The following is a 72089-nucleotide window of genomic DNA, read 5'->3' as shown; positions in this document are numbered from 1 at the left end:
CCGTAGTTGCGAGACCTGTTGTGGCTCAATATTGGTCCGTATATAAGGCGCACCGGATTATAAGGCGCACCTTCAATGAATGGCCTATTTTAAAACGTTGTTCATATATAAGGCGCACCGCATTATAAGGCGCATAGAATAGACGCTACAGTAGAGGCTGGGGTTACTTTATGCATCCCGTAGTTGCGAGACCTGTTGTGGCTCAATATTGGTCCATATATAAGGCGCACCGGATTATAAGGCGCACCTTCAATGAATGGCCTATTTTAAAACTTTGTTCATATATAAGGCGCACCGCATTATAAGGCGCATAGAATAGACGCTACAGTAGAGGCTGGGGTTACTTTATGCATCCCGTAGTTGCGAGACCTGTTGTGGCTCAATATTGGTCCGTATATAAGGCGCACCGGATTATAAGGCGCACCTTCAATGAATGGCCTATTTTAAAACGTTGTTCATATATAAGGCGCACCGCATTATAAGGCGCATAGAATAGACGCTACAGTAGAGGCTGGGGTTACTTTATGCATCCCGTAGTTGCGAGACCTGTTGTGGCTCAATATTGGTCCATATATAAGGCGCACCGGATTATAAGGCGCACCTTCAATGAATGGCCTATTTTAAAACTTTGTTCATATATAAGGCGCACCGCATTATAAGGCGCATAGAATAGACGCTACAGTAGAGGCTGGGGTTACTTTATGCATCCCGTGGTTGCGAGACCTGTTGTGGCTCAATATTGGTCCATATATAAGGCGCACCGGATTATAAGGCGCACTGTCAGCTTTTGAGAAAATTTGAGGTTTTTAGGTGGGCTTTATAGTGCGGAAAATACGGTACATAATCTCCCACGGCACACCAGACTGCATCTGACGGCACACAGTGGTTGAAAAACACTGCCTTGGAGAATCGCAACCGCAACAAAGAGACCTATTTGGAAAAAAGTAGCTCAAAGATTGCCAGCAAGTTAGCAAACACGAGGAGTTATGATGCTATTTTTAGGATATTTGTGACTATTAAAGCAGAGTGATCATTGTCTGTGTGTACATCTCCAACGTCGGTCTTGAAAATGAAAGTTGGTCGACTCGTCCTATATTTTTTAGGATTCTTTTAAAAATCTTTCAATAGTTCAGCTTTTTTCCTCGGTGTGACCCAAACTCTGGGCCAAATGTCCTTCTCAGCGAGCTGCAAAAGCCCCCCGTGGGCCCGCACTGGATTCCCAAGCAGTGAAAGGGTGAACTCAATGAATCGCGTTTGTTTTCCTTCAGGCTCGGTTAATAATATTGCGTCCGTCACATTTCTTTTCACCAGCAAATGTGCTTTTTGTCTATTTCGAGCTGACAAAAAGGCCCATCTCCGCGAAAAAAAGAACGAGAAGAAGAGACCCTTTCGCTGTTTTTGAGCTGTCTTGTGTTCTATTTTTGAACTCATTTGCATATGCATGGCCACCTGAGGGAGGTCGGGCTGTGGCGGCCAAGCGTCTTCCCAGCGAGGAGGACGGCGCGGTGACAGGGAATCAAACGGCAACACTGGCGAGAGCCGTATGCCTTCTTCTTCTTCTCTCGCTTGGCAACGCACGCTCGGTCGCACGGCTGCTGAAAGAAGCGTCTCGATTGACGCGGCGGTGCCTCCCTGACGGGTCTGCGGGGTTAATTAACATCAACGGAGCAGGCGGGGTGGCAAATCTCCAAAGGTTAAATGTCGCATGCGGGAACGTGTTGTGAGTTTGGGAAAGACGGAGCGAGACGCAGGATGCTGCCACCTACAGGGGGAGAGTGGGATCCTGATTAAAAGATTGAAGTCCGGCCGTCCGAGCCAATGAGCTATAAGCCACGGGGTGTCAACTCATTGTCCAGCACTGCTCTTAAAGGACCCATCCAGACTTTGATTGATTGATTGATTGATTGATTGAAGTGAAGTGAAGTGAAGTGAATTATACTTATATAGCGCTTTTCTCTAGTGACTCAAAGCGCTTTACATAGTGAAAACCCAATATCTAAGTTACATTTAAACCAGTGTGGGTGGCACTGGGAGCAGGTGGGTAAAGTGTCTTGCCCGAGGACACAACGGCAGTGACTAGGATGGCGGAAGCGGGGATCGAACCTGCAACCCTCAGGTTGATGGCACGGCCACTCTACCAACCGAGCTATACCGCCCCATTTGAAACTTTTATTAGTAGATTGCACAGTTCAGTACATATTCTGCACAATTGACCACTAAATGGTAACACCCCAATAAGTTTGTTAATCAATTCATGGTACAAATATATACTATCATCATAATACAGTCATCACACAAGTTAATCATCAGAGTATATACATTGAATTATTTACATTATTTACAATCCGGGGGGTGAGATGAGGAGGGTTTATGGAGGCCCATTTCCCTGCATAGATAGTGTGAATAAAGGCATGTAAAACTATTATTTTGATCACTTAATTGCATATACTTTGTCAAGTGTTCTTGTAAACGGACTATATTTTCGGTATATTAGATGGAATCTTTACGTGACATGTTTCGACTGTCATCTGCAGTATGGTCATGAAAAAGAAAAAGAGACAACCGGAAGGTTTACAAGAAGCCTAAAACAAAAATCCGAACAGGAAATCTTAAAATCAGCCATATCAGATCATTGCAAAATAAACAACCACATCATGGACCGAGACAGCGGCAAAATCATCGGCACAGAAAGTAAGAAATTCAAACGATGGATTAAAGAGGCCATCGAACTAAGGAAGCGGCCCAAGGAAACCATCAATCGGGATGAGGGAGCATACCTGGGACTACCTCCTCCATTAACCATCAAGAGGCGGGGGGGCGGAGCCAACCAGGTAGACTTGACAGGTCTGCCTGGTTGGCCACGCCTATAAGAACAGCTGATAGGAAACATGTCACAGTGGGGAAAAAGGGACAGAATGAACACTCTAAAAGCTTCATTTTGTCGTCTTATTCATACACTTTTTCTTGTAATCAGACCATATTTTCGGTATATTAGATGGAATTTACCTGACATGATTCAACTGTCATCTGCAGTCTTCTTCAGAAGGGTCATGAAGAAGAAAAAGAGACAACTGTAACGTTTACAAGAAGCCTAAAACAAAAATCCGAACAGGAAATCTTATAATCAGCCATATCAGATCATTGCAAAATAAATAACCACATCATGGACCGGGACAGCGGCAAAATCATCGGCACAGAAAGTAAGAAATTCAAACGATGGATTAAAGAGGCCACCGAATTAAGGAAGTGGCCCAAGGAAGCCATCAACATCTCATTGTGCAACATGTGAATGTTTTAATGGGAACTAAATGCAATGTCTGAAAGGGGTACACATTATTTCCAAAGCAGGACCTCCACCCAGACAAACAATACAAGTACACAGTTCATGAAAAACAATATTTGTTGTTATTGTCATAGTAAGTGGGCCTAAACACTTCTATTAGAAAATAACCTCATGGAAATGACCGCTGTCATTTGATTATAATAATAAGAGAATGTTGTCTGTCTATCTGTGTTGGCCCTGCGATGAGGTGGAGACTTGTCCAGGGTGTACCCCGCCTTCCGCCCGAATGCAGCTGAGATAGGCTCCAGCACCCCCCGCGATCCCGAAAGGGACAAGCGGTTTGGGACAGGTGTGCTGCTGGTGTAGCCACAGTGTGCACGTCTGATGTTGCTCACGTGGGCTCCACTCGATGCTCAGGGACTTTTTGCCTTTGCTCACACACATCAACAATTAGAGGGAACATTAGTTGGCAAGTATGCAAATAAGAGGTTTGTCCTTTTCTGAACCAGAGGTTGAGTTAAAATTGGGTTATTTTGTAACCTGAAATATTTTAGTGTCAGTGACGCGCGGTGAGGTTGATGACTGGTGAGGCACTGACTTCATCACAGTCAGATTTACAAACATATGAACCCTAAAGAGTATCTTATTCACCATTTGATTGGCAGCAGTTAACGGGTTATGTTTAAAAGCTCATACCAGCATTCTTTCCTGCTTGGCACTCAGCATCAAGGCTTGGAATTGGGGGTTAAATCACCAAAAAATGATTCCCAGGCGCGGCGCTGCTGCTGCCCACTGCTCCCCTCACCTCCCAGGGGGTGATCAAGGGGATGGGTCAAATGCAGAGGACAAATTTCATTACACCTAGTGTGTGTGTGACAATCATTGCTACTTTAACTTAACTTTAACTTTACACATGCGAACTGTAGCACACAAAAAAGCACATTTAATAAAAAAAACGTTATTATGGTCTTACCTTTACTTAGAAATTAAGTCCATGCGCCGCAACTAAAGCCCTCACTTCAACTTTCCACGTGCAAGATTGAATCTATTTAAAAAAGTGTAACCGAGGGTTTATAAATGTCGCCTATACTGTATGAAACTACAAAATAACAAACACGGAGGCTCCAGTTTACACGAGGACCACTTTATTTACCTTCTTTCAAAAACCTCCGCAACGTGACATCACTTCCGCTCTTAGCGCCTTCAAAATAAGAGCTCAAGGCATATACTGTGTAACAGCGCATAACAGGAACTTAACATCACAAAGAGGAAAGCCCATGAAAATAGGTTACAAAAATTATTTAATAAGAAGCCAAAAAGTGCAAAAACAATAATGTTCGTGTTGGAGGAGTTGTGAATTAGGTACACCTGCAGTCTGCAGGTGTATCTAATGTTGTGTCCCTGCAGTCATTCACAACTCCTCCAACACCAACATTATTGTTTTTGCACTTTTTGACTTCTTATGAAATATATTTTTTTAAATAGATTCAATCTTGCACGTGGAAAGTTTAAGTGTGGGCTTTAGTTGATATAACAATTCTACGGCGGGGGTGCAGGAGGCGAGCCTCAGCCAGTGCGTCTTTTGCAGCCGTTTTATGATCGCTCGGCACAAGAAATACGTTACACACATACAGTTGTTGACTAAATACACTGTACATTATATACCTCAGCTAACTAAACTATGGAAATGTGTAATATAGTTCATATAGCAATACGGTCTCACTGCACAGCAGGCCAGCAGTTAGCCGAGTCATTGCGCAATCCATGTTGAGGCACTGAGTGACGTGCCTCAACTGGCTGCTGTTCACCGCACCGTGTCTTCTCAGTATTTGAACGGCAAATGTGAAAATTCAGCGATTTTGAATAAAAATAATCTAAAACTGGTGAAGTTAAATGGAAAATAACTTTATAGTATAATCACTGGATACTAGAGATGCGCGGTTTGCGGGCACAACTGCGGAGTCCGCGGATTATCCGCGGATCGGGCGGATGAAATTAAAAAAAATTAGATTTTATCCGCGGGTCGGGTCGGGTCGGGCGGTTGAAATAAAAAAAAATTAGATTTTAAATAGATTCAGGCGGGTGGCAGTTAAACCAATTGGGAAATATATATACATAGTTAAATGTTGTTACCCACATACGAAAAACGAGCAGGCACCTGCAGCATATGCCACAACAGAAGAAAAAAAAAAAAAGAGATGGACACTTTTACGGAGCGGAGAAGGGACGCCTCGCCGGGGTCCGGGACCGAGGCCCCTTCCCCCGAGAGGGCCCCACCGGGAGCCGTAGCTGAGGCGATCCGCGAGAAGGGCCCGACGCAAGTCCAGGGTCACCACCGCGCCCACCGCACCGACACCCCGCCTCGTCCGCCTTCGCCGCGGCCGGCGTCACGCGCAGCAGGTAAGCAGCTTACCTGCCCGCCACCCCCGTGGCCGGGGGCTCGTAACAGGGGTCACTCCGCGCGCTCCGCCCGCGCAGCTTACCTGCCCGCCACCCCTGTTGCCGGGGGCGCGTAACAGGGGTCACTCCGCGCGCAGTGCGCTCACGAAAGGGGTGGGGCTCACCCTGGTTGATATAGACAGCAGGACGGTGGCCATGGAAGTCGGAACCCGCTAAGGAGTGTGTAACAACCCACCTGCCGAATCAACTAGCCCTGAAAATGGATGGCGCTGGAGCGTCGGGCCCATACCCGGCCGTCGCCGGCAGCGAGACGCGCTTGGAGGTGCGCTCAGCGCGGCTCCCATATGATTGCGCACTGGTGTGCGTCTGGGTCGTGACAGCGTGGCACGCGAATGTCTGTACTGCATTGGATCAGTCTCCTTTCTTTAACAGGCAAAAGCTTTATAACCTCACTAATGCCTTGCATCGTCTATATTAGATATATAACAACGGGCGGGTGCGGGCGGATGCAGTTCTGATTAAATGTTAGGTCGGGTGGATGGCGGATGGTTGACGACTTTCTGATGCGGTTGCGGATGAAATAATTGCCTATCCGCGCATCTCTAGTATATATATATAACAATTTAATTTTTTTTTTTTCTTTTTACATTTTTTTTTCTTGGCCCCGCCTCACCTGCCATCGATATCAAACAGTGACTGCACGTCACTGTTTAGTGTGCAATGCGTTTGTGGTCATCTTTGTGCCATCATGGCCTCCATCACTTGTTGAAAGGCGATCATCCTCTCGGTGTTTGCCAAGAGGCGTGTCTGCAAAATGACTTGATGATCCGGGGACAGGTGAACCGCCGCGATAATTAGCACTCTCCTCCTTGTGGCTCGCCGCTGACATTTGCTTCATGCTCGAGTGGCCGCCCGGCTGATTTCCATCTCTTGCATGAAGGCGAGGCCCCCCGAGTGTGTGTGCGGCGGCCGCTGCGGCAAGGACGGCGGTGACGAGGCTCGCCTTCAGTGGGTGGGATTAAGCCACATGACAACACGGATTAGAAGACCCACTCGGTCCACGCAGCAGGTCAAAGGTCGAGGGCTCGCCGGCGAACACAAATGAGCCCCCCCCGCCGGCTTGTGTCTTGCTGGCCGCCCCTGCATTATGTCAAGACTCTTACTCGTCTGATCACACATTTTCACACTTTCTGGACATTTCGTCTCCGGCGAGTCCTCGGTGAGGATTTACGAGCTGGCTGATATTATTACATTAGGTATGCAGCCATGAGTGTGGATAATGGATGCATGCAAAGCCAAGCAGTTTAATTACCTAATATCATTCTGTCCCGCCACACGTCCTATTAGCCGGGCTGTAAATAAATAGGAATGTGGCACGCTGGTGAGGAGAGCGCTCTGACTTCTCTGCATATCAAAGTGATCCAGTGTGCAAACAGCAGAGGAGCATTACAACACTTGATGGAGAATTAGCAGCAGTGCGTCTGGCTGAGGGCCACAAACTCTCTCATGACCGCTCAGGATTGTTCTGGCACTAAAATGTCTGAATTCACAGCAGCCACAATTTTTCAGAGAGTCCTGTGTTTCAGCTGAAGTTATTTGTGGATTTTTCTTTGCATCTCGAACAATTTTCCTGGCAGTTGTGGCTGAAATCTTTGCTGGTCTACCTGAATCCCTCATTTTCCACTTCTAAATCAACATTTGAACACTGCTGATTGGCATTCCCAAATCCTTGGATATCTTTTTATACCCCTTTCCTGTTTAATGCAGTCCAATTACCTTCACCCCAGGAATCGGATCAAATTAAGTTAAAGTTAGACATCCTCGATATCAACATATATCGCCATAGACACATACTTGATCGATATCAACATATATCGCCATAGACACATACTTGATCGATATCAACATATATCGCCATAGACACATACTCGATATCAACATATTTCGCCATAGACACATACTTGATCGATATCAACATATATCGCCATAGACACATACTTGATCGATATCAACATATATCGCCATAGACACATACTTGATCGATATCAATATATATCTCCATAGACACATACTTGATCGATATCAACATATATCGCCATAGACACATACTCGATATCAACATATTTCGCCATAGACACATACTTGATCGATATCAACATATATCGCCATAGACACATACTTGATCGATATCAACATATATCGCCATAGACACATACTTGATCGATATCAACATATATCTCCATATCAACATATATAAAGTTAAGTTAAAGTACCAATGATTGTCACACACACACTAGGTGTGGCGAGATTATTCTCTGCATTTGACCCATCATCCTTGATCACCCCCTGGGAGGTGAGGGGAGCAGTGAGCAGCAGCGGTGGCCACGCCCAGGAATCATTTTTGATGATTTAACCCCCAATTCCAACCCTTGATGCTGAGTGCCAAGCAGGGAGGTAATGGCTCCCACTTTTATAGTCTTTGGTATGACTCGGCCGGGGTTTGAACTCACGACCTACCCATCTCAGGGCGGACACTCTAACCACTAGTCCACTGAGCAGGTTGTAATTTGTAAATTGTAACGTGCCCAAAGATTCACCCTCCCCCTTAAAAATGGTTTTGGTTATCAACCGACCTTTTGGAAGGTGTTCATAACAAAAAACAGTGTTTTGTGAGTTTTATTGCGAGTGTTTGTAGTTTCAGCCGCTGAACTTCCTCAGAGACACAAAGTATTCACTCCGAACTTTGGAGTGTGTTTAGTGTTTCTCACAGAAAGGATTCATTCTGTTTCCGAGCATTGGAAGGTAGGACCAGTTCACAGCCTCTTCAGCCTGGTGACAGGAAGATGGTCTCACATCCTCTAGGAGGAGATGATGTCCTTCGGTCTGATGCTCAGGCCTGCAGGCGTCTTATTTACCAGCATCTCGCCGCGCCCTAATGAGGCGCCGTGGACGCTCAGCGCTGAGACAAAAGGCCACACTTTAGCACAAAGAAATAGTGATAATTAAGGAAAATATTCATCAATGTGGTGTCGCGTTGTGGGAGGCGGGGCTTGCAGCCTCGCCTGCAGGACGTCTCATTTAGACGGCGACCTGTGCCGAGCTGCAGGCTAACACACACAAACAGATGCACACAATTAAAAAAAGACCTTTGTGGTCTCCTGCTATATAATTCAACACCCTTTGGCACAATCATGAGCTGGGGTTGTGTCGGTGTCAGCCTTTAAGAAAAGTGTCCCTCCCTCTAAGTTGTGTTGGATGAATTAATCAGCAGCACAAACTAGAACCTTCCCAGTGTGTGTGTGTGTGTGTGTGTGTGTGTGTGTGTGTGTGTGTGTGCGTGTGTGCTGCGTCTGGTCGGGCCGCCAGCAGCTCTTCCAGCTGTACTGTGAAACTTTAATGCCTGCTGGACGCCTCCAGCACCGCCTGTCTCCTGTCTCCAAGGCGACGGAGGGGAGGGTTCCACATGTTCACTAACTGGGACGAGAAGTTGGGAGGACGCAACCGGCTGTCGAAACACACCAAAACGCCGGATGGATGACGTAAAAAAAAAAATCAAAAACTGTGGTTAACTTCCCCACCAAATGCTGCTGTTTTTTTTTAATTTTATTTGTATTTATTGCAACACAAATGTATTACCATATTTTTCAGACTATAAGGCGCACTTAAAATCATTTTTTCCCCCTCAAAACTCGACAGTGCGGCTTATAACCTGTGCTGAATCATTCTGGTTGTGCTTACCGACCTCGAAGCAATTTTATTTGGTACGTGGTGTAATGATAAGTGTGACCAGTAGATGGCAGTCACACATAAGAGATACGTGTAGACTGCAATATGACTCAACTAAACAACACCAGCATTCCATTGAAAGTATAGAACATTACACACGGCGCTCTAAAATCCATCAAAATGTTTTAGTACGATTTTGGTAAGCTATGAAGCTGCACCGCTTGATGGATTGTCGGCGCATTAAACATAGGAGTATTATTATGGTGTGTGTATAAGGTAAGACATGTTATGTAGACCACAAGGAAGTGTTTTCCATTTAGAAAAAAAAAAAAAAAATGACTATTTTAATGCGCCTTATACTGTATATGAAAAAAGCTCAAAAATAGACCATTCATCTGCAGTGCAGATCCGGTGCGCCCTATGGTCTGGAAAATACGGTAATTGTTTAGTGTAACTTCAAGTAATTTTACATTGGAACCTAAATAGTTCCAAGACTTTTGATTTGCTAGATTAATAGATATATGACTTTATTCATCATGTAACGGGACATTAAAGGGGAACATTATCACCAGACCTATGTAAGCGTCCATATATACCTTGATGTTGCAGAAAAAAGACCATATATTTTTTTAACCGATTTCCGAACTCTAAATGGGTGAATTTTGGCGAATTAAACGCCTTTCTATTATTCGCTCTCGGAGTGTTGTGACGTCACATCGGGAAGCAATCCGCCATTTTCTCAAACACATTACAAACACCGAGTCAAATCAGCTCTGTTATTTTCCGACTGTTTTCCGTACCTTGGAGACATCATGCCTCGTCGGTGTGTTGTCGGAGGGTTTAACAACACGAACAGGGACGAATTCAAGTTGCACCAGTGGCCCAAAGATGCGAAAGTGGCAAGAAATTGGACGAAATTTGTTCAAAATACGAGGGTGTGGGAAAGCCGATGAAATGGTCAGTCGTTTGTTCCGCACACTTTACCGACGAAAGCTATGCTACGACAGAGATGGCAAGAATGTGTGGATATCCTGCGACACTCAAAGCAGATGCATTTCCAACGATAAAGTCAAAGAAATCTGCCGCCAGACCCCCATTGAATCTGCCGGAGTGTGTGAGCAATTCAGGGACAAAGGACCTCGGTAGCACGGCAAGCAATGGCGGCAGTTTGTTCCCGCAGACGAGCGAGCTAAACCCCCTGGATGTCTTGGCTCACACCGTCCCTTATGCCACCGAAGATGATCAAGAGAAGAATATCGACCCTAGCTTCCCTGGCCTGCTGACATCAACTCCAAAACTGGACAGATCAGCTTTCAGGAAAAGAGAGCGGATGAGGGTATGTCTACAGAATATATTAATTGATGAAAACTTTATTCATTACTCGCGCATTACTTTCCTTTAATGCCAAACAAACACATACCAATCGTTGGTTAGAAGGCGATTGCCGAATTCGTCCTCGCTTTCTCCCGTGTCGCTGGCTGTCGTGTCGTTTTCGTCGGTTTCGCTTGCACACGGTTCAAACCGATATGGCTCAATAGCTTCAGTTTCTTCTTCAATTTCGTTTTCGCTACCTGCCTCCACACTACAACCATCCGTTTCAATACATGCGTAATCTGTTGAATTGATTAAGCCGCTGAAATCCGAGTCTGAATCCGAGCTAATGTCGCTATAGCTTGCTGTTCTATCCGCCATGTTTGTTTGTGTTGGCTTCACTATGTGACGTCACAGGAAAATGGACGGGTGTATATAACGATGGTTAAAATCAGGCCCTTTGAAGCTTTTTTTAGGGATATTGCGTGATGGGTAACATTTTGTAAAAAACTTCGAAAAATTATTTAAGCCACTGGAAACTGATTTTTAATGGTTTTAACCCTTCTGAAATTGTGATAATGTTCCCCTTTAAGGAGTGTTTTTTTCTACTACTAAATAAATGTTTCAGAGTCAAACTATCCTATCATTATTCATTTAGTTACCGTATTTTTTGGACTATAAGGCGCACTCCCTGCTTGGCACTCAGCATCAAGGGTTGGAATTGGGGGTTAAATCACCAAAATGATTCCCGGGCGCAGCCACCGCTGCTGCCCACTGCTCCCCTCACCTCCCAGGGGGTGATCAAGGGTGATGGGTCAAATGCAGAGAATAATTTCGCCACACCTAGTGTGTGTGTGACAATCATTGGTACTTTAACTTTAACTTTAACTTAAAATACTTTCATACAGTACAGGTCAAAAGTTTGGACACACCTTCTCATTCAATCTTTATTTTCATGACTATTTACATTGTAGATTGTCACATCAAAACTATGAATGAACACATGTGGGGTTATGTACTTAACAACAAAATAACTGAAAACATGTTTTATATTCTAGTTTCTTCAAAATAGCCACCCCTTGCTCTCAGTACTGCTTTGCACACTCTTGGCATTCTCTCCATGAGTGTGCTTGTTTTCACTTCACAAGCACACCTGTGAAGTGAAAACTATTTCAAGCTTGAAGCTCATGGAGAGAATGCCAAGAGTGTGCAAAGCAGTAATCAGAGCGAAGGGTGGCTATTTTGAAGAAACTAGAATGTTTTCAGTTATTTCACCTTTTTTTGTTAAGTACATAACTCCACATGTGTTCATTCATAGTTTTGATGTGACAATCTACAATGTAAATAGTCATGAAAATAAAGATTGAATGAGAAGGTGTGTCCAAACGTTTGGCCTGTACTGTATGTGACTTTATTCATCATGTAACGGGAAATTAAGGAGTGTTTTTTCTACTACTAAACAAATGTGACAGCAATAATCTGTTCCACAGTCAAACTATCCTATCCAATGTTCCCTCTAATTGTTTATGTGTGTGAGCCAACACAAAAACTCCCTGAGCATTCAGTGGAGCACATGTGAGCAACATCACACGTGGCAATACCAGCAGCACACCTGTCTCAAACCAATCTTTTATTATAACACTCAAATGAGAGGAGTCATTTTCATGAGATTATTTAGTAATATTAGTGATTTGGCCCACTTGTAATGAAAATAAAATAAATCTTTTTTTTCACAAGCTATGGATTAGTATTGTACAATATGTCTGGGTGGGGGTCCTGCTTTGGAAATCATTTGTACCCCTTTCAGAGATCACATTTAAACATCCTCATGTTGCACAATGTGCATGCATAGTGTGCATTCCTGTAACTTTCTCTAGTAACAGCATTTCATGATTAATATCAATAAATTAACATGAATAATAAATGACAGTAGAATTAGCACACGTATGACTGAGGAGTCATAGTGTAACTTTGTGTGGTGTTTGAGTTGTCTGACTTTTTGTGTGGCCATAAACACACCAGTGGATTAGTGCTATGCGTGTTGGTGACAGATGACAAGTTGCTTTTGGCCTGGTTTGTACGGCAGAAAATGACTAGCTTTTCGAAAGAGAGGTTTTTTACCGTATTTTCCGCACTATAAGGCGCACCTAAAAACCACAAATTTTCTCAAAAGCTGACAGTGCGCCTTATAACCCGGTGCGCTTTATATATGGATTAATATTAAGATTCATTTTCATAAAGTTTCGGTCTCGTAACTACGGTAAACAGCCGCCATCTTTTTTCCCGGTAGAACAGGAAGCGCTTCTTCTTCTACGCAAGCAACCGCCAAGGTAAGCACCCGCCCCCATAGAACAGGAAGCGCTTCTTCTTCTACTGTAAGCAACCACCCGCCCGCGTAGAAGAAGAAAAAGCGCGCGGATATTACCGTACGTTTCATTTCCTTTGTGTGTTTACATCTGTAAAGACCACAAAATGGCTCCTACTAAGCGACAGGGATCCGGTTCATGAAAAGACGCAATCTCTCCATCCGCACACGGAGTACTATTTCACAGCAACTGATATTCCTGTGAACCGCACTGTGGATACAACGGGAGCACGTACGGTGAATATTCGCACCACAGGGAATGAGAAGTCATCCTTCACTGTGGTTCTAGCTTGCCATGCTAATGGCCAGAAACTTCCACCCATGGTGATATTCAAAAGGAAGACCTTGCCAAAAGAGACCTTTCCAGCCGGCGTCATCATAAAAGCTAACTCGAAGGGATGGATGAAGAAAAGATGAGCGAGTGGTTAAGGTAAGTTTAAGTTTACGCGAAGAGGCCGGGTGGCTTTTTTCACGCAGCTTCGTCCATGTTGATATACGATTCCATGCGCGCCCACATCACGCTGGTTTTAATATATTATTAAAGTTTGACTGACCTATTTGACTGTTTTTTTGACATTCCTTTAGCGCAGTTAGATGCGGCTTACAACACGGGGCGGCTTATAGGTGGACAAAGTTTTGAAATATGCCGTTCATTGAAGGCGCGGCTTATAACCCAGGGCGCCTTATGGTGCGGAAAATACGGTACTCATGTTTTTGGTGTGGTTATGGCCGAATATAAACAGTTTTGCTCAATAAAGTGATCGATATAATCCCTGTCCTCGAAGCATCTCGATAGACCATACTTGCCAACCTTGAGACCTCCGATTTCGGGAGGTGGGGGGCAGGGGGCGTGGTCAGGGGTGGGGCAGGGCGTGGTTAAGAGGGGAGGAGTATATTGACAGCTAGAATTCACCAAGTCAAGTATTTCATACATATATATATATATATATATATATATATATATATATATATATATATATATATATATATATATATATCCTGAAAATATGCAAACAAAACTGTGTTTAGATAATTGATACTTCAAACTTGCATAAATAAATATTAAGGAATATAACATAACTTGGCTTCTGAGAGCTTCAAAATGTAATGAATAAAATGCTAAAGTTGTTGATAAACAAGCAATTATTTTATTAATTAAATATGGTCATTTTAAATGAATTATGATTATTTAAAATTAATTATTTCAAATATGTTTATTTTAATGTATAATTCTATGGCTGGATGTAATAAGGAGTCAGAAAAAATACAAATAAAAATACAATTAATTTTGATGTTTTTAGCAAAATATAGTAAAAATGTATTTCGTTTTTTGTTTTTTTTAAATTAATAAATATATTTATTTTTAGGTAAGATAAACATAATAATACAATTTATCTCTAGTCCGGATGATTTAGTTCTTGTCACCCTGTTGTCCTCCCGTCATGAAAAAAGGCTGTCCTCACTCAGGGGGGGCGTGGCTTCCAGCTCCGGTTGAAAATCGGGAGATTTTCGGGAGAATATTTGTCCCGGGAGGTTTTCGGGAGAGGCGCTGAATTTCGGGAGTCTCCCGGAAAATTCGGGAGGGTTGGCAAGTATGCAATAGACGTTACAATAATTGAACGGTGTTGACGAACACCGTTAGGGTCGCTTGTTGTCACTGTCACTCAGAGTTACATTGCAAAATTACACAGAATAAATGTGTTTATTTTTGTTTAGAATTCAGATTGGATTTGATTTGGTGCGCGGCACATATTTGCTGTGCGCAGAGGACGCTTGAGCAGTGCGCAATTGCGCGGGCGCGCACCTTAGAAGGAACGTTGATCCTATCATTCATTTAGTTACCGTATTTTTCCGACTATAAGGCGCACTTAAAATACTTTCATGGTGTCAAAAAAGAACAGTGCGCCTTATAACCCGGTGCGCCTAATGTACGTATTAATTCTGGTTGTGCTTATGACCCCCGAAGTAATTTCACATTGTACATGGTGTAATGATAAGTGTGACCAGTAGATGGCAGTCACACATAAGAGATATGTGTGTACTGCAGGCAGTGCCGGCCCAAGCCTCCATGGGGCCCTAAGCAAAATTTGATTTTGGGGCCCTCTATTTCTGCCAATAATATTGATTGTTGATCATTCACACACCTACTATAAACTCATTGCGGCTCTGGCAGTGTTGTTTACATGATCCTATTGTCAGCCTGGCATGTCTTTACAAATGACATGTCATTTATAAAGATATGGGGGTGGCCCAGTTAAGAACATAAATAATACCAATGAATGAACGAATGATCTTAAAATGTAGAAAACATTCAGCTACAAGAGTGGCCTGGGGTTGAACAGTCCAAGTGATAAAGCTTTGTATTTACAGTAAAAGTGTCATCTTGTCTCATCAGTCTTGTACTTATTAGTCTTTAATTACTAGTTTACATTTTTAGTTAATTGTTCATATTTAATGTTTACTTTGTACAAAGAGAGCGCAGTCTACTGAAGTTAAATTCATCAATAGTTTTCCCCTTTGAAAGACGCAAGGCAAATTCCTTCCATTTCACCATGTTGCTACAATGATCTTCACTGTTTTCATGCTGTTTCAGCAGTGCACCTATGTTGACCCAATCCCGCTGTCCCTCGGCTGCCAGTTTTAAGGACTTTTTGGAAAATAATTTGCAGCAAAAGCAATAGACTGCATCTTTACTTCTTGAATAAGTCAGCCAGCTACGCTTGACTTTTTCCCCATTGACTAGCTGTCTGTAGGTATAATGATAATGAAAACTTGGGCCATCATGCCGTTTGGGGAATGAAAAGTTCTCCTTAATAGACAGTGGTCCTCTGATCACCTGCTCAGTCCTGTCTGAATCTGAGAGGAAAGATATGGCGTCACATTAGTGCCAAAAATCCGAGCGCATAAAAACTGTTATCGCGCGCTGATTCTCCACTTCGTGCGCGCGCGACACCCTTTTGCGCGCGCGTGGTGTCTTTTTGCGCACGCGGGGTGCCTTTCTGCGCGCGCGGCGTCTCGGTCTGTGCGCTCTCTGTGTACTCCTGGCATCTCTCCTCGCGCTGTCATGTTTCTTTTTGGCACTTTGGGGGGGGGTATGCTTAGACGGCCCCTCCTTTTTGATTGGCTCTGAGCATTTTTCATAAGACCAATCATTCTCCAGCGTAGCAACGTTGTAGCCATCTTACCTTGGACAGCTAGCCTCAATCATTACATTGATGTCAAAGCAAGTTATGGTAATTTAATTAGTACATGTACCAATTAAATTACCATAACTTGCTCGATTTTCGACCAATTTACAAACGGTTTGCCTTGTTACAAATCTTATTACATGTAGATATGACATAGGATGCTGCACCTGTTGAAATCACCTCTTTCGCTATAAAAAAAATGACTTAATTGTGCAACATAGTTGTGTAGGGTCAGTGATAGTCAGTTCTCTGATTATTTTAAACTGTTTCAGAATACATTATTAAAAGGCTATTTTTAACATTTTAAAAACAAAATTCAAAGATTATTTCATTAATTTTATGGCTGAATCAAAAGAAATTCCATAAATTAGAAAACAAATGTTCAAGAAGAAGTGAAAACTTTGCGCCTATAACAATCTTGATACATATTGACGATGACCCGCCCTGCTATACTTCTGATTATCTCTGAGCATTTTTCGCCTGACCAATCAGAAAGAAGGGGCCGTCTAAGCATACCCGCCCCCAAAGTGCCAAAACGAAACATGCCAGCGCACAGACCGAGACGGCGCGCGCGCAAAAAGGCACCACACGCGCGCAAAAAGGCACCACACGCGCGCAAAAAGGCACCACACGCGCGCAAAAGGGTGTCGCGCGCGCGCATGAAGTGGAGAATCAGCGCGCGATAACAGTTTTTATGCGCTCGGATTTTTGGCACTAATGTGACGCCATAGCAGGCGGCAAACGTCACAGGTGCAGCAGAGGCAGCTTTACATTTAAAGAGAGGCAGGAAGAATCACTAAGCCTAGATCAGCAGCAGCACTCTGTTGACCTAAAATTGTGTTTTTGTACAATAATATATCTTTGATCATTTAGAAATCATCAGTCAGACTCGTACATGCAAAAAATAAAAAATAAGATTTTTTTGTTAATTGCTTTTGGGGGCCCCCTGGTGGCCGCGGGGCCCTAAGCAAGCGCATAGTACGCTTATGCCTTGGGCCGGCTCTGACTGCAGGTTGACGCCTGTTCGATAAATGACACTAGCAAGTACAAGTAAGCCCAAAAATGTTATGTTCCGTTCAAAATATAGAACATTACACACGGCGCTAAAAAATATGTCAAAATATTTCCCGCGACCCGGAAAGGGATAAGCGGTAAAAAATGGATGGATGGATGGACTTTGGTAAGCTACGAAGCCACGCCGCTTGATGGATTGTCGGAGCATTATGGCTACCCTAGTCAGACGTACTGTGCTTCAACATACGGGTATTATCATGGTGTGTGTATAAGGCACCTATTAGAAGACATATTATCTGGCGTTTTGTTTCGCCCTATTGTGCAAAATCACATTTTCTTACAAATTGGTACCTGTCGATGCGTATTTTGGTTCTGCATAAGTCCCAAAAATGTGTGGGGCATTCATCCTCCGTTGTTGCCGTTTCTAATACAAAGTAGCGTTTAGTTCTAATTTAAACCTGTCGGTAGTCTCGCTATGGAAGCGCTAAAATGTACAACGGGAAGACGACCCTGTTTAAGTGGAGGCACGTAAATAAGACCACCCACAAAACGGAACATCCTTTAAAGACGGTCAGAAAGCGGCTAGTCTGCGGCCCAACTATTCGGCCTGAGTCCCACTCAAATAATAACACACAATTAGTAATCTTACTCCTGAATTTAGTCAGATTCAATATTTATATCCAACCTATTTAGAGTTTAACAGGATAAACCTTGTCAAGTAATATGAAACCATGTCTTAATTACAAAGACTATTATCAAGGCTTAGGTCAGGCTGATTAAAAAAATACATTCTAATGAAATATACTGCAAAGGAAGGGACTCATAACGACTGATGAAAAATAAATGTACATACAATTACACAGCGCTAAAATACATTATGACTAAATTCATAATAAATAATAATATATGATTAATAAATACACTGCAAATAAAATACAGCTTTACCACTTACGTCATAATTTATGCAAGTAAACTTCTCTATGATGTTAGCTTTAGACTTCTTCTGATTGTTTGATATGGTCATTACTGCCACAAGTGGTGGAAAAGTGTATTACAACTGAGTCCCATAAGGACCGCAGCTAAGACACAGATATATTTGGTCGACCCACTAGAAAGTTCAAGTTAAAGTACCCAAGATTTTCACACTAGAACTATTCCATTCTCAACAGACATACGTACGCATGCTGGCATTTGGTGGGATCCTGGGATGCAGAGAAGGCAGGCGACATGCAAGCAGAAGGTTCCAAAAAGAGGAGCACAGGTGTGGCTACGGGTGAGCAGAAATGTGACAAAAATAAGGTAAGGCAAGATAAGGTAAGACAAAAACACAAAAAGGTACAACAGGAATTGGACGATTAACCAGCGTTACAGGAAAGGCGACACTGGCAGAGAAACCCTCGTAATTTGCAATAAGAAAATTCCCGCGGAAATTTTCTCCGCCGTACTTACTAGATGGTGCCGAGTGTCTGAATATGTACAAAATGAGCCACAGAGCAAGCCTAAAACAATAGCATGTTTACATAAAAATGCTAACGTTAACATGCTAACATATAGCATGTGTCACATACCAAGTTATATGACGGTGGAATTACAGAAAAAAGTGTGAAGTTAGCTGAAAAAGTTAGCATGTAAATTCTACCATGCTAACGGGTAACATTTTTCGCATCCCAAGTTATACGACTGTAAGGTGTATGGCTGTGGAACTAGAGTAAAAAGAGTAAAATTTGCACCAAAAAAAAGTTAGCACTTTAATGTAAACGTGCTAGCATGCTAACGTTAGCACGCTAACAAGTCACATGTTTTACATACCAAGCTATACGACTGTAAGGTGTATGGCTGCGGAACTAGAGTAAAAAGGGTAAAATTTGCACCAAAAAAAAGTTAGCACTTTAATGTAAGCATGCTATGTTAGCATGCTAACGTTAGCATTCTAACAGGTAACATGTTTCACATACCAAGTCATACGACTGTAAGGTGTATAGATGCGGAACTCGAGTAAAAAGAGTGAAATTTGCAACAACAACAAAAAGTTAGCACTTTAATGTAAGCGTGCTAGCATGCTAACGTTAGCACGCTAACAAGTCACATGTTTCACATACCAAGCTATATGACTGTAAGGTGTATGGCTGCGGAACTAAAGTAAAAAGAGTCAAATTTGCACACAAAAAAAAGTTAGCACTTTAATGTAAGCATGCTATGTTAGTATGCTAACGTTAGCACGCTAACAAGTAACATGTTTCACATACCAAGTCATACGACTATAAGGTGTATAGATGCGGAACTCGAGTAAAAAGAGTAAAATTTGCAGCAATAAAAAAAAGTTAGCACTTTAATGTAAGCGTGCTAGCATGCTAACGTTAGCACGCTAACAAGTCACATGTTTCACATACCAAGCTATACGACAGTAAGTTGTATGGCTGCGGAACTAAAGTAAAAAGAGTAAAATTTGCACACAAAAAAAAGTTAGCACTTTAATGTAAGTGTGCTAGCATGCTAACAGTTAACAAGTGTCACATAAAGAGTTATATTAGCAGGAACAGGTGAGAAGAACAGCCCGCAGAAGCCCGTAGTAAAGTCACAGCAAAACAAGGCAAAAACCGGAAGTGGACACAAAATAAGAGCGCTGCACAGGAAGAAACACTAAACGCAAGAAAAAAACACAGTCATGACCGATGTTTTAGACTTTGTGAAGTGTATAAAATGAGTTAATCTCTTATTATAGTGAAGCAGAAACTTGACACAAATGGCGACACTAAATTATTATTTTAACTTTCATGTTTTTAACACTTTAAAAACAGACTTGAATTGATTAACGTGGACCCCGACTTAAACAAGTTGAAAAACTTATTGGGGTGTTACCATTTAGTGGTCAATTGTACGGAATATGTACTGTACTGTGCAATCTACTAATAAAAGTTTCAATCAATCAAACTTAGAAACTACATGTTGGAATGTCACATGCTTTCACGCATTAAGATAGTTATAACTGAACATTTTAGTGCCATAATTAAATGTTATATATTTAGATAAATGCATTGTCACTGAGCTACCCGATCCGTCAGCGCATGCGCCAAAAGTCGGCCACTTCCGTTTCCTATTTGACAGTTTTTAACAAGATAACTATTTTTTTAAACAAAGGTTCGCCGAAGTATGTATTCATAACCTGAAATAACAAAAAGCCACACTTTAAAAAAAAAACAAAAAAAAAACTTTTTATCCATCCAGATCGTTTATTATTGAAATTTGAAGCTGCCCTTTTCATCTTAGCTTTGAATTCCAGTGACATTAGAAGGTCGCTTCTCACGCTCATAATTAAAGTACTCCATTTTTTTTAATTTATTGCAACCGAGGATTTATATATGTCGCCTATACTGTATAAAACTACAAAATAACCAACACGGAGGCTACAGTTTTACACGAGGACCACTTTATTTCGTTTTTTTTTCTTCAAAACTCCGCTCCACCACAACGTGTCACCACTTCCGCTCTGAGCGCCTTCAAAATAAGAGCTCAAGGCATAACAGCTTATAACAGGAACTTAACGTCACAAAGAGGCAAGTCCATGAAAATAGGTTGCATAATTATCGCTATTTGAACACTTTTAAATATGTACATACGTTTTTATTTGTGTACATTTTTTGTTTTTTTTTTACAATTTAAAGTCGTAAAGTTGCGCATGCGCTAATATATCCGGCAGCTCATTAAAATCGGGCAGTGACTAACATATGTACAAATTCTGCCTAACAACAAATTGAATCCGTATAAAACTAATTATATTGATTTATTTTGGTTAAAAAAAACATTTATCAGTTAACATTTTTTAATAACTTGCACATTTTAAGTTCACTACTAGTGTTACTCCGTCCGAGGTCTTAATCAATAATAATAATAATACATTTTATTTGGTATAGCGCTTTTCAGAGTACTCAAAGACGCTTTACATGATAAAATATATATATATATATATATATATAAAACAGTTCAAAGTAATAATATAAAATACTGGAAATATAAAAGCAGTACATTGTAAAATACATAATAACACTGGACATTTACAAGGCTCAAGTCGTTTGTTTTTCTCAGAGACATTTATTTATTTTAGCCACGTCTTCGATACCAAATATAATGCCGTCAGAACTAATAAAAGCAAACAAAACTAACAATTAGTCTGACATCCAAAAAATAAACATTTGACATACATACCAGAAATAATCATTGGCAAACACTTGTCTTGTCATGCTGCTTCCTTAAGTCCGTCACATTTTAATTGTCCCCCCCAACAACGTGACCAAACCGGAACAAAAAATATATTCCCCTCTCAATTTAGGTTTGTAACAAAAATAAAGTTAACATAAACTTGCATGAATTAACCCCAAGGAAATATATTTTAATCACATTATCTGTACAGTATGAACTTATATTCATGCATTGTATTTATTTATTCTTACCAACTATGAAATATACATGTTGCTTCCATCAGCAGCTACAACAAGGCAGCATACAATAATTGATTACTATGATTATTACGATCCTTGACGTTTAAGCCTTTTTTAGGGTGCACGTCCCTAAAGTGTGGTTCTTATGGTAATCCTGCAGCTGTTTGACATTGATGGGGTTAAAGCTCTTGTGAATGATGAAGGACAGTAAATTGCATGTTTTCAATGGAGGAGAGACTTCCTCTCGGGTCTGCAGGCTGCAGGTCCCCAAGGGCCGACTTTCAGCATGTTGTACATCCCTATAAAAAGAAAGAAAAAAAAAAAAAAGAGGAGAAAATATGGCGGTACTTTCATCTTTATGATGGAGTGATTAATCTGTCAAGCATAAATCCTCTCTTCCTGTTAGCAAAATAGTGTTTTGGCTGACTTTATGCTATATTTTATTTTTTTCTATTGCCTATAAACGTAAAGCTTCACAAAAGGGGCTAATGTTCTCATCAGCATTATTACAAAATAACCATAAATCAAATGTCTTGTAAAAAAAAACAAATACAACCAATTCCTTTTGTCGATGATGGATAAAAACACAATTTTATGTAGCGATTGTTTGATCTTCAGGACTTATTTTCATTAGCTTCCGCTTCCTCTTGTTGCCTTTTGGGCTTCTTTTTTTTTTTTTTTTTTTGTCCATGCCTTATGGACAACATTGTGCTGCTCGATCCTTCCTGAGAGAGCACAAACTAAACAGCAGAAAGAAGCAGATTATACACACGCTTGTTTAGTCGTATGCAAATGATGGCTGCCGCCCGAGGTCAAATTAACATTTTTAATTAAAATATTAGCGCCAAACAAACACGGAAAAACACACTAATGATTAAATCATCTTCAGTATATACTTGGGAGTGGAAATGGAAAGTTGAATGTAAACATAATTGATTTAACAATTTTATTCTCAACCGAAAAACATACTTTTTTTTTTTTTTACGGTTTAATTTCTTAATAAATGAACCTTTTCTTGGACATTCATTAAATGTGTTGATAAAATGCATTTCTTTCGCAAATACTAAAACTCGCTTAAATGCTGTTAGACTGCCCTCTACTGGACGCAAGTGGTAACTACAAGGAGAAATAGACTATCTTAAGGCGTGTCACTTTATTGCTGCAATAAAACATATACAGATTCTTCATATACGGTAGATGTCTGAATATTCTAGGTCCAGTTATCTTCACCAGTGGAAAGTGATGCTGACCACTAATCCGGTAATTTACTCGTCTGGTCCGCAGAGGCTGAGCAGAACCTTCTGGTAGTCTCCTTTGGTGTGTTCCTGCAGAGGGAAGCACATACCATGAAATGATGCTTCTATGGCTTTAAACTATTTTGTACGGTAGCTTTTCATCCAAACTCAAAGATGCTTTATAAAAACAACAAATATTGGACAAGTGAGTTGAAGAAGTGAGTTAATTGAACTTGTGAAAGGTAGACGCCTCACCATGATGGTCTTGTGCAGAGACTGTCCATGGTGGGCTTTGTATTCTGAGCAGATCTTCTTCAGGTCCACCTCACAGCGCGATACAATGATTCTGGTCACTACCTTCTCCTTGGCTCCTTTACTCTGAGCAAAGCAACATGTCATCACTTCTTACTCCAACACACACCTCTTTGTACTTTAATCAAGTGTTGGACTACCAATCTTCTTTAACCTCTGAAGACTTTTGGACCACTCTTTGTGAGAACAGTTTTGAGAAGGAACTTTTTAGGCCTGATTGGATCAATTTGGTGTGGAAGAACTGACCTCAACCCCATCAAACATAGGATAAACCTTTTGCACTTCATGTATGTGTGTATAAGTGCAAGGGGTAATAATGCAAACATTCTTTACATGTTATACAAACATGAAATGTAATATTTAAATACAAACCCCGTTTCCATATGAGTTGGGAAATTGTGTTAGATGCAGGCCCGGCCCTAACCAATCTGGCGCCCTAGGCAAGATTTTAGGTGGCGCCCCCCCACATCGGCAGTGAAGTGTATATACTCACAAGAAACCGAATAGCTTTGTCTTTGACCTTTTTTTTTTTTTACTTACAACTATACCTAATATATAAAGGGGTGGAAAAGTGACTATTACCTGCAGGTTAAACATAGCTAACCAGAAGGCAATAACAATGTAAACAAAAAACAGCTGCTTAAAAGATCTAATACAAATGTCCCTGAAAAATGTAAAGTGGGAGTACTGTAATTACCTAACGTTACATTATTATTTTCCATAACAATTTAGCCCCCTCCACAATATTAACCCGACGTTAAAACAGAACTAGCTATTTATTGATTGGCAATTGCCGAATCATGTAACATTAGCTTAATGCTAAAAAGCCGGGTTACTATCACATTCTGTAACAGACAAATAATTTCATGTTCGGCTCACCTACCTGCTACCTCTGTCTTTTCTCGTTTCTCCTCCTCTTCTTTTCTCTTTTTTCTTCCCTGGGCACCTGACAGTTTTGGCCGTTTTGACATCTTGTGTTGATTTTTTGATGTGGTGACGTCCAAAAAGAGTCATGATACGGGAAGGGAGGGGGCGCACCGTGCGGGGGTAGAGGGGGCGTAATGTTGTAACAAATAATATTTCTATTAAATAGGCTTTACTTTGCATTTTAATTAACGTGGGATTATTTTTTGTATTTAGAAATAATAGTACCAACTTTTTTTCTTTTCTTTTTTTTTCTCCAACATTTGTGGATCTGGCGTGGCGCCCCCTCATGGACGGCGCCCTTAGCATTTGCCTATACGGCCTATGCCACGGGCCGGCCCTGGTTAGATGTAAATATAAACTGAATACAATGATTTGCAAATCATTTTCAACCCATATTCAGTTGAATATGCTACAAAGACAACATATTTGATGTTCAAACTCATAAACTTTTTTTTTTTGCAAATAATCATTAACTTTAGAATTTGATGGCAGCAACACGTGACAAATAAGTTGGGAAAGGTGGCAAAAAAGACTGATAAAGTTGAGGAATGCTTATCAAACACTTATTTGGAACATCCCACAGGTGAACAGGTGGGTGCCATGATTGGGTATAAAAAGTAGATTCCATGAAATGCTCAGTCATTCACAAACAAGGATGGGGCGAGGGTCACCACTTTGTCAACAAATGTGTGAGCAAATTGTTGAACAGTTTAAGAAAAACCTTTTCTCAACCAGCTATTGCAAGGAATTTAGGGATTTCCCCATCTACGGTCCGTAATATCATCAAAGGGTTCAGAGAATCTGGAGAAATCACTGCACGTAAGCAGCTAAGCCCGTGACCTTCGGTCCCTCAGGCTGTACTGCATCAACAAGCGACACTAGTGTGTAAAGGATATCACCACATGGGCTCAGGAACACTTCAGAAACCCACTGTCAGTAACTACAGTTGGTCGCTACATCTGTAAGTGCAAGTTAAAACTCTACTATGCAAGGCGAAAACCGTTTATCAACAACACCCAGAAACGCCGTCGGCTTCGCTGGGCTTGAGCTCATCTAAGATGGACTGATACAAAGTGGAAAAGTGTTCTGTGGTCTGACGAGTCCACATTTCAAATTGTTTTTAGAAACTGTGGACGTCTTGTTCTCCGGACCAAAGAGGAAAAGAACCTTCCGGATTGTTATAGGCGCAAAGTTGAAAAGTCAGCATCTGTGATGGTCTGGACTACAGGCAGGCCAGTCTAGTACCCACACTCTTTTACTATGAAGCCACGTTGATGTAACACGTGGCTTGGCATTGTCTTGCTGAAATAAGCAGGGGCGTCCATGGTAACGTTGCTTGGATGGCAACATATGTTGCTCCAAAACCTGTATGTACCTTTCAGCATTAATGGCGCCTTCACAGATGTGTAAGTTACCCATGTCTTGGGCACTAATACACCCCCATACCATCACAGATGCTGGCTTTTCAACATTGCGCCTATAACAATCTGGATGGTTCTTTTCCTCTTTGGTCCGGAGGACACAACGTCCAGAGTTTCCAAAAACAATTTGAAATGTGGACTCGTCAGACCACAGAACACTTTTCCACTTTGTATCAGTCCATCTGAGATGAGCTCAGGCCCAGCGAAGCCGACGGCGTTTCTGGGTGTTGTTGATAAACGGTTTTCGCCTTGCATAGGAGAGTTTTAACTTGCACTTACAGATGAAGCGACCAACTGTAGTTACTGACAGTGGATTTCTAAAGTGTTCCTGAGCCCATGTGGTGATATCCTTTACACACTGATGTCGCTTGTTGATGCAGTACAGCCTGAGGAATGGAAGGTCACGGGCTTAGCTGCTTACGTGCAGTGATTTCTCCAGATTATCTGAACCCTTTGATGATATTACGGACCGTAGATGGTGAAATCCCTAAATTCCTTGCAATAGCTGGTTGAGAAAGGTTTTTCTTAAACTGTTCAACAATTTGCTCACGCATTTGTTGACAAAGTGGTGACCCTCGCCCCGTCCTTGTTTGTGAATGACTGAGCATTTCATGGAATCTACTTTTATACCCAATCATGGCACCCACCTGTTCCCAATTTGCCTGCTCACCTGTGGGATGTTCCAAATAAGTGTTTGATGAGCATTCCTCAACTTTATCAGTATTTATTGCCACCTTTCCCAACTTCTTTGTCACGTGTTGCTGGCATCAAATTCTAAAGTTAATGATTATTTGCAAAAAAAAAAAAAAAGTTTATCAGTTTGAACATCAAATATGTTGTCTTTGTAGCATATTCAACTGAATATGGGTTGAAAATGATTTGCAAATCATTGTATTCCGTTTATATTTACATCTAACACAATTTCCCAACTTATATGGAAACGGGGTTTGTACATGTGAATGATGTACACGAGTATGATGTGTATAATGTATACAAGTATAATGTACATGAGTATAATGTACATGTTTATAATGTACATGAGTATAATGTACATGAGTATGTTACCTTCATGGCATCGTGCAGTATGTTGGCAAAGTACAACTGTTTGTTTTCAAAGCTTTGCACTAAAAAAGGAGGAGAGTAGAATAAATAATGATCCTAGTAATAATGCAGAGGTTATCAAAGATACAAACCTAGAACCAGGAATGACTTCTGTAAATCTCCTTTAACTTCCTTCCTGATGCTCTCCTGCATGTCGTAGGGGCTGTAGCTCCTGTAGCGCTGAAACACTAAGAAAGCAACAAACACCACATTAGTTATCATTCATTGATATTATTATTACTACTACTAAACATTCAAACTGTTAAACGTGTGCAGAACCTCTCTGCAGGTGTGGGACGTTCCTCTCCGTCATGATGGAGATCCAAGTGGCCACATCGGTTCCTTTCACCTTCACGCCGGCGTCGTACAGTTTCTAAGTGGTATCATTTACACATTGACTACAACATTGTGTCTTCTTGCTTAGTCATTCAAGGGGAATTTGCCTGTCTTTCACAATCATAAGAGACAAGAAGACAAAAGTAGGTTGTTTTGCTTTCTCACAAATAAAAATCAGCTAACAATCAATTCTACCTCTAAATCACTTTAAAAAATGCATTCAAAAACCGTCAACATTTCATTTACATTCTGTAACCTGTATAATAATCAAGTTGTAGCAACATTGTTATTGTAAGAGTGAACACTTACAATTAATAGTAACACACCGACACGCTTCGGTATTAGCCGTAGAAGCTAACTACGGCAAGAGACAAGCTATCTTATCTTCATGTTTCGCTTGTATACAGCTAGCCAGACAGCATGTGAACTGTAGTTGTAATAACATGCATGATGTGCTGCATGTATATCAATATAAATTGACTCACTGGATGGACCATTGTATTATGGGTAAGCAATCCATTTATATTGAAATATCTTGTTTCCAAATTCCACATTTTCTAGCTTTGATTCACTTTCATCCCCCTCTCTCAGCTTACGTCTGTTCCAACGTCTCACTCTTCCTTCGTGCTCGTTTCTAGAAGCAACAGTTCATCCTCCAGGAATTCAGATTAAAATAATATAAGGTTGTGGATCCTCATTTGTCCAAAAGTAATCGTCTGCGTTGTTTGTTACCAAGTCCGCCATGATTAGAGCACACACAAGCGTTTTGTATCCGGAAGTAGGAACACACATTGTCGGGACGTACGCTGCTATGGAAACGGAAATAAATGGGCCGAAGAATTAGTAATGGCAATGATTAAAATGACCAAACTATGGTAAATATTGAACATATCACATATTGTTGTCAACATGTCTGTTACTGCATTATATATATATATAGACTTGCAGTGTGTATATTGAACATATTACATATTGTTATGAAGGTGTCTGTTACTACATTATATATATACTTTCAGTGTGTATATTGTACATATTACATATTGTTATGAAGGTGTCTGTTACTGCATTATATATATACTTGCAGTGTGTATATTGTTCATATTACATATTGTTATGAAGGTGTCTGTTACATTATATATATACTTGCAGTGTGTATATAGTACATATTACATATTGTTATGAAGGTGTCTGTTACTACATTATATATATGTATACTTGCAGTGTGTATATTGAACATATTACATATTGTTATGAAGGTGTCTGTTACTACATTATATATATACTTGCAGTGTGTATATTGTACATATTACATATTGTTAAGAAGGTGTCTGTTACTACATTATATATATACTTGCAGTGTGTATATTGAACATATTACATATTGTTATGAAGGTGTCTGTTACATTATATATATACTTGCAGTGTGTATATTGTACATATTACATATTGTTATGAAGTGTTACATTATATATATACTTGCAGTGTGTATATTGTACATGTTACATATTGTTATGAAGGTGTCTGTTACTACATTATATATATACTTGCAGTGTGTATATTGAACATATTACATATTGTTATGAAGGTGTCTGTTACTGCATTATATATATACTTGCAGTGTGTATATTGTACATATTACATATTGTTATGAAGGTGTATGTTACTACATTATATATATACTTGCAGTGTGTATATTGTACATATTACATATTGTTATGAAGGTGTCTGTTACTACATTTTATATATATACTTGCAGTGTGTATATTGAACATATTACATATTGTTATGAAGGTGTCTGTTACTACATTATATATATACTTGCAGTGTGTATATTGTACATATTACATATTGTTATGAAGGTGTCTGTTACTACATTATATATATACTTGCAGTGTGTATATTGTACATATTACATATTGTTATGAAGGTGTCTGTTACTATATTATATATATACTTGCAGTGTGTATATTGTACATATTACATATTGTTATGAAGGTGTATGTTACTGCATTATATATATATATATTTACAGTGTGTATATTGTACATATTACATATTGTTATGAACATGTCTGTTACTGCATTATATATATACTTGTGTGTATATTGTACATATTACATATTGTTATGAAGGTGTCTGTTACTACATTATATATATACTTGCAGTGTGTATATTGTACATATTACATATTGTTATGAAGGTGTATGTTACTGCATTATATATATACTTGCAGTGTGTATATTGTACATATTACATATTGTTATGAAGGTGTATGTTACTGCATTATATATATATATATATTTACAGTGTGTATATTGTACATATTACATATTGTTATGAACATGTCTGTTACTGCATTATATATATACTTGTAGTGTGTATATAATATTCAAGTGTTTTTTACCATCTTTAAAATCCAAACAAGATTAAAAAAAAGACGTGTGTTCTTGTCTCTCATTAATTGTGAATGAAAGGCAAAATTCCAAAAAAGTGCAGTACTCTTTTAAGGACTATCATTGACTTTATTATGATGGTTTTAAGTCACTGGGTAGGTGAACACCAAGCAAGGAGTTTTAAATAAAAACAACTTTTCAATGTGCTGTTAGAAAATGCGGCCAGACTTACTTTGGCGTCTTGATCTATCCTCTCATTGTCTATCACGGTGGACGGCTCCTCCCGCTTGGTCTGCACACAGCAGAGATTTACCAGGACTCAAATATTGACAAATATTAGAATATTATTCAGATTTCACAGTGTTGACACAGCACACCTGCACCAGTGCCAGCAGCAGCTTTGCAAAGTTCCCAGACGTGTCACCTGCTACGTCTTTGTCCAGGTCCTTCTTGAACACTGAGGGGAATCAATAGATCACTTTTAGACACCGAGAAGTTAACAACAACAATCAATCAATCAATCAATCAATGTTTATTTATATAGCCCTAAATCACAAGTGTCTCAAAGGGCTGCAATGGCTTCTAACTCTAATCTAACAAAAGACACTAACTGGTAGGACTGTGACTCTTAGGTAGGGATGTCCCGATCCGATCCAAATATCGATATTTGGATCGGATCGGCCGCCGATATTTGCAAAAAAATGCGTATCGGCAAGGCATAGGAAAATGCCGATCCAGATCCAGTTTAAAAAAAACTCTGGTCCGTGTTTTCCAACGCACCGATTTAAATAATACATTCCACTTGTCTGCTGCTCCCTAATTTCCATTTCGCATTTTCCAGCACACCTTCAACACATCCACAGGTCTGTGGATTCTCACGCAGTTGCCTTTAGCTGCTGGCATTACACGACAGGCTCTTCTCACTCTTTCCTGTGTCTCCCTCTCACAGACAGCAAGCGCACCTTTTTACACACGTCACATACTGTCACGTCATACGTCACATACTGTCACGTCATACGTCACATACGTATACGCCCTCTCCCAGCAGAGAGGTAGCAGCATGGCTAACGGTAGCTGTGATGCTAGCGCAGCCGCGTGACCAACGCTCCCTCTAAGGTGCGCGCCTGTGCAATTGCGCACTGCTCAGCGTCCTCTGCGCACGGCAAATCTATGCCACGCACAAAATCAACAAAAAAAAAAAAAGCGCATAACAATTTTCGACACACGGACACGACAGAGAAAACAGTTTTCGTCATCATTGTTCAAATATTGTAACGTCTGTCGAGACGCTTATCTCCATTCGGTGCCACACGTCCACAAAATCAAAATGCCGAGGCAAAAATTTCCACATCAACACAGTATGAAAAAAATAGTGATTTTTTTAGTTGTGATTTCCTTCTCTGCATGAAAGTTTAAAAGTAGCATATATTAATGCAGTATGAAGAAGAATGTTTTCATGTAGACACATAGAATCATCATACTGCTGTGATTATATGCATCAAGTGTTCATTCAAGGCTAAGGCAAAATATCGAGATATATATGGTGTATCGCAATATGGCCTTAAAATATTGCAATATTAAAAAAAGGCCATATCGCCCAGCCCTAGTTCAATGATGCCATTTCTGTTCGTCATGTATAATTTTGGCTATTTTGTGTTTATCCTTGAATAAACAGGTCAGTTTCTTGTTACCAACCATTGTGTATTATTCAAACTCCGCTAATTCAGCTGGCTAGTTGTTATCAAGAGTACTAAAACCCTTTTCAACATGATTCTGACAACTAAGTAGGCTAAATAACTTTAAACTTTAATACATGCTCGGATAGGCCAGTATTGGTCAGTATCGGCATCGGATCGGAAGTGCAAAAACCTGGATCGGGACATCCCTACTCTTAGGGCACCACACAATTAGACTTAATTCCTGGGAGTAACTATTCGATTCAAAATCAATACTTTTCTAATGACATTGGGTGCCAGTATTATGATTAACTACTAGAGATGTCAGATAATGGCTTTTTTGCCGATATCCGATATTGTCCAACTCTTAATTACCGATTCCGATATCAAGCTATACCGATATATACAGTCGTGGAATTAACACATTATTATGCCTAATTTTGTTGTGATGCCCCGCTGGATGCATTAAACAATGTAACAAGGTTTTCCAAAATAAATCAACTCAAGTTATGGAAAAAAATGCCAACATGGCACTGCCATATTTATTATTGAAGTCACAAAGTGCATTATTTTTTTTAACATGCTCTCCCTGAGAGAGCATGAGGAGGTTGAGGTGGGCGGGGTTGAGGTGGGGGGGTCGGGGGTAGCAGGGGGTGTATATTGTAGCATCCAGGAAGAGTTAGTGCTGCAAGGAGTTCTGGGTATTTGTCCTGTTGTGTTTATGTTGTGTTACGGTGCGGATGTTCTCCCGAAATGTGTTTGTCATTCTTGTTTGGTGTGGGTTCACAGTGTGGCGCATATTTGTAACAGTGTTAAAGTTGCTTATACGGCCACCCTCAGTCACTATGGCTGTTGACCAAGAATGCCTTGCAATCACTCGTGTGTGTGAAAAGCCATAGATATTATGTGATTGGGCCGGCACACAGAGGCAGTGCCTTTAAGGCACGCCCCCAATATTGTTGTCTGGGTGGAAATCGGGAAAAATTCGGGAGAATGGTTGCCCTGGGAGATTTTCGGGAGGAGCACTGAAATTTGGGAGTCTCCCGGGAGGGTTGGCAAGTATGACTGGGAGACGCAACTGCTCTGTACTTTTCCCTACGTCCGTGTACCACTTCTTACAGCGGCGTTTTAAAAAGTCATACATTTAACTTTTTGAAACCCATACCGATAATTTCCGATATTACATTTTATAGCATTTATCGGCCGATAATATCGGCAGTCCGATATTATCGGACATATCTATTAACTACATCCATAAAATAGATCAACTCTGATAAATGTACATATTACTTAAAAGAAAACTGTTTTTGTGTAATAAAATTCTACCCAAACATTTAATAAAGTCCAATACAAATGAGGCGACAGGAAAAGTGTCCCACACTTCTTATCTAAAGTAAATGTGCACAGCAGATATGATCATCTACATCACAGGTGTCAAACTCAAGGCCCGGGGGCCAGACTGGGCCTGTTACATCATCTTATGTGTCCCGCGGAAGCCTGGAAAAAATGTGTGTCAATTGTTCTTTTTTAATAAACACATTCGTTCTTTCAATTTTGACAGAACTTTAATATTATCTGATCATGTCAAATATCGTATTATTATCTATATAATAATCAAAGAAAAAATTGTAAAAAATAAATAGTTAAATATCTGCTTGTCACCTTTACTTATGATTTTAAAGCAAGTTATACTCCAATCTGTGCATAAAACAATCTAACAATCAGATGCATAGGCAATCGTGCAATTAGAGGTGATTATGCTTTTACATAAGTGCTGTCAAGTGATATATATATATATTTTTTTTTTAAATCTGATGCATCACACTTGAATTTGGATGAATCATGATTAAACACAGGTTAACTAACTTAAAGGGGAACATTATCACCAGACCTATGTAAGCGTCAATATTTACCTTGATGTTGCAGAAAAAAGTATATATATTTTTTTAACCGATTTCCGAACTCTAAATGGGTGAATTTTGGCGAATTAAACGCCTTTCTATTATTCGCTCTCGGAGCGATGACGTCACGTTGTGACGTCACATCGGGAAGAAATCCGCCATTTTCTCACTTTCGTCGGTGTGTTGTCGGAGGGTGTAACAACACGAACATGGACGGATTCAAGTTGCACCAGTGGCCCAAAGATGCGAAAGTAGCAAGAAATTGGACGAAATTTGTTCAAAATACGAGGCTGTGGGGAAAGCCGACGAAATGGTCAGTCGTTTGTTCCGCACACTTTACCGACGAAAGCTATGCTACGACAGAGATGGCAAGAATGTGTGGATATCCTGCGACACTCAAAGCAGATGCTGACATCAACTCCAAAACTGGACAGATCAGCTTTCAGGAAAAGAGAGCGGATGACGGTATGTCTACAGAATATATTAATTGATGAAAACTTTATTCATTACTCGCGGTTTTACGTAAATTATGATACATAAACTGTGTTTACCAATAATTTAGTTTAAAAACATTTATTCTTTTCAATCATTCGAGTACATTCGGGTAGTCTTGTGTAATGCAGTATTTTGTGTCTATTTAGGTATGGTTAACCTGAGTGCTGAAATCGTGGAAAAATATATGTTCTTAGCGCGCCTGAAATGGGCTGTCTGCACTCTCAAAGTGCATGTTGTTGCCAAATGTATTTCATATGCTGTAAACCTAGTTCATAGTTGTTAGTTTCCTTTAATGCCAAACAAACACATACCAATCGTTGGTTAGAAGGCGATCGCCGAATTCGTCCTCGCTTTCTCCCGTGTCGCTGGCTGTCGTGTCGTTTGTCGGTTTCGCTTGCATACGGTTCAAACCGATATGGCTCAATAGCTTCAGTTTCTTCTTCAATTTCGTTTTCGCTACCTGCCTCCACACTACAACCATCCGTTTCAATACATGCGTAATCTGTTGAATCGCTTAAGCCGCTGAAATCCGAGTCTGAATCCGAGCTAATGTCGCTATAGCTTGCTGTTCTATCCGCCATGTTTGTTTGTGTTGGCATCACTATGTGACGTCACAGGAAAATGGACGGGTGTATATAACGATGGTTAAAATCAGCCACTTTGAAGCTTTTTTTAGGGATATTGCGTGATGGGTAAAATTTTGAAAAAAACTTCGAAAAATAAAATAAGCCACTGGGAACTGATTTTTAATGGTTTTAACCCTTCTGAAATTGTGATAATGTTTCCCTTTAACATATCATTTAGAGTGTTTCTGTGAATGATTTAGTAAGTAAGATGACATAAAAGCTCAATAGAAATGAAAGCCAGTTGGCCGGAAGTCAAAGGAGACTCTTTTTATCATTAAAACATGTCAAGACGCTTTCTCTACCCCAGCGTTTCTCAAAGTGTGGGGCGCGCCCCACTGGTGGGGAATAGAGACATGACAGGTGGGGCGCGAGGAAAGGGGGGACATTTCACTTAAAACAATTTTTTTATTATTATATTCTTAGATTTTTTTTTTACTATGCTTTCATTTTCTATACACAATGTAAATCACTTTGTGAGTCTGTCTGTGAAATCCGCTATATAAATAAATGGAAATTACCGGTACTTATTTTTACTGTAGGCTTTAAATTTCTCGGTAGGAGCGAAAGTTTGACAGACATAGCAACAGTAACTAATGGGGGCGGGGCTAAGCGGAACAAACTTTCGCGCGGATGGGTAGCAGGCTAATGTGTGGAAATCCGAGTCTGAATCCGAGCTAATGCCGCTATAGCTTGCTGTTCTACGCGCCATGTTTGTTTGTATCGGCATCACTGTGTGACGTCACAGGAAAATGGACGGGTGTATATAACGATGGTTAAAATCAGGCACTTTGAAGCTTTTTTTAAGGATATTGCGTGATGGGTAAAATTTTGAAGAAAACTTCGAAAAATAAAATAAGCCACTGGGAACTGATTTTTAATGGTTTTAACCCTTCTGAAATTGTGATAATGTTCCCCTTTAAATGAATAATTAATGGCCCTCTGTAGGCAGCCATTACTGCGATGTGGCCCTTAATGAATACAGGTTTGACACCCCTGATCTACATCAACAATATGATTTGCCCGAGTGTCTGGACAGGACACATTAATAAATAATAATAATAAATAAATAAATATTGTTCTAAATCAATTTGATTTTTTTTTCAATCCATTAAAAATTGTTATAAATAAGAATTGCGATTAATTCGAAAATCTTTTTTTTTGGCACCCCTACTAACTGGACTAAATGTAATCCATTACTTTGCTTTTCAGAAGTTCGGCTTTACAGGTTCCCTGCTGTAGAAGTGACATCTACTACAACACGTGGTATCAGTAGAGGTATGTGTACTCAGACCAGGCTGAGGAAGCTCCTTATTGATGTGATGATGGTGTTAACACTCACACTCCTTGTACACCTGCTTGATATCCTGCAGCTCAGAGTTGCTGCGTGAGCACAGAATCTCTATCAGCGTTTCTTCATCAGTCCCCAGCCCCTAAAAGAGACGTCAACATTTTAGGGAACGGAAAGACAAAAGGGATGCAGTCTATCATTTGTCCACTAGAGGGCAGTGTCGCCTTTCACAAGAGTCCTGTGGCTTGCTGCACAAAAGTCTACCTTGATGGATCCTCTGATCTCTGAGGCGTCGAACTGGGATGTGCTCTTCATCAGGCCCAGGATGACAGACTCCAGAGAGCCAGAAAGCGCCCCCTTCAGGGCTGAGATCATGTCCTACAGGATAAAATTGAAGTGAATTGTCTTTTCACGTCCTAAAAGTCAGGGCTGTCCAAACCTTTTTCATAATGACAAATCAAAGAATGTGTTTGAGGCTAAAACAAGTTATATTTATTTCAAGACACAATGTTGTGTTATTAGTATCAACTAGGGCTGGGTATCTTTCACATTTGAATGAATACGGTACCAATTCCCAGTATATAATGTTGTCTGTAATGTTTGTCTGATCTTGAATGGGATTGTGCTGAAAATTTTAAGTTCCCCTCAAGTATAAATAAAGTATTTCTGATTCTGATAATATTGAGATGTGCTGTCCAGTTATCTTGTTTTCTTACTCTTCTGTGTCTCATTTACAGTAGACTTTGCATGCAGTTGCAATTCCAAGACACTAGATGGCAGCAGTGTATAGAGGTTACGGCGTGTTGCCTAGCTAGAAAATAGTCTTTGCCATTAAGTTGCATGTGACAGTCTTTTCTTTGGTTGAGGCCTACAAAGTGTTCATACTGTAAGTATTGTATTTATTACAAACCAGCTGTTTGATTGTAACGTGCATCTTAGTTTTTTTTAACCAAAATTTGGAGGTGTTAAAATTGCCATGTAACATCGCTGATGCTAATCGGTAGCATTTCTATGGTAAATCCAACTTAAATTAGCATCGAGTTAGCGCATTTTGAAGACGGGAGCCTTTCTTTAGGTTTGAGCGTCTTTTTACTTTGTTGACATTGAAAATTGTAACAATAGCTAAAACTAACACGGCTGAGTCCACTCTGAGTGTTTGACTGCTTGTTTCCAGGCCAAGTGCTCCAGCCGATGTTTAGTTTAGCCACAGTAGTATTGAAGTAGTATTGAAATATGGCACCGTTCTACAGACTTTGGTCGGTACCCTTTAAAAGTATCAAATACAATGTCAACATGTAAGATATTTTTCGAAACAGTGTGCCTTTTCGCTCAATGTTTTCTATTTTGCAGTTTCATTGTGTACCGTATTTCTCTGAGTATAAGTCGCACCGGCCGAAAATGCATAATAAAGAAGGAAAAAAAACATATATAAGTCGCACTGGCGTATAAGTCGCATTTTTTGGGGAACTTTATTTGATAAAAGCCAACAGCAAGAATAGACATTTGAAAGGCAATTTAAAATAAATAAAGAATAGTGAACAACAGGCTGAATAAGTGTACGTTATATGAGGCATAAATAACCAACTGGTATGTTAACGTAACATATTATGGTAAGAGTCATTCAAATAACTAACATATAGAACATGCTATACGTTTACCAAACAATCTGTCACTCCTAATCGCTAAATCCCATGAAATCTTATACGTCTAGTCTCTTACGTGAATGAGATAAATAATATTATTTGATATTTTACGGTCATGTGTTAATAATTTCACACATAAGTCGTGAAACCAAACTATGAAAAATACGGTACTTCTTTATTACTTTTACAACGTGTTGTGGGCCACACTTTAAATGTTTGCTCGGAGTTCCAAACTAAAATGCCTGAAAAAAGGAAGATTTACCTTCTTTGCTCTCCTCTCATAAGCAAACGCTATCTCCCTCCTCTGAGAGTAGGTCCGCTTTGTCAAAACGTCGATGATGGTCTGCTCGTCCACACCTTTAAGTCAAAGACACTTTATTAGGCACACCTAAAAAAATCATGCTGAGAGGACAGTTTTATTTTGATATGTCTAATATGGTGGCTGTCATACTAAGAGTGGTTGTATGAACAATTACTTATTGCAATAATCATCTGGACATGCTTGGGGTGTGTTCTGTCAAACATTTTTTAAATCACATTTGTGATTTTTGATTAATTGTGATTAATCACAGTAAATTAAACACTTGTATAATTTAATTTAACTTAAAAAAAGAGCCCAATATTTTGACACAAAGCAAATTTACTGTCAGAATGTAACATTTTTAAAATGTGCCCTACATTTGTTTGCTCAAAACTTTCAAACAGTTTTGTCTAAAGTACCGTCCGGATTTATTTTTGAAGTGAAATTTGCCAATCGCAGGTCTCCTCGCTTATCTTTGCCCTGACGCACAGTTTGGACACACCTTCTCCTCATTCAAGGTGTTTTTCTTTATTTTCATGACTATTTACATTGTAGATTGTCACATCAAAACTATGAATGAACACATGTGGAGTTATGTACTTAACAAAAAAAAGGTGAAATAACTGAAAATATCTTGTATATTCTAGTTTCTTCAAAATAGCCACCCTTTGCTCTGATTACTGCTTTGCACACTCTTGGCATTCTCTCCATGAGCTTCAAGCACACATGTGAAGTGAAAACCATTTGAGGTGACTACCTCTTGAACCTCATTGAAAGAATGCCAAGAGTGTGCGAAAAAGTAATGAGAGCAAAGGGTGGCTATTTTGAAGAAACTAGAATATAAAACATGTTTTCAGTTATTTCACCTTTTTTTGTTAAGTACATAACTCATACTTGCCAACCTTGAGACCTCCGATTTCGGGAGGTGGGGGGAGGGGTGTGGGCGTGGGGGGACGGGGGCGTGGTCAAAAGGGGAGGAGTATATTTACAGCTAGAATTCACCAAGTCAAGTATTTCATACATACATACATACATACATATATATATATATATATGTATATATATAAGAAATACTTGACGTTCAGTGAATTCTTGCTATATATATATATATATATATTTTATTATTTATGTATATGTATATATATATATATATATATATATATATATATATATATATATATATATATATAAATAAAATAAATACTTGAATTCCAGTGTTCATTTATTTACACATATACACACACATAACACTCATCTACTCATTGTTGAGTTAAGGGTTGAATTGTCCATCCTTGTTCTATTCTCTGTCACTATTTTTCTAACCATGCTGAACACCCTCTCTGATGATGCGTTGCTGTGTGGCACGCACAAAAGTGCTTTCATCAAATGCACTAGATGGCAGTATTGTCCTGTTTAAGAGTGTCACAACATTGCTGTTTACGGCAGACGAACTGCTTTACGATATACAAAAAAGTGACTGCTGTTGTTGTGTGTTGTTGCCACGCTGGGAGGACGTTAATGAAACTGCCTAACAATAAACCCACATAAGAAACCAAGAACTCGCCCTCCATCATTCTATAGTTAACATGTAAAGCGACTTTGGGTACTTAAAAAAGCGCTATATAAATCCAAGTTATTATTATTATTATTATTATTATTATAGTTATAACGTGATTGGGCAGGTACGCTTTTTTATATTGTGGAGGACCTGAGTCCGCCTGAATTTCGGGAGATTTTCGGGAGAAAATTTGTCCCGGGAGGTTTTCGAGAGAGGTGCTGAATTTCGTGAGTCTCCCGGAAAATCCGGGAGGGTTGGCAAGTATGATAACTCATACTCATAGGTTCATAAGCCTGTGTCCGACCCTGAGATAGGTAGGTTGTGAGTTCAAACCCCGGCCGAGTCATACCAAAGACTATAAAAATGGGAACCATTACCTCCCTGCTTGGCACTCAGCATCAAGCATTGGATTTGGGGGTTAAATCACCAGAAATGATTCCCGGGCGCGGCCACCGCTGCCGCCCACTGCTCCCCTCACCTCCCAGGGGGGTGAACAAGGGGATGGGTCAAATGCAGAGGACACATTTCACCACACCTAGTGTGTGTGAGACAATCATTGGCACTTTAACTTTAACTTAACTCCACATGTGTTCATTCATAGTTTTGATGTGACAATCTACAATGTAAATAGTCATGAAAATAAAGAAAACGCATTGAATGAGAAGGTGTGTCCAAACTTTTGACCTGTACTGTATGCATTGACCAAATCCCTGACCGTATAATAATAATAAAATAACGTGTAGACAAAATAATCTGTGTTTATACATGATTATTGCAATCCTTTTTTGTGATTAATCACATGAGTTTAAAAAAATAAATACATTTGACAGCTCTAGTTCTGACATTAAAAGTGGGGCTTGAATCATGAGATATGATAAAGAAAAACACTTTACACAATAGTAAAAGCTTAATTGTTTCTCATAGTAGTTTTTTTCCCTCTTCACAATCATGTGCTGTGAAGGTATAATTGGAAATCGTCTTTAAAGTGACTGACAAAGCAACTTTCCCTGCCCTCCAAAATGAGAATCCTGCTGCACCCTCCAAGTCTTTCTCTCCTTTGATGAAAACGCAGCGCCATCAGAACTTTCAGAGGAACAAATGAGTGTGATTGTAACAAAATGGAGGGCTGTTTGCTGTTACCAGGAGCTTCCAGTCAGTGTTTTTGTCCAACTCACTGGCAGCACTGAGACAAACCTGGACCACTTCCCAAAAGTTTTTTTTTTCCCCCTCGAAGCCAGGATGCTGACTCACAAATACCAACCTCCGCTGTATTGCAGAGCAGCCTAAGCCAGATGTATTTGATAGAAAAGTGCAAAGTATCTTGCCTTTAGTTTTGATGGCTGTCTCTATCCTTGCAGCATCCTTGTCGGGGTCAAAGTCCACAGCAGGCAAAACAGTTGGGCATTTGGGCTCGTCGGCCTGTAGGGCGAAACAAAACATGACTGTTAATGTAAAGTTAACGGTGCAGGAGTGTAAATGTTTGATGTTACCCCAGTAGTGAGGGACAGTTGTCCCAGGAACTCTGAAATCATCGCCATTTGGACTGCAACAAATGACACATCATGTGATTGTGAATCAGTGAGGCCACCTTTGTTTGCTCTGCTAATACAATCACATTCTTCTGCCAGCACATCATAAATAAAGACACATTTAAAGGCTCCCTTGTGTGTCTTCATTACTCCCCTGGTCAGGAATAATTTAGCTACAGTGTGCCAACTCTTTAGTCGACTTCCATGAGGGGACACACCCTGCTGCAGTTTGCTATAAAGCACACCAAACCAACGCATGTGGAGACAATGTGTGAGGTGGTAGAGCAGGACAGTGTTGGTACTAAACATGACAGCAGCAACTTATATATATATATACATTAGCACAAACAAGTCATGAATCAGCATTTTTTTTTTCATGAATGTCTAAAACATTTGTGTTGTATGTAAAATGTCTAATTATATTTAAACAGAATATTGCAGAGGGAAACTTACCTAACTTGTACAAGTTGGCACGCAGCTGAGCCCTGTTGTTTCCGAGTAAAAGGGTGTGGAGATTTAGCGCTACTGCGACTGAGAGGACTTCCCCTTTCACCTCCTCCTCCTCTTTGCACTCATTCCTGACTCCACCCAGTCCAGCAGCCCCTGCAGAGTTGCTCTGAGGAAATATTTTGTTCAATACTCCACATTACATGTGATTCTGAATCACAAACATATAATCACCATCATTATTATAGGAACACTTTATTGTTCTTTCATTATCATACAAAAACAAAATAACTTACAAAACATACAAAGAGCATTGCTGTAAGTATTTCAGCAGCTGTACATTGTTTTGCATGCCCATATCTTAAAAAAAAATTTAGCCTATTTTTTTCTGCTGCTTGTTTTTCTTCTTCTTTTTCTTCTTTCTTGATTGGGACGGCCCATCTGCGTTGTTTTTAGGCTTCGAGGGTCTGTGTTTTGCGCCCTGTTGCAATAAAAACAAAAAGGTAAAACATAAAAAAATACTCTCAGAAAAGAGGGGATAATATCTTGTAAATGTTTGTTATACTTGTGCAGTTCTACACCAATGCAAACTAAGACCACAATAATAAACATTGTTATACAGTAACATCATGACTTACGATCTGAGGACCCAAACTTAAAGAGTGTTTTGAGCTGCAAGTTTTGAGCACAAATTGTAGTTACGAATTGTCAGAATAAACCACATACAGCAGTCCAAAACAACCGGTCTTACTTGTTAGGAATAGCTTAAAATTAGAGTTTAGTAACTTTGTTTTCCAACCATTGGAACAAATAAAGTGAGTGTGAAGATGAATGCTGAAGCAGATAATATACATTGATTTTAAGAAGAAAAAAAATGGTCAAAAACATGACAGAGCGTGTAGCGTATCGCTGCTAGTCTGCACCATACTGAAGCAGAATGAGTCAATAACGCCTGCCAAGGACATTTAAATATTATTGAAACGGCAAACATTTATCCATGAAAATATGGAGAATCCGCTAATGAGTGTTTGAGCTTAACATTTGGAGTATATCATACAATCTGTATAAATCATACTTGCCAATCGTGAGACCTCCGATTTCGAGAGGTGTGTGCGTGTGTGTGTGTGGGGGGGGGGGGGGGGGAGTATATTTACAGCTAGAATTTACCAAGTCAAGTATTTCATATATATATATATATATATATATATATATATATTATATATCAATATATATATATATATAAATAAGAGAAATACTTGAATTTCAGTGTTCATTTATTTACACATATACACACACATAACACTCATCTACTCATTGTTGAGTTAAGGGTTGAATTGTCCATCCTTGTTCTATTCTCTGTCACTATTTTTCTAACCATGCTGAACACCCTCTCTGATGATGCATTCTGCTTCGTCTCCTTGTTGTGTGCGCAGTTGTGCACTGCACTCTCTAAAAGCCGTAGATGTTGTTGTCACATATGCATGTACAGTAGATGGCAGTATTGTCCTGTTTAAGAGTGTCACAACATTGCTGTTTACGGCAGACGGACTGCTTTACGGTAGACGAAAACGTGACTGCTGTTGTTGTGTGTTGTTACCGCGCTGGGAGGACGTTAATGAAACTGCCTAACAATAAACCCACATAAGAAACCAAGAACTCGCCCTCGATCATTTTACAGTTATAACGTCATTGGGCAGGCATGCTGTTTATATTGTGGGAAAGCGGACGTGAAAACAGGCTGTCGACACGTCACTCAGGTCCGCCTGAATTTAGGGAGATTTTAGGGAGAAAATTTGTCCCGGGAGGTTTTCGGGAGAGGCGCTGAATTTCGGGAGTCTCCCGGAAAATCCGGGAGGGTTGGCAAGTATGGTATCAAGGCAAATATATCCTGAAAACTGATATTCTATGCATACTACGTAGTGAAATTATGTCACTGAATTTGTAATACATCTACTTTCTCCAACACGTTCCTACTACCATGTGTTAAATAAAGGGTCCTATTATGCAAAACCAACTTTTCTTACATATTGGTACCTGTTTTGGTGTATTTGGGATCCACAAAAGTCCTGAACATGTTAAATCAAACCATGGAGGTACGACAGAGATATTTATAAAACAATCTTTCCTTCTATTAAACTTACGTCGTATAGTTTATACATCTACATTTCTCTTTACATGTTGGAAAAGGAGTTGGAAGAAGCCAAGCTTATTTAGTCTTACCCCTTTTCCAATTCATAGCTATTTAGTAACACATATTCACTTCCTCTTCTTATTTTGTAACACAATATAAATACATGAAATACAACAGTTGTAATATTTAAGAGAACTGTTGTATTAGTGCTGTATTTTGCCTTAGTTACGTTAACGGATATCTCCATATATGGTAGAGAGCTTTACGCGAGTCTGCCCTTTTTGTTCAATCGTCGTCCGACATTGTAGTCTGTAAGTTCATTCTTTTTCTCTCTGCTCTTGGTGTGGGGCAGACTGTCCTGTACCGTACATGTATGCTGAAATCCTCTGCTCTTGCCATTTCCAATACAAAGTAGCACATAGTTCTAGCTGATTGGTCAGTAGACACATTATGGAAGCGCTAAAAACTAGGTGGGTGACGGGGAGAAGACGCAGTCAAAGGGGGCTTGACCTGGAGGAGGGCTTTGTAAATAAGACCGTCCACAAAACAGCGCATCCTGAAGAGACGGTCAGAAAGCGGCTTGAAAATGGTCTTTAAAACAAAATCTTTACAACATTTTGACCAAAGAACCACCATCACGTTATGTAGACAAGTGTTTTTCAACCACTGTGCCGCGAACATGGTTTGTCGTGATCACAATATGCGGGAGGCAGCATGTAGGTAAAAAAGGTATCAAACACTTAAACCTAAAATAAGAAAAGGCATTGAAGCTTAGGGAAAACGAAACTAAAACTGAACTGGCTGCAAAGTAAACAAAAACAGAATGCTGGACAACAGCAAAGACTTACAGCGTGTGGAGCAGACGGCGTCCACAAAGTACATCCGTACATGACATGAAATTGAACAATGTCCCCACAAAGAAGGATAGCGTCTGCACAACTGAAATAGTCTTGATTGCTAAAACAAAGCAGGTGCGGGGAATAGCGTTCAAGGAAGACATGAAACTGCTACAGGAAAATACCAACAAAAGAGGAAAAGCCACCAAAATAGGATCGCAAGACAAGAACTAAAACACTACACACAGGAAAACACCAAAAAACTGACAGTGGTGGTGACAGTACACCGACTTTGAGACAAGAACTATAGTGATGCATGCTTGGTTATGGTGTCAATTCATATCCAACAATTGCGACGACTTTTTATTGTCAATATCGGCTGCTGAGTTTCATTTTTTTTATGTTTTCTGCTGGTGGTGTGCTTTAGAATTCTTTCAATGAAAAAAAAAATGTGCCTTGGCTCAGAAAAGGTTGAAAAACCCCGATGTAGACCACAAGAAAGTGTTATACATGTAGAAAAAAGTATCAAGGTATGACCCTTTTAAACTAACCTGAACATTTCCAGTTTATATTTGATAAATCTCCATGTGGCAAACTTTAAAAAGTGCTAGGATTTTGCAGGCCAAATTTGACAGAGCAAAGAAGAAATGCCGTTTTTGATAACCTTTCCACTCTTTTCAGGCCCAGCATCCACTTCAACTTTTTCTTTTAACATCTCACTACATTGCAGATATGTGGTGACTAGTGAATATTCGTGATGTAAGCAGTTAAGATGTTTGTGTTTAGTGTGTGGACTTATTAGTCCGGCATTTAATGAACGTCACAGAGATGACGTCAGTGAACTGAGTGTATCATTGTCTAAAGCCCTTTTTTGTCCTGCTAGTGAGTTTTGCATCTGCAGGCATGCAGCACTGACACTGGTTCGGCCGTTCTGAGAAACAAAAGCCTAAAAAGAGTCACATTCAATGGGCCTGTATTTATGCAGTTGTTGTGACATAAACCAAGCAAACCTGCAGCGTGGGTGGCGGTGGGAAGGTGCAGGGGACACGTCTGTGCTTCTTGTGGAAAGGCAGCAACACGGTGGGATCCACAGCTATCCAGGGTACCGCGCCAGAAGCTGGTGCCTTGGGAAGATCGCCGTGGACTTGCTGCAGGTCGTAAGCCTCTCGACATGCTTTACCGTCGGCTGCTTTTAAAAAAGTCACAATAGGCTCCCCAGGTTTGTGAGTGATCAGGTACTGCCCTTCTTCCAACCTACAAACACACATTGTGTCCTTAGGGGCGTGGTCGGCAGAATACAAACATCCCAAGTGTTGCAATATATTGAGTGACTGGAATGTTGAATATAGAATGTGAGACAGCTATTGTGTGACGTTGTTGTGCAAGTCCAACAAAAAACACAGGAAGACGAACGTCACTATTTCAAGCAAACGTCTGGACGATTTTTACTTATTGTTCCCTAAAAGAACAGCATAAAAATAATTCTGTTAGTAAACTGTTTGGTAATGATGAGTAGAGTGTCTCTGTCATTGCCATGGCAACGTCAAATCACCGACTTGTCAGGGCGGCATGGTTCAGTGAGTAGAGTTGGGCCTAGAAGTCCTTGATCAAGCCATCGAACCCTTAACTGCTCCGGATTGATTGTGGTTCTTCCGCCATAAATATTACATAATTTCATTGTTTTTAATGTGCAATGACAATAAAAGTTATTCTAATATAGTATCTATATCAGTGGCGGGCCGTGCGTTTCCCACCTAGGCCTTCAGTGATGTCCGACTTCAATGATTACCTCTCAAAATACCATCATTTATGTCACCACATGACCATTGCTGGGGAACTACTATACAGAAACACATTTACGCACTACTGTGCATTGATCCACATCAACAGTATACAAAACAGGGTATTTTCTGGTGCAATTAAAAATCAATAAACCCGCATCAGCAATTAAAACATATCTTATGTGGTACTGTCAAAATAAAAATTGCAAAAAACATTAAACGTGAAAACAAAGAAATAAAATATTTGAACTCACAATTTGTAGAACCCATTCGACGCCGTTTAAGCCAGTGGTACCGCTCCTAGTCGCTTGATTCGAGTGGAAGTGGCGGGCATTTCACCATTTCATCGCCGACATGGTCTCACAAGATGTAGTTTCTCTTTAAAAATCCTTCTTGAAAATGGCCTTGCAAATATATACCTGCCACCTAATCGACGTTTTGTTCTCCTCCTCTGCTAGCCCGGTCTGGCTACGGCACAACACTTCCTGCTAAATTGCAACTTGTGATTGGATACTCACTTTGGAGCGACAAGTGAGTATCCAATCACTCATTAACATCAGGCTACCTAGATAGGCTACTTAAAAGTTAAAGTTGAAGTACCAACGATTGTCTCACACACACACACACACACTAGGTGTGGCGAAATGATTCTCTGCATTTGACCCATCACCCTTAATCACCCCCTGGGAGGTGAGGGGAGCAGTGAGCAGCAGCAGTGGCCGCGCCCAGGAATCATTTTTGGTGATTTAACCCCCCAATTCCAACCCTTGATGCTGAGTGCCAAGCAGGGAGGTAATGGCTCCCATTTTTATAGTCTTTGGTATGACTCAGCCGGGGTTACCGATCTCAGGGCAGACACTCTAACCACTAGGCCACTGAGTAGGTGTCAACAACTTGTGATTTGATTGGCTATCGCAACTGTCTATCAACTGCATGTGTTCTCAAATTAATCCGCTAATGGTCCCGGTGAGCATCCAATCACAGGATGCGTAAATGTCACGTTCAAGGTGAGGCCAGCTAGAAGGCCTTACTGACAACAACCGGTGATCTGATTGGCTATGGCAATTATCTATCAACTGTATGTGCCCGTTAACTTACAGTGCACGGATTGTTGATTCTGAAGGCAGATTTGGTACAGCATGGCAACATAAGCTAGCTGAATTCTCATTGGATACAAACTCTAACCCAGTAGTTCTTAACCTGGGTTCGATGGAACCCTAGGGATTCGGTGAGTCGCGCTCAGGGGTTCGACGGAGGTCAAGACACACCCATACTCATCGTGTAAATAAAAACTTCTCTCTATCGGCGTATTACGGATACGGCAACAGCAGAAGTCACACTGATTTTCAGGTGTGTAATTTGTTGTGAGTTTATGCACTGTGTTGGTTTTGTTGTTTCAACAAGGTGATGTTCATGCACGGTTCATTTTGTACACCAGTAAAAAAAACATGGTAACACTTTAGTATGGGGAACATATTCACCATTAATTAGTTGCTTATTATCATGCAAATTAGTAACATATTGGCTCTTAACTAGTCATTATTAACCCTATAACCCTGGCCCTAACCCTCTAACCCTAACCAAAAAGACTCTAAATTAAGTCTTTGCTACTTACAATATGTTCCCCTAGTGTCCAAAAAACTCTAAATTAAGTCTTTGGTACTTAGAATATGTTCCCCATACTAAAGTGTTACCAAAAACTTCCTCTTGAATTTGAAAAAAAAAAATGTTTTTAATTTTTCACTAAAGAAGGGTTCGGTGAATGCGCATATGAAACTGGTGGGGTTCGGTACCTCCAACAAGCTTAAGAACCACTGCTATAACCTAAAAACAACAGCACTGGAAGGAACATAATATGACATGAAGAGAATATGAATACTTTTACATATGGAAAGTAAATCAAAAAATACTTTTATCTTTAATTGTGATGATGATTTCTGGTTATGTTAGGCCAGCAGAGAAGGCCTTGCTGGCCCTGACGGCCCACCACTGATATATATCTATATATTTATCTTTCTATATAAATGTATATATAGCATTAGGTGTCAGTGCTAACAGTGCTATTTTTTCAGTTGATGTCCTTGCACTAACAATTTTAAGTTGAATAACTTGAGTACCGTATTTTCCGCACTATAAGGCGCACCTAAAAACCACAAATTTTCTCAAAAGCTGACAGTGCGCCTTATAACCCGGTGCGCTTTATATATGGATAAATATTAAGATTCATTTTCATAAAGTTTCGGTCTCGTAACTACGGTAAACAGCCGCCATCTTTTTTCCCGGTAGAACAGGAAGCGCTTCTTCTTCTACGCAAGCAACCGCCAAGGTAAGCACCCGCCCCCATAGAACAAGAAGCGCTTCTTCTTCTACTGTAAGCAACCACCCGCCCGCGTAGAAGAAGAAAAAGCGCGCGGATATTACGTTTCATTTCCTTTGTGTGTTTACATCTGTAAAGACCACAAAATGGCTCCTACTAAACGACAGGGATCCGGTTCATGAAAAGACGCAATCTCTCCATCCGCACACGGATTACTATTTCACAGCAACTGATATTCCTGTGAACCGCACTGTGGATACAACGGGAGCACGTACGGTGAATATTCGCACCACAGGGAATGAGAAGTCATCCTTCACTGTGGTTCTAGCTTGCAATGCTAATGGCCAGAAACTTCCACCCATGGTGATATTCAAAAGGAAGACCTTGCCAAAAGAGACCTTTCCAGCCGGCGTCATCATAAAAGCTAACTCGAAGGGATGGATGAAGAAAAGATGAGCGAGTGGTTAAGGTAAGTTTAAGTTTACGCGAAGAGGCCGGGTGGCTTTTTTCACGCAGCTTCGTCCATGTTGATATACGATTCCATGCGCGCCCACATCACGCTGGTTTTAATATATTATTAAAGTTTGACTGACCTATTTGACTGTTTTTTTGACATTCCTTTAGCGCAGTTAGATGCGGCTTACAACACGGGGCGGCTTATAGGTGGACAAAGTTTTGAAATATGCCGTTCATTGAAGGCGCGGCTTATAACCCAGGGCGCCTTATGGTGCGGAAAATACGGTACAGCCCAAATAAGACACTTAAGCATACATTTAACTGTAAACTAATTTGTAGAATGGCGAGCTGATAACTTCCAGGGAAATTCTTGTGCGTAGTTAGCAACTTACTTTGTCAGCTTTTTCACAAGGTGGTGCAGAATGTTCAGTGACTTTGCTGGCCTGTGAACAGAAATCAGGCTTTACTGTCTTGATGGACACCAGTACTCATTAGGAGGTCAAAAACAAAACAAAACAACAAAAGGCTGCGATATTGTTAAAAACAAATGACCAAGCGGCTGACCTCATTATTATTCAATCATGGGTGGAATCATGATCACGTCGGGGTGATTAGTTTCACCGTGATCAGCCTGTCAACTACGTGTGCACCAGAAGACTCACTTGAACCCACAGGAGGGGTTGTGTATCCACGTGTCTGGCAGCTTTCTGAGCAGCTTTACTTTAGAAGTGTGTGGATTGATGTGAGCTACGGAGAAAGAAGGGGAGACAAGGCAAGCTAATGAGTGCAGACAACAAGAGCTTCCCACCATCAACAACGCCATCGCCAACGCTGAAAAGAGAAGTGTGACGTCTGTGATGATTTGCTTGAGCTGTTGGGAGGAAAGACTAGCTGTCGCCTCTCCTGCCTCTGATACGTTTCAACCATATCCTCCAGCACGTTAGAACCACAGACACAAATACAAATTGAAGTTGACCAAATGCTGAACCGTAAAGTAAAGAGGGGGAGTCGTGGATCAGCTGGGCGTGTTGCGAAATTCTTTCTTTTCCGCATTTAGCTCACAGACTCTGGCGCACTGTCAGCATGAAACCACAGAATATCAAAGCTTTTTCTAAAAATATGATGTGCTATCAGATACGATGTTTTGGCAATGGAAGTGATAACAGTGGCCTTGAGGAACCAGAAACAAAGAAAATTAAGCCTGAGACTACAATTTGAAACATTTTTAAGTGAGAAAGCTAAGCTCTGAGGTCATTTTAAGGCTGTGGCTGTTGTTATGGCAACAGAGTAAACTTAAATCAGTCTGCTTGGGGGTGGAGGCTGTGAGTCATCTAAAGACTATTTCATTGGTTTGTGTGGGTGGGTTTGCTCTGCCTCCTTCACGAGGGGTAAAATCTCTGCTTAAACCTTAGAAATGCAACTTTCAAGTGTTTGTATAAAGCCGTTCAGTATACGACTAAAAACATGACATATTTACCTACGAAGGAAACATTGCTTGAGTGGAGTGCAGTCTCTGTCCACAACTGGCACGCCTCGCTGCTGCTCAGACACTCGACCCCGTGACACAGCTGGTATTCCAGCTTGGGCAACACATGCACTGGAACAAACTAGTAAGGCAACGGTAAAACGAAGAAACAGTACCTCCTTATTTTACAAATGAAAAAACACAATGATATGCACACCTGGCTTGCATTGGCGACTTTCCTGTGCTGGGCCAGCGAGACAGAGGTGCGCACCATGATGAGTACATCCTGAAGGCTGTAGAGCTTGTAGAGCAGGTTGCCTCTCTCTGGGCCTGTGAAGGCTTGATTGTCCACAGTGCTCGCCAGCAGCTCTGGAGACAATATTTCTGCACAGGTCGGGGGGAAATATGGTGTATTAAAAATTGATCAGCAGTAACTCAGTATTATAGTGATATGCTGGCGAGGACCACAATTACACATGTTAAAGCAACAAGTTAAGACTATCCAAAGCTTAAGGCAGGGGTGCCCACACTTTTTCTGCAGGCAAGCTACTTTTCAATTGACCAAGTGGAGGGGATCTACCTCATTCATATAAATCATTTATATTGGTTTACTTATCATAGAGAGGTTTTTGTTAACAAGTTAAAAGGTGTTTAACCTCTTAAGGCCCAAGCTGTTTGTTTACATGCTTTTTTTTATTTCTCTTTGCTATTTGGGCTTATTGGACCCGAATTAGAATAAAAACTAAGAATCATCTTTTGATATGATGTACTAAGTCCATAAGTACACAAACGTGTACTTCATGTTTAGTGACATGCTAATTATAATTTTTACACTTTTTTTCTCCTCCAAATTCCATTGTATGTTATACTCTTCTGACACCACAAGATGGCAGTATAAGTGTCCACATAAGCGGCCATAAGACCCCAATTCAGTAATGTACACAATTTTGGAAATAAGAACTAAAAGGTGCTGTCCACGCATGTGGCCACTAAGGCATTTTTAATGATAATACAAGCATGTTTAACATTCCTTTCTTTCATGAAGACAAGAATATAAGTTGGTATGATTGTGATGACTTGCATTGATTGGAATCAGACAGTAGTGATGACAACCTCCACATTTTCAAATGGAGGAGAAAAAAAAGTCCTCCTTTCTGTCAAATACCACATGAAAGTGCTTGCTTTTTGCCATCTTATTTGTCCAGCTTCCATACTCCTTTTTATACTCTTTGCCCACACTTTTTCTGCAGGCGAGCTACTTTTCAATTGACCAAGTGGAGGGGATCTACCTCATTCATATAAATCATTTATATTGGTTTACTTATCATAGAGAGGTTTTTGTTAACAAGTTAAAAGGTGTTTAACCTCTTAAGGCCCAAGCTGTTTGTTTACATGCTTTTTTTATTTCTCTTTGCTATTTGGGCTTATTGGACCCGAATTAGAATAAAAACTAAGAATCATCTTTTGATATGATGTACTAAGTCCATAAGTACACAAACGTGTACTTCATGTTTAGTGACATGCTAATTATAATTTTTACACTTTTTTTCCCTCCAAATTCCATTGTATGTTATACTCTTCTGACACCACAAGATGGCAGTATAAGTGTCCACATAAGCGGCCATAAGACCCCAGTTCAGTAATGTACACAATTTTGGAAATAAGAACTAAAAGGTGCTGTCCACGCATGTGGCCACTAAGGCATTTTAATGATAATACAAGCATGTTTAACATTCCTTTCTTTCATGAAGACAAGAATATAAGTTGGTATGATTATAATGACTTGCATTGATTGGAATCAGACAGTAGTGATGATAACCTCCACATTTTCAAATGGAGGAGAAAAAAAAGTCCTCCTTTCTGTCAAATACCACATGAAAGTGCTTGCTTTTTGCCATCTTATTTGTCCAGCTTCCATACTCCTTTTTATACACTTTACAAGAAATACATTGGCGGCAAACTCCGTAGCTTACTAGCTTGTGCACGCCAGCTTTCTGAGACTCTTATTTTGTTAGCGCAGGCAGGATGAAGCAGCGCTTTTATTGTGAAGACAGGAACTGTGCTGTTGGTCTTTAGAGTTTTGACGGCAGGTACGGCGCAAGAGTCTGTTGAAATAAAAAGTGTTCCTCGCCTTCCTGTCGGCCATTTTTTCTTAATAATGATCTGGCAGCAGCCAGCGTCATCTCACAAGACCCTCGGGTGAAGTGAATGTTAATCAAGTGATGTCTTGGTGAAGACTGATGATCGCTCATTTTTAGGTCTATTTTTTTAATGCCTGGCTGGCCATCAACCGGTAGCTCGCGATCAACATAATGGGCACCCCTGGCTTAAGGCAATTCAATAAAAGGCACCCAAACAGCTCAAATGTCTCTCACACCACTCTTTGCTTGAATGCGAAAAAAGGGAATGTCAACAAAACAAAGAGTGATTGTACTGACACTTCTACTTGCTGCTCTCTGTTCAACAACCCAGTGTTCGAGTTTGTCCTCCAACTGTAGCCATCTCGCTTTGTTCCCTTTGTTGCTTCCTCCACTTCCGCACCATTGATTCGTTAATGTTAAATTCTCTCGCTGCTGCTCTATTCCCGTGTTCTACTGCGTGACTGATCGCTTTGAGTTTAAACTCTGCGTCGTAAGCGTGTCTCTTAATAGGAGCCATTTTTGGGTCTTTACATAAAGTTTAGGTCTCGCAAGTACGGTAAGCAGCCGCCGACTTCATTTTCCCCCGTAGAAGAAGAAGCGCGCTTACCGTAGTTGCAAGACCTGTTGGGGCTCAATATTGGTCCATATATAAGGCGCACCGGATTATAAGGCGCACTGTCAGCTTTTAAGGAAATTGGAGGTTTTTAGGTGCGCCTTATAGTGCGGAAAATGCGGTACTAAAAATAATGATTTCAAAGCAAGTTATCCATCAATTAGTGCAATGTAAAAGTAGCAATAGATTTCATGTTAAAATTGTGAAATTTACTGGTGTTTTTACAGCATTTTTCTCGAAATAAAAAAAAACTGTACTTTTTTTATTGTAATAAACTGTGATGCTATTTTGGCATTTACAGTAAGACACCGAAAAATCTACAGTTGTTGATTTACTGTAAAAAAAAACCAAAAAAAAAAACCTTACTATAACATTTTTTTTTTCATTTACAGTAAAAAAAACATTTAAATTTTACAGTAAAATTCTGGCAACTGAGCTGCCTTTTTTTTTTTTTTTTTTACCATAAATACAGCAGTACTGTTTTTCCATTTACAGTAATATACACTACATTTTGAGGTGAAATTATTGCAACTTACCAGATTTTTTTAACATTTTAGTTTTTCAAAAATCTACTAATAAAATGCATTAAAAAACTGTGTAATAATAGTATTCACTGTTCGAAGTAGCCCTCTGGGGCCAAACATAACTGCGATGTGGCCCTCAGTGAAAACGACTTTGACACCTCTGCACTAAACACACCAATAATCTTGTTAATAGATGTATATAACAACTCCTTTGTTGTAGTACATGGGACAATGCACATTAATAAACATATAAAATGTTAATGTGCCAAATTGTAGCCAAAGGCATTTTATTTTTTTTGCTGTTTTTATCTGCCACACGTAAAAGCCGGTTCGTGAAAATAATCCACACATTAAACCGGTCCCTGGTAGAAAAAAGGTTGAGGAACCCTGGCCTAAGACATAACGAGCATATGGACAAAGAAAAACACTGCCTTATCTACACACTGACTTTTCTGCTCTGCGGTGCTGGTGTGGACCACAGGAGGAGTCACGGAGACCTCTTCACTCCCGTGCTGGCTTCTCTCTAAGTAGGCGGTCACGCATGGCTTCACCAGGGACAGCGGGAAGCAGTGTTGTGCAGTTATGGGACATGGTGAGGGCGACACAGTCTCCTTGCATGTGGTGGGGCATTTTGGTGTATTATTGGCCGAGCTGAACATGGCTGTCTGCATGCGCAAGATCTCACCAAGATGGTCGGCGGGGGCCTTTGCCACTCTGGACTTTCGCCTGTGTGCTGCGGCGTTTTTATGGGAAGGATCTGATATGGACTCAGATGAAGGTTGCATTTTAAGGGGCGTAGTTTGAGACTTTGATGAAGTATCATCGATGACGAGCCTCTCATCATCATCATCATCATCATCAGAGTCTCCTGTTCTTGAACAGTCTTCAGTGCTTTCTTTATCAGACACACCCTCCAATTTAGCAGTACTTGCCTCATTAGCCTCCCTGGCAACCGTCAGAGTTGTCTCCTCCGTTGCCAAGGAACGCTTGGGAACTGTCAACGCGCTGTGCATCTCCTCTTGTGGACTACGGCAGACTGACTCACTGAGCTTACGTGACAGTGGTGAACTTGCACTTTGAACACAAACAATTTGCTCATTCTGTGTCTTCTGCACTTTTGGGGCTTTGGGGGCTGATGGCTCTCCGAAGGTCTCTAGCTCGGTCAGGTCCCCTAAACTGAACATATCGCTGTAGCAGGGCATCTCATTTCTTTGGTGGCTCCCCTGATGTAAAAACAGACGACAGGTCTCAAATGAGTCAAAAGAAAGGATTATGCAAAATAAAATAAAGTTGAACTAAGGCCATGTCCACACGAACACATACTGGAGTCTGAATCCACCCTGCATTTGTTTTGGTATTGTCATATTGTGTCTTTGTTTTGGATGGAAGTTGAAAAAAAGTGTTTAAGGATTGGTTTGTTTATGAAGCTTGATGTGGTTTTTGTTATTTTAGGAGAGTTCATGGACAGTCATGATTTAGTCAAATAATTATAGTACTGGGTAAAAGGTTTATTTTTAAGGCCAAAAACAGATAGTCACTTAGTATTACTTTCTTTAAAACATTTAATCAGTATTTTTTAGCTTTAGAAAGTTATATGGTTGAAACCGATAATGATGCCAAAAAACATAAAAAAAGATGGGAAGTCCTCAAATGCTTATTTTGAAAATGTAATTTTGTTTATACATTATATGCAATCTGTAGTTGTGTTCCCTAATTTGAGTGTACATTAGAGACGCGCGGTTTGCGGACACAACCGCGGAGTCCGCGGATAAACCGCGGGTCGGGCGGGTAAAAATAGATTTTAAATAGATGCGGGCGGTTGAACCAATTCGGAAATATATATACATAGTTAAATGTTGTTACCCACATACGAAAAACGAGCAGCACTCTTTGAAACAGTCACTTATTCATCAGGCACTGCAGCACAACACAACAGAAGAAGAAGAAAAAAAGAAAAAGATGGCACCGCGTCCCAGCAACAAGTGGCGCAAGTGAGCGCTCCTTCAGCGCAGCAGGGCGCATTTTAGAGGCCAGGCGCTCTCGCATGAATCCTGGCACTGTAGATGCCATTTTATTCCTGCATAGTGCTAACAAAAAAAAAAGTAAGTAGACATACGGTTGGATATGTTAAACAAATTAGTCTACGTTACCTATAGGCTATACCAAATAAGCCCATGTCTAACCTATATTGAGTTCGGTCAGCTAAATAATTTTGATGGTTACGTTTTGTTTGGGCGCACTACAATGCAAAGGAATTAAGGCAATTGCGTTGTTTATTGTGGTTTTTTTCTATTCGAGATATACTACTATGTGTGAATAATTATTTGGCCTCGCTTTCAAGTGAAGCGCATCTCCGATTGGTGACAATGTAAGGCTATTTAGCCTGCTTTGTTTGTCGCGACCGTCTATTTTCATTATAATTCAAGTTTGATGATAAAGTGCAGTCTGGTGGGTTTGATTTCCCCCCTTCAGCTATTTGCCTTGGCCAATAAGTTGCAGGTAATTTATTATTATTATTTATTTTTGTTTAAATAGAGATGACATACATATGTTATTGTATAATTTAAGTTTGTGCGCGTGATTGACAGCCTAAGGCTTATGAGGCACATTTTTTATTTATTTTTTTATTTCAACTTAAAAACGTATGAGCCTATGCCTACAACATAGGCTATGTGTTTATCTTTATTTTCCTGCCTGTCGTTGACAATGGAGATTGTCTGATATTTTGTCATGGCTGCAGATCAATCAATAAAGGTTCATCTTTGTCGCGAAATTGTTCACTGCTTCACTGTGCACCCCGCCCTCGTCCCTATTTGAGCATTATAACGTTAACAAGTTAATATTCATTGAAATAAATTCAGAACATTTTTTTTACCTAACGAAAATATAGGCCTAGTCTTTCTAAAACATTTTTTTAACTTCTTAAAAGCCTCGTTCTGCTTGCTGCAACTGCGCACACAAAGTGTGAGGAACGCACTCCTGATCTGAGGGCATTGGCAACAATAGTCAACACTTTCTTAATGGAAATGACAATAATATTACAATAATGATAAATAATATTATCACGCATTAATATCTCTTAGCCACTAATGAGTGGCCAAGAGATATTAATGCGTGGCACGCATTGAATGTCTCTGCTCCATTGGATCAGTCTCCTTTCTTTAACAGGCAAAAGCTTTATAACCTCACTAATGCCTTGCATCGTCTATATTAGATATATAACAACGGGCGGATGGCGGGCGGGTGTGGTTTTGATAAAATGTTGGTTCGGGTGGATGGCGGATGGTTGACGACTTTTGGGATGCGGTTGCGGATGAAATAATTGCCTATCCGCGCATCTCTAGTATACATATATGAAGGTGTGTGTTGCTGAGCCTGACCTGGACATAATCTGGACTGTACATAAATGCTTATTTTGAAAATGTAATTTTGTTTATAGATTATATGCAATCTGTTGTTGTGTTCCCTAATTTTCAGTGTACATGAATGTGTGTTGCTGAGCCCGACCTGGACATAATCTGGACTGGACCTGGTTTTTAAGAACCCTTTAAACAATCTAATTTCATTGACAACCTGGTCTGGTGAAGATAAGGTTCTTTTTAAAAAAATAAAATAAAATAAGATAAATAAATAAACACATTTTCTTGAATGAAAAAAGAAAGTAAAACAATATAAAAACAGTTACATAGAAACTAGTAATTAATGAAAATGAGTAAAATTAACTGTTAAAGGTTAGTACTATTAGTGGAACAGCAGCACACACAATCATGTGTGCTTACGGACTGTATCCTTTGCAGACTGTATTGTTCTATATTGTAGGAACCAAAATATTAATAACAGAAAGAAACAACCCTTTTGTGAGAAAGGGGAGGGAGGTATTTTTGGGTTGGTGCACTAATTTTAAGTGTATCTTGTTTTTTTATGTTGATTTAATAAAAAAAAAAACATAAAACGCATACTTATCTTTGTGTTTAGGCCTCTTGTCCACACGCATACTTTTGTCTTTAAAAATGCAAACTTTTCCAAACACTGGCCAAAGTGTAGAGATCCAAAACTCTCCGTTTAGCGTATGCGTGTACACGGCTCCAGTGGAGACTTGTGATGACGTCACGGTTGTGCAGAACACTAATGTATGTTTCAATGTAAACATGCTGCTCTTTTCACTCAACATTAATAAAAAAAGACATCAAAATGGGCCGGCACTAATGACAGTCAGCTGTTTCGGATACGATGGCTGTGGAACGTCCACCGGATGGGACAACTTTGACAACCAAGACTTTTTGCTCTGCGTCATAAGAAAGTTTTTAGTCCTTGTTTAACAACAGATCATGAAGTTAACTTACGTGTCTTGCTTGTGTAGATGAAGCCGGGCGCGACCGTGCTCGCGCGTAAAGAGCGACTAAGCAACGAAAAAAACAAAACAATGTAGCGTCCTCCTTGTAGTGTGTACTGATGTTAAAGATTATATTCACTGCATTACACATGTACTATATCCATAATTTAATGCTTTATAATTCCATGAGAGTTTTGCAGCGGCACACGCACGTCCGTGTGCTTTATATAGACACTTTATATAGAAACTTAAACATGCAAAAGGGATTCCTTTGCTCGTTAGTGCGTGCTGATTTTAGAAATAATGCACTCTTCACTGCACATGTAATACATCACCACGTTGCTGAACATGTTATAATTCTATGAGTGTTGAGTTTCAGCAGCACAGGCGTGCATTCGCTCTTTAATAGTGTTCCCATGGCTCTGTGTACGTGCAGGCTGGTTTTAAAGATAATATATATGTCATTGAACATCTAAAGTCGATCAAAATAAACAATAGGAGGTGTAATGCCACCAAGTCAGATATATATATATAAATGGTTGATTTATATAGGCTAGTAAGGTAAAGTTTTGTACCTGACACGTTTCGGCTACTAAAACTTTACCTTACTAGCCTATATAAATCGACCATTTATAAATACACACAGGCTAAATGAACCTCTTCAACATACAAGTCAGATATTGCTACTTTTTTCAGGCTTCTGATTGGACAAAATGTGCATGACAGCAAGTGTATGCGTTTGTGTGTAGACAGACATTTTTGAAACTACACTTGTGTGGATGGAGATTGTTTTAACCCCAAATATGTGTTTTTGAAACTCTCTATGTTCGTGTGGAGTTGGCCTAACTCTAATTATCAAGCACCATCTGCACCTTTATTTATTACATTTAGACTTTTGTCAAATGTTTGTTTTTACTACGATTCAAACATGTGTGTTTATGTTTAAGTACAATCATTATAAACAAGTCACTCCAGGTGATTTTGCCGATCTTTGTCTATGTTGTTGTAATTATTCATTGTCTCTTTAAATTTTTTTCTTTTTTCGTTGGGTGACGTGTAGATTTTGTATAGAAGGGGAAAATGTCGTATAAGCCAATTGAGATGATGTTCTTCTCCTCCATAATTAATTGTGTACTTGGTAATTGAATGTTTGTTTTACCATTGTGCAATAAATAAAAAATACCTGTGAGAAGTTCTGGTCTTCGGCAGGAAGTTCCGTCATTAAATGGAACACATTTCTGTTTTCTTCCTTTATGATTGAGAGCTTTAAACTTTCCTCATGGTAGATGTGGCTCTTCTCTTTCACGGTTATCTCGTCCTTTATCAGGGGTGATTCTATAAAAACAGTCTTCTTCTGAGCAGCACCTGTAGGTAGACGTTACATAAATGAATTTATGAGGCTATCTAACCGTGACACTATGTATTTCAATGAGCTATGACAAGTATTCGTAAAATTGTATTTAGAATAGCCCCTTGAGATGCAGCATCTCATTTTCAAGGGGGTCCCTAAGTAAATGCAGAAATCATAAAACACACAATACAATAAAAAAACAAAAACACACTGCTCTATGTAATTATTCTGGGGTTGTTTTCCAGTGAACCACCTCTGATCATACTGGCTCACACAATGTCAACATAAAAAGCAATAAGAGTCGTGCACCTTTGCCATTGGACACTTTGACGCAAACAGGAAGTTCCCAACTCTGCGCAAAGTCAGGGCCATGGTTGTCTAACAGCGTGACCAGCGCCTCTCTGGTGACACACACATGTGGGCTGTAATGTGCACACAGCTTCTCAGCATTGTCATCACTGCTAATTGCCTGGGGAGCAAAACAGAAGCTGAAGTTACGAAGGTTTGATCGCCCTCCGATGTCTCACTTGAAAACTGCAACAGACAAAATTACATCAAAAAAGTCCTGCGGTCATGAATATTTTCAAGCAGTAACAAAAGAAAAGAATCTTGGTGACTTACTTTGAGTCATTAAAAAAAAAAGTGAAACAATTGCTTACAGCGTGCATGTCCTTAGCTTTTTTGGCTGGAGGATTTTCTGATGAAACACTCTGATAATCCGTTGCAAGCTGTGCATCATAAGGCGCTATCATGAGGGTCGTGATATCCACACTGCCCTGGGGAGATTAAAAAAAGAGGTTCCAAATACGGAACTAAAGAAAATGAACCGACATAAAAAGAACGGTTTTGCAATTCAACCAATTCAAGTTGTATTTATACCCACAGCCACATTATACAGAATGGCCCTCAAATCGGCTTCAGTGTGAATACATTACCATGACAACGAGCTGTTTCTCAAATACGAGACACAGTCCTGGGTTAAATGTCCCGCCAGTCAAACTGGTCATCTCGTGGATTTGGTAAAGTTGAGGGAACCTTTTAGCGCACTCCAATTGGGCCCTCAAAAAATCCTGTTAGAAAACAAAAGTTTTGCCTTAATATGTTTAAGAACAAAAACAATATACTGAATGTACCTCTGCATATTGCAATGCTCCTTGTGTGATGAAGCTGTAGTCCTCGGCACATATTTTGGACACATCTTGTAAATATCTCTGGAATTGCAGAATTTCGTGATCTATTTGGGCCTGGAGGTACTGAAACGTGAGCATATCCCTTTTGGTCAGTCAACACAAGGACGTGCCGGATAAGAATAGTGTTAAAGAAGAACATGTTTGTAAAAACCTTGGGAGGAGGTCTGAACGTTTCATTCATCAAAAATCCAACATATATACTCTGCTGTTTGCGGGTCAAACTGGACGTGCGTGGGAAGGGCAGTCTTGGTTGCGGATAAGCATCATTTGCCTCAGTCAGTCTTGCTTTTTTGGTTTTCTTACATCCCTCGGCTGCCTCAACACCATCTGTGAGGGAATTATTAGTATCGATGGAGTCCCAGCAGGAGTTATCTTTCCTGATGCAGGTGCCATCTTTGAACTCTGCAGATTCTTTGATTGTGGAGTTGTGTCCAGTTTGAGCAGCACACTCTTGTTTTATGTTGACATAATCTGCAGGGCTTGGATGTGAAGCACTACAATTTGGTGAATAGATATGTTACAGAAATAGCATTTCTTTAACTATTGACATACCTTTGGAGAGAGGACCACAATTCCCTAACATTAGGCGCAAGGGAATAACGATCATAGATGTCTTTGGTGAAGAATGGTGCTTCTGAGACAGGAGGGTCCTCCCTTGCAATAAAGAGGAAAACATCTATAAAAACACCAGGATTGAAATTCAGCATCTTCACTGTGTACGTTCGCCTCAGTCTGGAGATTTGCGTTGAAACATCTTTGTCTTGCGAGCATCTCAAAAACAAGCATGACAAGTGGAGACTCTAAATTGTCTGTCAACATCCATGATTTTAACTGGTTGCAACATTTTTCAGTGGGCGGCTGATATCAATATACAGCCATGGCCAAAAATATTGGCACCCCTGCATTTCTGTCAGATAATGCACCACTTCTCCCAGAAAATTGCTGAAATTACAAATGCTTTGGTATTCACATGTTTATTTATTTTGTTTGCATTGGAACAGCACCAGTGATACCAGTGACGGTATCAAGGAAAACTTGGGAGAGTATTTTTTTTCTGGCGTTCAAGCCCTGGTTTGTAAATAAACTACATCTCTCAGAATCCTCTGCGTAGCGCGGGAACGGCAAGGTGTGGGCGTTGACTGCCGCAAGCAGGAAGTGAACTGTGTTTGTACTTGTCGTCGATTAAAAGGAATTGTTTTTTTGGACATTAAATCTGTATATAACTGGTTGAGTTATGTTGCTAACAAACAGACAAAGAAGACCAGGCCAAAACATAACCTGTCAAACGAGCGGGCTGGATCAGGCCAGCACTATAATAATTCTGCCCACGTTAATCAACATTAAACCGCCTCAAGTTGTTGCTCAGGTAAATAAAATGACAAAACTTTTCTTCTACATATAAAAAGTGCAACATCAAACAGTTTGAAGTCAACTCATCATGCTTAATTTATTACAGCATTTGGGAAGCCTGTAGTTGATTTTTATTATGTAAATGTTATATTTGTATCAACATGTGATAGCAGGGACCCTGCCATTCAAAACTAAGCTGCTCCATTACTAATGATTAATGTAACTATAGCTGAAAAATAGTACAATAGCAATAGGAGTGAAGTGAAGTGAATTATATGTATATAGCGCTTTTCTCTAGTGACTCAAAGCGTTTTTACATAGTGAAACCCAATATCTAAGTTACATTTAAACCAGTGTGGGTGGCACTGGGAGCAGGTGGGTAAAGTGTCTTGCCCAAGGACACAACGGCAGTGACTGGGATGGCAGAAGCGGGGATCGAACCTGGAACCCTCAAGTTGCTGGCACAGCCACTCTACCAACCGAGCTATACCGCCCCAGTAGGGGAGACTATTCATCCCTGAACACCATGGAGTTCACATGTAGGCTTAATGATGCAGTTATATTATCAACTATCAGAGACAGAAACTCTTCATTTAACATAATGTCCTCTTTTGCTGCTTCAACAGAGCTCAATCAACACAGAAAAAGGTAAAGTGAAATAACAGACAGACAGGGCTTTGCTGTCCGTAACACACACACACACACACACACACACACACACACACACACACACACACACACACACACACACACACACACACACACACACACACACACACACACACACACACACACACCGCAAAATGAGCTAATGTTACGCTAAAAGCTAATTAGCCTTCACCTCAAGCCAGGATTGCGAGCGAGCTGAGCTGCCGTTTGTTTCTAGAACGTCAACCGGCTCATAGTGATGTTACTAGTAGTTGACTGGGAGGTGTTTATTATAATTTGGGGAGAGTCCGCTGCCTGATGCTTACCTGCTAAACACCTATCTGCTAACCCCACCGCAGAAGCACTGACTACATGCGCTCTGAATACGCACTGCTGATTGGCTGTTACCGCTCTGTTTGTAACCAATCAGATGGTTGTGTGGGTGGGACAATGCTGGGTGCTGTGTAGAGTACTGACAGAGACTGAGGCAGAAGAAACGGAGCAGCTTGTTAAGACTTTAGCTTAGGCGGCTACTTAATATGTTCGTGTGGAAACTCGTTCGGTACACCTCCAAACCGAAACCCCCGTACCGTAACGGTTCAATACAAATACACGTACCGTTACACCCCTACTTAATAGATAGTTAAATCAAGTATGATTCACCTTATGAGAATAATTTAGAGAAGCATTTAAGTTGGTCAACCAAACCAAGATGGCTATTGTGCAGCAATCAGCTTGCAAACTATCTCAGTACACAATGGGCCTAGATCTTCCTGCAAATAAATACGAGCAACAACATCTAACCATGCACTGGAATAGATCCGTATACTTTATCAAAGAAAGATTTGTCGAGTGATATCAAGGATTACCCGTTGGTTGCGTTCCCAGACATGTTGAACTATCCTGCGCTCCAGACATCATTCTACACAACAAAACAGATGAAAACTGGAAAAAGCGTGGAGGTCTACAACTGGTATGAAGACTCTTCCGGATAAATATGCCTCGTGTTTGCTCAGTTGAAGTTGCATGTCATGATTTAACTTTGCGTCTACCGCCATGTTTGTTATTGCTGTTGCACGTGCTGCTTATTTTGCATGTCTTTACCAGTCTTTATCAAAATATGCCTCTGGTTATGACAGGATGTGAGATATTAAGTTGTCCATTATTTTGGCATTTGCCAGCAATCACACCCAATTTTTTGAAAATAATAGAAGCTTCAATAACAGTTTTTAAAAATTAGTCACATTTATCTTTTTTAAGAGTTTTCAAATCTGCCCTGTTTTTGCCAGGTGGACCATGTGTGTGCAACACACCTCACCCAAAGTCAGCGGTCCAGAAAATGGATTGATGGATTAATAAATTCATGTTAATCCTATCTGTGTTGGCCCTGTGATGAGGTAGTGACTTGTCCAGGGTGTACCCCGCCTTCCGCCCGAATACAGCTGAGATAGGCTCCAGCACCCACAGCGACCCTGAATGGGACAAGCGGTAGAAACTTGGATGGATGGATGGATTTAAGTCCCATCTTAAAACTCATTTGTATACAGTAGTCTTTAAATAGACCCCCCTTTTAGACCCCTGCTGGCGCCAATATAGACTGGACTCTCACACTATTATGTTAGATCCACTATGGACTGGACTCTCACACTATTATGTTAGATCCACTATGGACTGGACTCTCACACTATTATGTTAGATCCACTATGGACTGGACTCTCACAATATTATGTTAGATCCACTATGGACTGGACTGTCACACTATCATGCTAGATCCACTATGGACTGGACTATCACTATTATGTTAGATCCACTATGGACTGGACTCTCACAATATTAACTAGATCCACTATGGACTGGACTCTCACACTATTGTGCTAGATCCACTATGGACTGGACTCTCACAATATTATGTTAGATCCACTATGGACTGGACTCTCACACTATTATGTTAGATCCACTATGGACTGGACTGTCACACTATTATGCTAGATCCACTATGGACTGGACTCTCACAATATTATGTTAGATCCACTATGGACTGGACTCTCACAATATTATGTTAGATCCACTATGGACTGGACTCTCACACTATTATGTTAGATCCACTATGGACTGGACTCTCACACTATTATGTTAGATCCACTATGGACTGGACTCTCACACTATTATGTTAGATCCACTATGGACTGGACTCTCACACTATTATGTTAGATCTACTATGGACTGGACCCTCACAATATTATGTAAGATCCACTATGGACTGGACTCTCACACTATTATGTTGGATCTACTATGGACTGGACCCTCACAATATTATGTAAGATCCACTATGGACTGGACTGTCACACTATTATGCTAGATCCACTATGGACTGGACTCTCACAATATTATGTTAGATCCACTATGGACTGGACTCTCACAATATTATGTTAGATCCACTATGGACTGGACTGTCACACTATTATGCTAGATCCACTATGGACTGGACTGTCACAATATTATGTTAGATCCACTATGGACTGGACTCTCACTATTATGTTAGATCCACTATGGACTGGACTCTCACACTATTATGTTAGATCCACTATGGACTGGACTCTCACACTATTATGTTAGATCCACTATGGACTGGACTGTCACACTATTATGCTAGATCCACTATGGACTGGACTCTCACTATTATGTTAGATCCACTATGGACTGGACTCTCACAATAGTATGTTAGATCCACTGTGGACTGGACTCTCACACTATTATGTTAGATCTACTATGGACTGGACCCTCACAATATTATGTTAGATCCACTATGGACTGGACTGTCACACTATTATGCTAGATCCACTATGGACTGGACTCTCACAATATTATGTTAGATCCACTATGGACTGGACTCTCACAATATTATGTTAGATCCACTATGGACTGGACTCTCACACTATTATGTTAGATCCACTATGGACTGGACTCTCACACTATTATTTTAGATCCACTATGGACTGGACTCTCACACTATTATGTTAGATCCACTATGGACTGGACTCTCACACTATTATGTTAGATCCACTATGGACTGGACTCTCACTATTATGTTAGATCCACTATGGACTGGACTCTCTTACTATTATGTTAGATCCACTATGGACTGGACTGTCACACTATTATGCTAGATCCACTATGGACTGGACTCTCATAATATTATGTTAGATCCACTATGGACTGGACTCTCACAATATTATGTTAGATCCACTATGGACTGGACTCTCACACTATTATGTTAGACCCACTATGGACTAGACTCTCACAATATTATGTTAGATCCACTATGGACTGGACTCTCACAATATTATGTTAGATCCACTATGGACTGGACTCTCACACTATTATGTTAGATCCATTATGGACTGGACTCTCACACTATTATGTTAGATCCACTATGGACTAGACTCTCACAATATTATGTTAGATCCACTATGGACTGGACTCTCCCACTATTATGTTAGATCCACTATGGACTGGACTCTCACACTATTAACTAGATCCACTATGGACTGGACTCTCACAATATTATGCTAGATCCACTATGGACTGGACTCTCACAATATTATGTTAGATCCACTATGGACTGGACTCTCACACTATTATGTTAGATCCACTATGGACTGGACTGTCACACTATTATGTTAGATCCACTATGGACTGGACTCCCACAATATTATGTTAGATCCACGATGGACTGGACTCTCACAATATTATGTTAGATCCACTATGGACTGGACTCTCACAATATTATGTTAGATCCACGATGGACTGGACTCTCACAATATTATGTTAGATCCACTATGGACTGGACTCTCACAATATTATGTTAGATCCACTATGGACTGGACTCTCACTATTATGTTAGATCCACTATGGACTGGACTGTCACACTATTATGCTAGATCCACTATGGACTGGACTGTCACAATATTATGTTAGATCCACTATGGACTGGACTCTCACTATTATGTTAGATCCACTATGGACTGGACTCTCACACTATTATGTTAGATCCACTATGGACTGGACTCTCTCACTATTATGTTAGATCCACTATGGACTGGACTCTCACAATATTATGTTAGATCCACTATGGACTGGACTCTCACAATATTATGTTAGATCCACTATGGACTGGACTCTCACTATTATGTTAGATCCACTATGGACTGGACTCTCACAATATTATGTTAGATCCACTATGGACTGGACTCTCACTATTATGTTAGATCCACTATGGACTGGACTGTCACACTATTATGCTAGATCCACTATGGACTGGACTGTCACAATATTATGTTAGATCCACTATGGACTGGACTCTCACTATTATGTTAGATCCACTATGGACTGGACTCTCACACTATTATGTTAGATCCACTATGGACTGGACTCTCACACTATTATGTTAGATCCACTATGGACTGGACTCTCTCACTATTATGTTAGATCCACTATGGACTGGACTCTCACAATATTATGTTAGATCCACTATGGACTGGACTCTCACAATATTATGTTAGATCCACTATGGACTGGACTCTCACAATATTATGTTAGATCCACTATGGACTGGACTCTCACTATTATGTTAGATCCACTATGGACTGGACTGTCACACTATTACCGTATTTTCCGCACTATAAGGCGCACCTAAAAACCACAAATTTTCTCAAAAGCTGACAGTGCGCCTTATAACCCGGTGCGCTTTATATATGGATTAATATTACGATTCATTTTCATAAAGTTTCGATCTCGCAACTTCGGTAAACAGCCGCCATCTTTTTTCCCGGTAGAACAGGAAGCGCTTCTTCTTCTACGCAAGCAACCGCCAAGGTAAGCACCCGCCCCCATAGAACAGGAAGCGCTTCTTCTTCTACTGTAAGCTACCACCCGCCCCCGGAAGAAAAAGAAGCGCGCGGATATTTCGTTTCATTTCCTTTGTGTGTTTACATCTGTAAAGACCAGACTACAAAATGCACGTACGGTGAATATTCGCACCACAGGGAATGAGAAGTCGTCCTTCACTGTGGTTCTAGCTTGCCATGCTAATGGCCAGAAACTTCCTCCCATGGTGATATTCAAAAGGAAGACCCTGCCAAAAGAGACCTTTCCAGCCGGCGTCATCATAAAAGCTAACTCGAAGGGATGGATGGATGAAGAAAAGATGAGCGAGTGGTTAAGGGAAGTTTACGCGAAGAGGCCGGGTGGCTTTTTTCACACAGCTCCGTCCATGTTGATATACGACTCTATGCGCGCCCACATCACAGATGGTGTCAAAAAACAAGTGAAGCACACAAATACAACACTCGCCGTCATTCCGGGTGGATTAACCAAAGAACTCCAACCGCTGGATATTGGTGTCAACAGGGCATTCAAATCACGACTGCGAACGGCGTGGGAACAATGGATGACCGAAGGCGAACACACCTTCACTAAAACAGGCAGACAGCGCCGGACGACATACGCCAACATTTGCCAGTGGATCGTAAATGCCTGGGCAGATATTTCGGTCACAACTGTGGTCCGAGCTTTCCGGAAGGCAGGATTCACAGAACTACTGGACAACAACAGCGACACTGACTCCGATGACTTCGACGAGACGGAACCGGCCATTTTGGATCCCACGCTTGCGCAACTTTTCAATTCGGACACCGAAGACGAAGAATTCGAAGGATTTACGAATGAAGAATAACTTCAGAAAGTGAGCGCTATGTTTATTTTGTGTGTTGTGACATTAACGTTCGAGCAACATTATGTTGCTATTGCTCTACACCATTTTGAATTTTACTATGTTTGTGATTGCACATTTGCGTACATTTTGGGACAGAGTTGTTAGAACGCTGGTTTTCAATATATTATTAAAGTTTGACTGAACTATCTGACTGTTTTTTTGACATTCCCTTTAGCGCAGCGTAGGCGCGGCTTATAATCCGGGGCGGCTTATTGGTGGACAAAGTTATGAAATATGCAATTCATTGAAGGTGCGGCTAATAATCCGGTGCGCCTTATAGTGCGGAAAATACGGTATGCTAGATCCACTATGGACTGGACTGTCACAATATTATGTTAGATCCACTATGGACTGGACTCTCACTATTATGTTAGATCCACTATGGACTGGACTCTCTCACTATTATGTTAGATCCACTATGGACTGGACTGTCACACTATTATGCTAGATCCACTATGGACTGGACTGTCACACTATTATGTTAGATCCACTATGGACTGGACTCTCACAATATTATGTTAGATCCACTATGGACTGGACTCTCTCACTATTATGTTGGATCCACTATGGACTGGACTCTCACACTATTAACTCGATCTAGTGACTCAAAGCGCTTTTACATAGTGAAATCCAATATCTAAGTTACATTTTTAAACCAGTGTGGCTGGCACTGGGAGCAGGTGGGTAAAGTATCTTGCCCAAGGACACAACGGCAGTGACTAGCAGGGATCGAACCTGGAACCCTAAAGTTGCTGGCACGGCCAGAGGGTGTCACTGTGTCTTGTGTAGCCCTTTGAGACACTCGTGATTTAGGGCTATATCAGTAAACTTTGATTGATTGATTGAATCATTTAACTTTACACCTAGTAGTCTATAATTAAAGCGCACCACGTGACCTGACTAGCGTTGCACGTGACCTACCTTTCCCTCGTGCACCACTGGCTCCTTAACGTGTTGTAAAATACACAAAGTGAACATTTATTACCAATACCATGTTGACTAATTCAACTAGTCAATACCCTGTTGACTAATTCAACTAGTCAATACCCTGTTGACTAATTCAACTAGTCAATACCATGTTGACTAATTCAACTAGTCAATACCATGTTGACTAATTCAACTAGTCAATACCATGTTGACTATTTCAACTAGTCAATACCATGTTGACTATTTCAACTAGTCAATACCCTGTTGACTAATTTAACTAGTCAATACTTTGTTGACTAATTCAACTAGTCGCGACATCATGTGAACGAACAGTATGTTAGTAAAGCTGACATAATTAGTCTCACAAGCTTGTTAGCGAAACACAAACTAAGTTAAAGTGGTGTATGTATTTCGCCAACAAACACTTGCAATAGTACGACTAACACGTCACTTTTATTGTTGTTTAAATGTTTCCTCAAACATATTACTCACCATACTAGCTCCATTGCTGTCACGGAGCTGAAAGCACATCAACATCCGGGTGACCTTCTTCTGCTGAAGGATGATTGTTGGCTTTCATGGCTTTTCCTGGTAGTGCTTCCCCCTGTCGGATTGTCATATCATTGACTCCCATTCCCTGTTCCAGTGTTTTTCAACCTTTTTTGAGCCAAGACACATTTTTTGCGTTGACAAAATGCGGAGGCACACCACCAGCAGAAATCATTAAAAAACGAAACTCAGTTGACAGTAAAAAAAAAAAAAGTAATTGTTATATTTTGTCTACATCAGGGGTCGGCAACCCAAAATGTTGAAAGAGCCATATTGGACCAAAAATTAAAAAAAAAAAAATCTGTCTGGAGCCGCAAAAAATTAAAAGCCATATTACATACAGATAGTGTGTCATGGGATATACATTGAATTAAGACAGCGTTTCTCAAAGTGTGGGGCGCGCCCCACTGGTGGGGAATAGAGACATGACAGGTGGGGCGCGAGGAACGGGAGGAAATTTCACTTTAAATTTTTTTTTAAATTATTATATTTTTAGATTTTTTTTTTTAACTATGCTTTCATTTTCTATACACACTGTAAATCACTTTGTGATTCTGTCTGTGAAATCCGCTATATAAATAAATGGAAATTACCGGTACTTATTTTTACTGTAGGCTTTATATTTCTCGGTAGGAGCGAAAGTTTGACAGACATAGCAACAGTAACTAATGGGGGCGGGGCTAAGCGGAACAAACTTTCGAGCGGATGGGTAGCAGGCTAATGTGTGGATCACAATTACACAAATATATACATTTGTGACTCACACCTCAAAGGTCGTCGAGCCAGAGCCAGCGCCTGCAGAGAAACAAAAATGTGACGGGCACGCACTGTGTCATTCACCGGGAAGCACTCGCGTCAAGGCAGCTCAGCCCCGAACTCAATGAGGTTTTAACAGATGTTGTGAGCGCGGTAAATTTGATCAAAACACGACCACTGAAAGCGCGACTGTTCTCTGCACTGTGTGAGGAAATGGGAGCTGATCATACAGCCGTACTGTTTCACAGTGAAGCAAGGTGGCTCTCCTGGGGCAAAGTGCTGTCACTTGCCCTGTCTTGCCAAATGCATAGCTCCTCCTTTTTTTTTTTTGCAAAGATTGCAAAGTGGCACTTTTATTGTATTTATTATTGAACTTGATGCAAGTTATTTGATTTATTATTGAACTTGATGCAAGTTATAACACTTTTATTTGATTTATTATTGAACTTGATGCAAGTTATAACACTTTTTTTGATTTATTATTGAACTTGATGCAAGTTATAACACTTTTGTTTTATTTATTATTGAACTTGATGCAAGTTATAACACTTTTTTTGATTTATTATTGAACTTGATGCAAGTTATAACACTTTTTTTGATTTATTATTGAACTTGATGCAAGTTATTGGATTTATTATTGAACTTGATGCAAGTTATAACACTTTTTTTTATTTATTATTGAACGTGATGTGATGCAAGTTATAACACTTTTTTTTATTATTGAACTTGATGCAAGTTATAACACTTTTTTTGATTTATTATTGAACTTGATGCAAGTTATAACACTTTTATTTGATTTATTATTGAACTTGATGCAAGTTATAACACTTTTTTGATTTATTACTGAACGTGATGCAAGTTATAACACTTTTTTGGATTTATTATTGAACTTGATGCAAGTTATAACAGTTTTTTTTATTTATTATTGAACGTGATGCAAGTTATAACACTTTTTTTGATTTATTATTGAACTTGATGCAAGTTATAACACTTTTGTTTTATTTATTATTGAACTTGATGCAAGTTATACCACAGCTGCACAGTTATTTTATTTATTATTGAACTTAATGTTATTTTATGTTATTGAGTTCGAATGTATACAACTTGATGTTCAATAAATTTGAAAATATTAAAGCTTGGCATTAGCGCTCTGTTGGGGCGATGGGGGCAGGTGGGGCTTGAAAACTCCCCCTTGTCCAAAGTGGGGGATGACAAAAAAAGTTTGAGAACCACTGAATTAAGAGGACTTAAAGGGAACTAAATGACCTCAAATATACCTACAAATGAGGCATTATGATGCAATATGTACATATAGCTAGCCTAAATAGCATGTTAGCATCGATTAGCTTGCAGTCATGCAGTGACCAAATATGTCTGATTAGCACTCCAACAAGTCAATAACATCAACAAAACTCACCTTTCATGCACAGCCTTAAAAGTTTGGTGGACAAAATGAGACAGAAAAATAAGTGGCATAAAACACGTCCTAGAAAGTCGGAGAAAGTTATACATGTAAACAAACTACGGTGAGTTCAAGGACCGCCACAATTAGTAGGACAAAACGGCGCTCGCCAAATACTCGAATCAGTGAAGCATGTTTAATATAAACAGTGTGCTTTATAACAATTAGGGAGGTTTGTGTCATGTTTGTCCTCCTACAGAAACCATATTAAAACAAAAAAATAGATTTTTTTCTCCTCATCTTTTTCCATTTTTCATACATTTCTGAAAAAGCTCCAGAGAGCCACTAGGGCGGCGCTAAAGAGCCGCATGCGGCTCGAGAGCCGCGGGTTGCCGACCCCTGGTCTATATGATATAGACCAGGCCCGGCCCTAACCAATCTGGCGCCCTAGGCAAGATTTTAGGTGGCGCCCCCCCACATCGGCAGTGAAGTGTATATACTCACAAGAAACTGAATAGCTTTGTCTTTGACCTTTTTTTTTTTACTTACAACTATACCTAATATATAAAGGGGTGGAAAAGTGACTGTTACCTACAGGGCAAACATTAGCTAACCAGAAGGCAATAACAATGTA

At 40.2% G+C, this 72089-nt stretch overlaps 2 protein-coding genes and 1 long non-coding RNA gene across 6 annotated transcripts in view; all 3 read right to left on the bottom strand.

The window, feature by feature from the left end:
• LOC133612718 (uncharacterized) overlaps window positions 1–3571 on the bottom strand; it is a 6116-nt gene extending 2545 nt beyond the window's left edge. Inside the window, exon 1 of the long non-coding RNA XR_012050630.1 lies at window positions 2778–3571. This is a non-coding gene — a long non-coding RNA (uncharacterized lncRNA). The remainder of the gene's footprint in view (window positions 1–2777) is intronic.
• Window positions 3572–22861: 19290 nt separating this feature from the next.
• anxa2a (annexin A2a) lies at window positions 22862–41033 on the bottom strand. The gene is made up of 13 exons (XM_061970376.2): window positions 40919–41033; window positions 40427–40479; window positions 40268–40355; window positions 37340–37440; window positions 35699–35812; window positions 35486–35576; window positions 29826–29905; window positions 29681–29740; window positions 26999–27092; window positions 26812–26907; window positions 26684–26742; window positions 23214–23336; window positions 22862–23048 (listed from the first exon to the last, which is right to left on the bottom strand). The coding sequence occupies exons 2-13, from the start codon at window positions 40472–40474 to the stop codon at window positions 22989–22991; spliced, it is 1014 nt and encodes a 337-aa protein (XP_061826360.2). The 5' UTR covers window positions 40475–40479; window positions 40919–41033; the 3' UTR covers window positions 22862–22988.
• A 246-nt stretch (window positions 41034–41279) lies between these two features.
• ice2 (interactor of little elongator complex ELL subunit 2) lies at window positions 41280–69357 on the bottom strand. Of its 4 annotated transcripts, none has more exons than XM_061970374.2 (15): window positions 69241–69357; window positions 60603–60704; window positions 60202–60544; window positions 59994–60113; window positions 59796–59930; window positions 59520–59636; window positions 59170–59329; window positions 58693–58874; window positions 53625–54399; window positions 50116–50282; window positions 49911–50040; window positions 49096–49180; window positions 48826–48876; window positions 44890–45133; window positions 41280–41393 (listed from the first exon to the last, which is right to left on the bottom strand). In XM_061970374.2, exons 1-15 carry the CDS (start codon window positions 69252–69254, stop codon window positions 41286–41288), a joined length of 2733 nt encoding a protein of 910 aa, XP_061826358.2. In that variant the 5' UTR covers window positions 69255–69357; the 3' UTR covers window positions 41280–41285. The 4 variants fall into 4 exon arrangements, with proteins under 4 accessions (XP_061826358.2, XP_061826359.2, XP_061826356.2 ...); XM_061970375.2 differs by having other exon boundaries at window positions 60202–60529; XM_061970372.2 differs by lacking the exon at window positions 69241–69357 and adding an exon at window positions 63367–63520.
• Between the last annotated feature and the right edge of the window lie 2732 nt (window positions 69358–72089).

The sequence above is a fragment of the Nerophis lumbriciformis genome, linkage group LG10 (genome assembly GCF_033978685.3).
Source record: "Nerophis lumbriciformis linkage group LG10, RoL_Nlum_v2.1, whole genome shotgun sequence".
Taxonomy (NCBI): domain Eukaryota; kingdom Metazoa; phylum Chordata; class Actinopteri; order Syngnathiformes; family Syngnathidae; genus Nerophis; species Nerophis lumbriciformis.
Note: the sequence above shows the minus strand (reverse complement) of the source record. Positions and strands in the feature narration are given on the sequence as shown.

What these genes read in the sequence shown, in the direction of transcription:
- anxa2a (XM_061970376.2), bottom strand. Translation starts at nt 40,474, where the DNA reads ATGGCGATGATTTCAGAGTTCCTGGGACAACTGTCCCTCACTACTGGG. An exon ending in ATGAGAGGAGAGCAAAGAAG is followed by an intron (nt 35,813 to 37,339) that starts GTAAATCTTCCT and finishes TTTATCCTGTAG; the next exon opens with GACATGATCTCAGCCCTGAA. An exon ending in CTCTGCACAAGACCATCATG is followed by an intron (nt 23,049 to 23,213) that starts GTGAGGCGTCTA and finishes TTCCCTCTGCAG; the next exon opens with GAACACACCAAAGGAGACTA.
- ice2 (XM_061970372.2), bottom strand. Translation starts at nt 63,413, where the DNA reads ATGAATTTATTAATCCATCAATCCATTTTCTGGACCGCTGACTTTGG. An exon ending in TTGTGGTCCTCTCTCCAAAG is followed by an intron (nt 60,545 to 60,602) that starts GTATGTCAATAG and finishes ACCAAATTGTAG; the next exon opens with TGCTTCACATCCAAGCCCTG. An exon ending in AAGTCGCCAATGCAAGCCAG is followed by an intron (nt 50,041 to 50,115) that starts GTGTGCATATCA and finishes TTGCCTTACTAG; the next exon opens with TTTGTTCCAGTGCATGTGTT.